The sequence below is a fragment of the Asterias amurensis genome, chromosome 14, assembly GCF_032118995.1.
Source record: "Asterias amurensis chromosome 14, ASM3211899v1".
Classification (NCBI taxonomy): domain Eukaryota; kingdom Metazoa; phylum Echinodermata; class Asteroidea; order Forcipulatida; family Asteriidae; genus Asterias; species Asterias amurensis.
Genome location: NC_092661.1, coordinates 14,229,155 through 14,301,243, shown reverse-complemented (window position 1 = coordinate 14,301,243; position 72,089 = coordinate 14,229,155). Strand labels below are relative to the sequence as shown.

Below are 72,089 nucleotides of genomic sequence, written 5' to 3'. Positions count from 1 at the left end.
ACTGCATCTTTACATTGTCATCAAAATACATTAAATTATAGGTAATCAGCCTACATATGAGGTGCCAGTGTACATTTTTCCGTATCAAACAATAACAATATTGCTTACATAATATTCAATATTCAATCATGCGAACTATTTTTCATATTTTGATAAAGCATCAATCTTAAAAATCCCTAAACATTTTTTAATAATTTGTTTTTTCATATAAAGCCAAAGCACAGCATCCTTACTTTGAAATCGAGAGCCCTTTGTACTCTATTTAACCAATATCAAGTTTGACAACTGACAGGGTCAGATATTCTAAATTCATGTCTGCATTCCTGAGAAAGTGTTTTGAAACTGCATTGAAACAGTATATTGATTGTATCCAACGAAAAGTTTCAAAACTTTTTGTTTGAAAAACAGACAACATGGATATGTACTTTGATCCATCATTCATTCTGTATTTGTTTAAGGGTTACTCCTACCCGTGAAATTCAAACATGCAGATCTTCACCTTGCTCTGTTTCTTCAAAAGAGTTTCCAAATGGATTTGTCATGAACTGAAAATGTTTTACTTGCGAGAAATAAAGAACTGTGAATGCTGCGCTTTGGCTTTATATCCAGGCACATGGAGAAACTTATGAAGCCTTTTATTGTCACCAAGTTCACAATTAACTGTCAACTAAAAAATGTTCAGATGCCCACCGTCTGCTATACACTGCCATGTACTACCCTACCACTAAGGAAAAACATTTTGTTAATAGGCTTATAACTTCTGCTTGGCCAGAACAGAAATTACAAGCTTAATGCATTTGTTGTCACTGTGCAATTTTGCTGTACATGATAATCATCAAACACTAAGCATGGAAGCTATCATTTTGTATGGCTCCATGCACTTACTAAACGTCTCAAAGAAACTTATTTTTCTCTTGGATGAAGGTTTTGTGGTTCTCAGAGGGTTCTTCCAATAATTTGTACAACAGTGTATATGAGCTTAGGCAAACCATTCTACTGTACCCAAAGGCCTTTCCTGCCATGTGCCTGGCATTTAGAATCTGACATAAATTCTCTTATTCTTTGAGGGTGTTTCCGGTGAATCAAAACTAACGTTAAGCAAATCCATGTCAATGAGAGTACACGAGAGACATTGAGAATGTAGACAATAACATTCCTTGTTGGTAAACTTTGGTTCAAGCGTTGCTGTCAATAAGTGTGACTCTGTGATTGAATCAAGAACCTCTAATTGTTTTGTACAAGGAAATTCCATTGCACCCAGCTTAATATGACAGTATTTCAAGTTGTGCAAAGAGGGCACAAAGTCTCCTCCCATTGACATGATTGACATGGATTTGCTATTTCTTTACTACCATTCTGCAACAAGTTCCCGTTGCTGGGATGTTTTAGTGTAGACTAGAGGAGGCTGTGTTGCAGACCTCACTGAAGATCCAGGCAAGTGAGTTGGCACATCAAGATTTGTTCCATCCACATCCATCTCCTCTACACCACAAGCTCAATGGAAAACAAAATAAGTAAAATGAATTAGACTTTCATGTTGGTCAAAGTTTTGAAAGGCAGGGTACAGGATGAAGTCGCGGCGGTTCTTTTTATAATTGTCATTTTGCTCTTTTGAAACAATGTTCTTTTATTGGAAAAGGTAGCTGCCTGGAGAGCAGAGTATACAAGTGTCATGCAACACTCATTCAAAACATTCGTGGTTACACAATCATCACAAGCACTAGTTTCTGTTCTTGTTAAAGGAAATGGTCAGTTGTGACACAAATGATTTAACTTTTTGTTTACATGAAAATGTGAGGTCTTTCAACATTTATAATGGTTTTCAAAATCTTCTTTCACCATTCAGATGATTTGATATAATGGTTTGATTGATTTGAATCCAATTTTCAAGACAATATTCCAGCCATCTGATGATGCTGATAGACTTAAATCCTGATTGATTTAAATCCGAATGAGTTGCAAATTTCCTGTACCCTGCCTTGGGCGATTCGAAGAATCAATAATCGGGGACTAAATTATAAGAGATTCACAGAGGCCATGACCCCTGGACTTGGCTTTGGTGCCCTGTCAGAAATTTCCTACAGACTTCCAAGATTATTCCAATGGAAGTGGTCTTGGTTAAATCAAAATGGCCATGCCCTAACAAACATAACATTCCCTGTAATCTATAACATATCAGATAATTTTATATGTAAGCCTAAAATTCTAACATCTTAACAAGCATACATTGTCCAGATTATTTAATCTTTGACCAAGTTGAGGCAGTTCGTTTGATTTTCTTGAACACTCAATCTGATGGAGCTAAGTAAGTGGGTTGGTATAGAGGATGGATGGCATTGTCTAAACAAGTTTGCTCAAAATGTCCTGACTAATGAGTTTTCGAAAGATTAATTTTGGTAATTTCCACAAGATTTCAGGGCTCAAACTTCGGGGGAAAAATCCACAAGACTACAAAGCTTGTAGCTCAAAACTTTACTAAACCCGAGATTCAAGACCCTAGAATCAAAATGAGAAGAACACTATCTATACAGTTTCCCACATTGAACATGCCTTTGGAACAAGCACTAGGAGATGTATGTCATTTTTCTGATTTGCATTCAATATATATTTGTAATAAAAAACTAATGAGGTGTAACTATTCAAATAAAAAAAAACACAAGACTGCAGGACTGTTTAATTATAATTACAAAGTCTTTTCACGTAGCATTGGAGTTACCTTGCAAGACTTAAAACAGACTTAATGGTCGTTATTTTACTGGCCATATTTCTTAAAAACACTGTCTTAAATTTGAGCCCTTGATTTTATTGTTCAGATTTTATATTGAGGTTGCCAATAAATAAAATGCATGTAAAAGCATAAACTGAAGTTGCAAATAAATAAACTGCATGTAAAAGCAATCTTCATATCTGCATGTTTTGTATCCTATCGAAACTTCAGCAAAAGTATCCAGACATGATCAAAAGCTCAGTGACTTGACAAATAGAATCAACACATCGTCAGCAAGTTCATGAAGGGCCAAAAACATGAAAAATCAAAGAAGAAAAAAAATATAAATGTTTGACCTTTTTGGGTGGGTTTGATTTAGATGCCGGTATCTAAATTTTATAAAAATAGGGACCATTAACAAAAACTGAAAAACAAAAACATCAAGAACTTGAAATTGCGCTTTCATGAAGAGAGAACAACTTTTTTATCGTGCGCCCACATTGAAGTAACGGCTGCCACAGCGCGAACATAAATGCTCCAGTTTTGCATTGTCACAAGGTGCCAAAAAACTTTACCTACAATGTTTTATGACAGGGTGAAAAACTGTCACAACCCAGATTTGCATTTTCACTAACGTATGCTCCCGCTTTTGCCAAAAAACTTTACGCACAACACGCCGCTGCCACAGACCACATTTTGTACAGTTTTCACGAAGGGACAAATTTTGTAATTTAATAATCACTCATCAATTAAACTGTTATGGACCAAATTAATTTAGGACTTCCTTCACTGATATGTAAACATTTTAAAAGATTAAAAAGTGAATAGTCTACAAACCAGTAATTTCAAATTAGTTTAACTTCAAATGCGGTTTAATCTCCTAACATGTACGATTTGGCTGCAGGGGGGCTTAGCCCTTTGTGAGATTGGTGACAACTTCATTAGGTGTCATGGCCCAGTTCAGACAGGTGCATCCAACTAAATTCTGAATTAAGTCTATGAAAAGTTTGACATCTCAAACAGCTAGGAGCTACTGGACACACTAGAAGTCGAAAGATCAACTCTGATGTTAAGTTCGCCTGTCTGAAACCAAAATAAACTTGGGACGCCCTAGAGATGCTCCTAATCTCTTTGGTTTGGGGCGACTCTGGCGAGCCTGTCTGAAACAGGTGTCAGAGCATGGAGTTCAAGTTCTGGTGGTTAAGTCATCAGATTGTGGGTTCAAATCCCGAGCATGGCACTTTTGGCCTTACTTTAATTGCTTCTCTTCACCCAGGGGTAAAAATGGATACCTGCGAGGGTAGAGATTAGTATTGTGTATGAAAAAGCCACTAGCCCCATAGGGAAGCTCAGGATTGTATACTACCCAGAGAGTTAGGAGAGACTTAAAGGAATGTTATTGGCCGAAAGACCAGGGCACTTATGTACAGCTCATTGAGACGCTATTGTGAAATGCTATATATAAGAACTAGTTACTAATATTTATAATTATGATCAAAGCGCAGTGACTTGAGAAATACAAATCAAAGCTCAGTGAATTGAGAAATACAATGTATCATCCACTTATAATTAAACAGTGAACAGAAACAGTATCCACACATGATGTATAAACAAAGATTTTCGCCTACATGCAATCTATGTAATCTATCTATCATCAAACTGCTACAAAGTCTTTTCACGTAGCAATGGAGTTACCTTGCAAGACTTAAAACAGACTTAATTGGCATATAATTAAAAAGCCTTCCAATGAGACGCAAAATGAGACGCCTTCCAAAGATGTCTGCCATGCTTTTTTTTTTAGGGGGGGGGGGGGGGGGGTTGGTGGTGGGAGCCATGGCTCTATAGGGTTAACTGCACTTCGTAACATAATTATTGCAGATTTGCAGTTTTATGCTAAGCATGAATCTCAATCACATGTTTTGACACAGAGTGGCTCCGAAGACGGTGAGAACACGATCAAAGGTCAGTGGCGTTGGAATATAATTAATAGATCAGTGAGTTCAGAAGAGGAAAGTAAACCATGTTAATTAAACCAGAACAAGACAGTTGGACAGTTCAGAAATAAAAAGGATTGGAAATGAAATTTGATCAAGGTCAGTGACCACCTTAAATAAAATTGATATTTGTTTGTAGTTACTGGGAATCTCTGAAAAACAGTGTTTCACTGAGAGGTCTCCCCAGGGTGAAGAAGAAGTAATTAAATAACAACCAGGGCATTTAAAAAAGGATAGGAAATTAAGATCAATATGTCGGTGAGTTCAGAAGAAAAAGGAATCGTTTTAGTTTGGGAAACCAGGATATTTAAAAAGGTCAGTGAGTTCAGAAGAAAAAAGAAACCTTTTAATTTGGTATATAAGAAGAACATCAGGACAGGAAATCAAATCCATGTCATTTTTGAAGAATTGAAAGTGGGTTACAGATTGTAATCCATAAAGATGGAAGGCAAGGAATGTACCACCATAGGAAATTAACAGAAATTAGGATTTGAAAACAGTGTGTGAATGTGCAATGTTTGTTATGATCTTGATCTTTGGTATTTCTTTAATTATAAATAATAATAACAAATAATAATAATAAGTATCAACCCTGCTGGGTGTTCAAGTAGTAATTTTTAGTTCTTTTCTCAAGGAAATTATATTTAAGACTATCCTAAATGCATTGATGTACCTCATGGAATAAATATTCAAAACGATTGCTCTTATTTTCCTTTAATTTAGATTTCCTTTTAAACAAAATGTTTCTGAATGAGTAAACTATGGACAAACCGAACCAATTCAAAGGAATCACTTATGACAGATAACATTTTAATTAACCGCACCGCCCCCCCCCCCCAAAAAAAAATGCGCTTCGTCTGTCACCATAATTATTCAGTCTACCTGTAAATCCAATATAAGGGTCCAATTAAATGTCTAGTTATTTCTCTTTTCCTTTAAGGGGAAGTACAAATTAAACAGGGTGTATTGACAATAAATTGTTTTCTATCAAAAAATGTCACTTGGAAACCCGGAGCATTAACAATACTTGCCTTAAAAAAGTTCTCTTTTGCTCTGAGCACCTTATGGATAATGTCGATTAACATCACTCCATTATTAGCATTATTATTAATTTGTAAAATTTTAAACAAAGTTTTTACAGACTTCCCCTTTAAAAGAAAGAAATATTTAAAAAATCAAACAGTTCAATAGGGGATTTAAAACCAAAATCTTAGCCGCCACCTGGTCACACGCATGTAATAATTTTTACAACATTATTTTCCGAGTAGATGGAATGCAGTCTCTGGTGTGAAGTGGGACAGTGGAGGGACAATCCTCCATTTACATTCCAGTCCTGTTCCATTTTGTTCACAATAATTCCACTCCATGAAATTATCCAGTATCATGATCTGAAGGGCCATGGTTGTTGATAACAGTTTTGTTGGTAAAGTTTGTTGTGATTCCGAGTCCCATATGCAGTTTTTTAGAAGCCTCCTCATGTTTCAAAGAGACTTTTGATGATGTTAGTTTACCGGTCTCCTGTTGTATTTGATAACACTACAGTTCTGTGGCTAGAGCGGAGTGTAAACTTCGTTCTGATACCTTTTAGTCGCCTTTGGTTGTAAGTAACAGTTCCATAGTTATTGGAGCGATCCACAATATTGCATAGCAGTTCTGTTGATACAACTGAGTGTCAATCAATTGGTTGTTGGTCACGGTTCCGTTGTTATTGTAAAATGTAAATGCACTCCAGGATAAAGTCTCCTCATGATACAAGTTTCTTTTGGTAACAGTTCTTGGATTGGGTGCAGTACAGGACTGATAAATACGTCATCAATCGGCCGTTAGCAATGGATGCATATATCCTCCATTGATTTATAATATCTTTCCCTGCATCAGGGCTTCTTGTAGATATTGAAGCATCATTGGCAAGTCTTTCCTGTGTTGGAACACTTCCTTACTTTGTAAAAACTGATGAGGTTCTTGTCAGAATCTGACTATTATGGCGGTAGTGTCAGTTTTCTGATTTAAAGTTGTTCCATGTCCTCTCTGAGTATTTGTAGCAGATAGCGGTTAAATGCTTATCCATATTCTCCAAGCCGTCTGTTATACTTGGTTTTGTAAATGTTTATCCGCCTTTCAATAAGTACAGCAATGGCGTCTTTACTGCTTAGTCATGAGTTTCTCAATATACCCGTAACCCTGGGGAGGGCCCAACCAGGTGGAACCACTGAGGGAAAGTGGACCTGTAACATTGCGTGGGCAGGAGCGTCAATCCTGAAGTAGCTCCAGCTACCCGCTACCCTTACAAAGTTCCTAAAGTTACATGTGACCAGGATAGCACTAAAAACATGTTTAAGAATCTGTGGGTTAACTTCTAGATTCGACTTAAGAAACTAAATTTGAACTATCTTTTTGAGATTGTAAAATAATGTTTTCAATTTGATGTCATGTCTCTTATATAATTTAAAAGGACCTTAACCACACATCAGCTGCTGGGCTCAAAATTAATTCCCAAATTGTTGGGATATTATAAAAATGTTGTATAATTAAAAAAAAAAAAAAACACTGAATTTGATAACTTTGCTTGGCATGTACAGTACAGTGGAAACAGTTAGTTTAGACACCTAAATGGGTAAATATTATCCCTAAATGCATTCAAATTATACATTGTTTTTGCAATCTTCTACCCCACCCCATGCATTCCTGATAAATTTATCTGAGAAAAGAGGTGTTATGTGAGCATTGCACCTTCATGTTCCCCTCCCCTTCTTCCATGAAATTTAATTTCTATAATCAAGTCTGTTTGAAACTTTTGTAGAGTGAGTCTGGCTAGAAACAATTTGTTGAACAAACATTTTAGGCAATGGTCATCAAATAGTAAGGCAAAGGCTGGATAAATGCTGCGTATACAGGTTTTAGTCATAGAGTGAAGCAGGTCGGACCAGTTATTCATATGGCCACCGCCAAAGAATCCAAGTCCAGTTAGTTTCCACACTATAAATCTATCTCCTTTTCATGTAGATCTTTTCCAGTCAGCAGAATCTAATCACAGTTACCGACGTTTCCTTATTTCTACATTTTTCATAGACTGCTTGCAGCCAGAAGTCGGATTAATCATTCTTACAACCTTCGCAGCAAGAATCCTAACCCAGTTACTGCCACACATAGTACGTTTAGTACATCTTCCTTACAAGGTGGACTGTTTACATCAATGAGTCTATAGTGACTTGTTTATACTCTTAAATAACCTCCTTCTATTATTTTGACTATTCAGAGTCAGGGTTGGACTCATTTTTCCGACGACCCTCGCCGCAAGGTAACAAATCCAGTTACTGCCTGCTCCTTCTACTTCTCCATTAATGTACACTACATGTACCTCCTTTGTTTATTTTGACTATTCAGAGTCAGAGTTGGACTCATTTCTCCAACGACCCTCGCCGCAAGGTAACAAATCCAGTTACTGCCTGCTCCTTCTACTTCTCCATTAATGTACACTACATGTACCTCCTTTGTTTATTTTGACTATTCAGAGTCAGGGTTGGATTCATTTTTCCGACGACCCTCGCCGCAAGGTAACAAATCCAGTTACTGCCTGCTCCTTCTACTTCTCCATTAATGTACACTACATGTACCTCCTTTGTTTATTTTGACTATTCAGAGTCAGAGTTGGACTCATTTTTCCGACGACCCTCGCCGCAAGCTAACAAATCCAGCCATTGACCACTCCTTACATATTCTGCATCATGTACACTAATTTCATAAAGTACACTTGAGCTAATTATAACTCTTCTTATATCTCCTTCACGATCACCATCTGATAACCATTGCTATGTTGTGTTTATCCTTACAACTCCATGTGTTGATAAAAACCATCGCCTTTTCCGTCACATCAAAAGTATGTTAATTGTACAAACTACCTCATGGGTTAAAGTTTCTGAAGATGCTGTTGTCTTATAATGGATACTTGATAACATTTCGCTTACACTGTACTAGACATGCCATGAAAGAAAAATCTCTAACAGGAAACTTACACTTTGGGTAAACTATCAGTTTGTGTATGCCAAGATCTGTTTATCCTAAACATTGAAGTTATTCCTAACCCCAACTTTTAGAGTAACTCACTTGACTATTATGAAACTTCCACTTTGGGTAAACTATCAGTTTGTGTTTGACAAGATCTGTTGATCCTAAACATTGAAGTTATTCTTAACCCCAACTTTTAGAATAACTCACTTGACTGCAATGAACAAATAATACTTGCCATGGTTTGACTTCTTAAAAAACAATCCCACCTTTTTTCAAGTTATCCAGCACAATTTCCAAGTAACCAATTAACTGCAAGACAATTTATTGTTTATCCTAAACATTGATGTTATTCCTAACCCCAACTTTTAGAGTAACTCACTTGACTGCATTGACTGGATAATACTGCAAGACAACTACACACTGAACTAGCTGTACAGGGGTGCGCTGTGTAGATGCATTCACCAATAGATATTATAATTGCAGATTGGTATATTATTTGATTTATAATTGAAAACAAGGGATTTATTTTGAAAAGTCAAACAGCAGCATTGAAAGAAGAAACCAAGACATTTCTATATACTGTTTCTTAACTTGTTAAGAAAACAGAAATTTCCCAAAGTGTACATTTCCTTTTAGATACTATAAGTACAATGCCATCACACAAACAAATCAAACTATGTCATAACAAATACAACCAAATGGAATATCTTGTTTGGAAATACAATCAATGTATGTCTGCAAGCTTAGCACCCCCCAAAAATGACGCAATACTGTTGTTTGAGTCAAACATTTCAAATGTTCATTATTTTCACAACAGGGTTTCTGCAGAACACTGTTTCATTTTAGCTTTAAGGTCCTTGATTTGTTTATGTGTTGAAATTCACAAATTATGGATCTATTTATTTAAGTCGAAGTTTACTGACTTAGTGTTCTTTCTCAGATGGAGTTTCATTGTATTACATTCAATTTAAAGGCAGTGGACACTATTGGTAAATGTCAAAGACTAGCCTTCACAGTTGGTGTATCTCAACATATGCATAAAATAACAAACCTGTGAAAATTTGAGCTCAATCGGTCATCAAAGTTGCGAGATATAATGAAAGAAAAATAACCCTTGTCACACGTATTTGTGTGTGTTTAGATGGTTGATTTCGAGACCTCAAGTTCTAAACTTGAGGTCTCGAAATCAAATTTTTGAAAATTACTTCTTTCACGAAAACTATGGCACTTCAGAGGGAGCCGTTTCTCAAAACGTTTTATACCATCAACCTCTCCCCATTACTCGTCACCAAGAAAGGTTTTATGCCAATAATTATTTTGAGTAATTACCCATAGTGTCCACTGCCTTTAAGTGACACCAGGACTAGTTGTTTTACTTTAAACAGCCAATAAAGGATGATCTCAATATTTCAACTGTTACCTTTTTAGTGCCTTTTTATGGCCAAATAGACATCGTTGATCCCGGTTAATAACCATTTTTACTCTCAAAATTTGCATTTAGTAATAAATAACTCGAGTCAAAAATGCACCCGGCTGCGCGGCCTTTTCAGTCGAGAGTCAAGAACGGCTTATCTATTATAATGACCCCTTGACACCAGTGACAATTTTCCCCTAATTGGGTTTGAACACAGTTCTCCAGCTTTGGCAACCTGAGGGCGCTATTTTCCACATAAAAATAGCCGCCACTGACGTCACGATTCCTTTGTCGCATTTTTCAGAAATTTTGTTTGAAGCGTTCTGGAGAAACCCATTTTTACCATGTTTTACCGTGAGGTAAGAGACTCATTATATTTTTTTATGTTTCCTATGGACTGATGCTATTAGAAAACTGTAATATCTATATATTTGAGATCATCCTCTGTTGGCTGTTTAAACCATTTTACACTGTTTCCTGAATAAGGGCATAATCATCAAGTATCAATGGCCTTGCATCCCCCACCCCAGAGAATAAAAACAATGCTTTGATTAACACCCCCCCCCCCCCCCGCCCCCCTCCGAGTATGGTAACTACCCAGGAATTATTTGGCTTGCTAGTTAAAGGCAGTGGACACTATTGGTAATATTGTCATAGACTAGCCTTCACAGTTGGTGTATCTCAACATATGCATAAAATAACAAACCTGTGAAGATTTGAGCTCAATCGGTCATCGAACTTGCGAGATAATAATGAAAGAAAAAAACACCCTTGTCACACGAAGTTGTATGCATTTAGATGGTCGATTTCGAGACCTCAAGTTCTAAATTTGAGGTCTTGAAATCAAATTTGTGGAAAATTACTTCTTTCTCGAAAACTATGTCACTTCAGAGGGAGCCGTTTCTCACAATGTTTTATACCATCAACCTCTCCCCATTACTCGTCACCAAGAAAGGTTTTATGCTAATAATTATTTTGAGTAAATACCAATAGTGTCCACTGCTTTTAAGTTAAGTTGCAGCCAGTATCAATGAGTGGTTACTGAAAATTTATGGCGAGATTAGTTTGTTGGCAAAAGACCATTCGATATAATCCCAGCAGCTTTTGCAAAATAAACTAACCTGAGAGATTCTGACAAACTACTATAGCCTTGTGGCTGCTGATTTGTTTGTATGGTAATGAAACCATAAGAAACTATGTACGCAATAAAAACAGTTGGATAATTATACTAAAGACATGGTATGTCACTGGCTTATGGAAGAGACTATTTCTCTCAATCCTCCAGCTTTCAAAACTTGTAAGAAAAGAAATATAGCAAACGTTGAAATATGTGTTGCTTTTTGTCAAAACAGGACATTTACCGATTACATATTGTTTTGTTTTGTACATATTATGTCGATTTCAAAAAAACATCAACAAATGAATACCATAAGCTTTCTTTCAATCTTTAATCATATTTGGAAAGAACCATTATTTTTTTCCCCCGACTAGGTTTTAACTTTAAAGACACTGGACACTAATGGTAATTGTCAAAGACTAGCCTTTACAGTTGGTGTATCTCAGCATATGCATAAAATGACAAACCTGTGAAAATTGAGCTCAATTGGTCATCGAACTTGCGAGATAATAATGAAAGAAAAAAAACACCCTTATCACACGAAGTTGTGTGCGTGTTTAGATGGTTGATTTTGAGACCTCAAGTTCTAAATATGATGTCTCGAAATCAAATTTGTGGAAAATTACTTCTTTCTCGAAAACTATGGCACTTCAGAGGGGGCCATTTCTCACGATATTTTATACCATCAACCTCTCCCCAATACTCGTCACCAAGAAAGGTTTTATGCTAATAATTATTTTGAGTAATTACCAATACATAGTGTCCAATGCCTTTAATGATGCAAAACTCTTTTATGAAATGCACTCTACCCACCATGTCCTACAACTCCATATAAGTACATTACAGGAACACAGTTAGACTGAATAGTTTGTTGACTAGACACATAAATTTCAAAATTGAGGTATCCATGTTAATTACACATGTATAAATATAAATGTAATTCTAAAGATTGGTTCAGTTTGTGATACCAGAAGTTACTCTCAGTGTTGGAATAAATGCTTGACCAAATGTTATTATTTAGGGAAAAATGTACTTTTCAGATGAGGCATATTGTGTTCAAATAGAGTTGATTGAATTTGCTCAAAGTTTTAAAGAACTATGTAAACAAGAGTTTGACATTGTCCTGATTTTTTTTATAGTCCATAATAATGCCCTAGTGGTTTTCCAACATTTTTCAATATCAATCTTAAGGAGAAGAGCAGCCTGAAACCTTTAAAAATGTTCATTGCATTCAAAAACATGTTTTTACATAGCCACTAGCAATATATTTTCGATGGTAGAAACTACCTTTGAACAAATTAGTGCCTCACCATTCAGGGTGGGGTGACGGTTGAGGGCAGATTAGTGCCTCACCATTCTATGAGATCTAGCATGACTAAGTATTGGTGGTGGTGACGGTTGATGGCAAATTAGTGCCTCACCATTCTATGAGATCTAGCGTGAATAAGTATTGGTGGTGGTGACGGTTGAAGGCAAAGTAGTACATGTACCTTACCAATCAGTGAGATCTGGAAGGACTAGGGAGGGTGGTAGTGACGGTTGAAGTAGTGCCTCATCATTTTATGAACCCTAGCATGAATAGGTAATGGTGGTGGTGACGGTTGAGGGCAAAGTAGTGCCTCACCATTCTATGAGATCTAAAAGGACTAGGAAGGGTGGTGGTGACGGTTGAGGGCAGAGTACTGCCTCACCATTTTTAAGGACTCAGAGAGTGGTGGTGATGGTTGAGAGCAAAGTAGTGCCTCACCATTCTGTGAGATCTAGAAGGACTAGAAAGGGTGGTGGTGATGGTTGAGGGCAAAGTAGTACCTCACCATTCTATGAGATCTAGAAGGACTAGGAAGGGTGGTGGTGACGGTTGAGGGCAGAGTACTGCCCCACCATTTTTAAGGACTCAGAGAGTGGTGGTGATGGTTGAGAGCAAAGTAGTGCCTCACCATTCTGTGAGATCTAGAAGGACTAGAAAGGGTGGTGGTGATGGTTGAGGGCAAAGTAGTACCTCACCATTCTATGAGATCTAGAAGGACTAGGAAGGGTGGGGGTGACGGTTGAGGGCAAAGTAGTGCCTCACCATTCTATGAGATCTAGAAGGACTAGGGAGGGTGGTGGTGATGGTTGAGGGCAAAGTAGTGCCTCACCATTCTATGAGATCTAGAAGGACTAGGAAGGGTGGTGGTGATGGTTGAGGGCAAAGTAGTGCCTCACCATTCTATGAGATCTAGAAGGACTGTGGAGGGTGGTGGTGACGGTTGAGGGCAAAGTAGTGCCTCACCATTCTATGAGATCTAGAAGGACTAGAAAGGGTGGTGGTGATGGTTGAGGGCAAAGTAGTGCCTCACCATTCTATGAGATCTAGAAGGAATAGGGAGGGTGGTGGTGATGGTTGAGGGCAAAGTAGTGCCTCACCATTCTATGAGATCTAGAAGGACTAGGAAAGGTGGTGGTGACGGGCAAAGTAGTGCCTCACCATTCTATGAGATCTAGAAGGACTAGGAAGGGTGGTGGTGACGGTTGAGGGCAAAGTAGTGCCTCACCATTCTATGAGATCTAGAAGGACTAGGAAGGGTGGTGGTGACGATGAGGGCAAAGTAGTGCCTCACCATTCTTTGAGATCTAGAAAGTCTAGGAAGGGTGGTGGTGATGGTTGAGAGCAAAGTAGTGCCTCACCTTTCTATGAGATCTAGCATGAACAAGTATTGGTGGTGGTGACAGTTGAAAGCAAATTAGTGCCTCACCACTCACCAGGACTACATGTAGGAAGAATGGTGGTGATGTTTGAAGGCAACTTAGTGCCTCACCATTCAGTCAGGGTGGGGTGACGGTTGAGGGCAGATTAGTGCCTCTAGTTTTGCATATTTCATGTAGAAGTTCTAAAATATTTGTCTTACAGTCAATCACTGACAACTTGATCATGTTGATAGTTTCTCTAAAACTGATGCAAAATTTTCTGACATTGGTGTCAAATGAATCACAATTGTGTCAGATGGATCAACAGCCGTATCATTTTAAAATTATGACAGACTATCTCTCAAGTCTTGAACTCTGAGCATTCTTCCTCTTGTAAGGGGCACTTCTATTGGAAAACTATATGTTTGTATTGGAGCCATGCAGAGGGCACCACAGCAAAAGCACAGGGTACCACGGCAATTGTTGTGGGTGCCATGGGTCTTGAGTTCCAGCCAGACCAATATGAGAAAGAAGATCTAGAGAGAATATGGGTCTGTACATGTACAGCTGGGGTATAGTAGAAGGGACAGCATCAGGTGATTTGTATCCCATGTAAATGAACTCAGTTGGACAAGTGATCTGAGAAATGCCACTGGTGTGTTTACTACTACAGAGGGTCAGAATGATGATAGATGGAAGACAATGTGTGGTGTCAAGATTTGGACCTAGTACTTACCAAATAAAAAACATGGTAATACTGGTTTTTGCAAAAAACAATAACTAGTTCTTACGTAATAGCATTTCACAATAGCATCTCAATGAGCTTTACATAAGTGCCCTGGTCATTCGGCCAATAACCGTCCTTTAAGTCTTTCCTAGCTCCCTGGGTAGTATACAATCCTGAGCTTACCTATGGGGCTAGTGGCTTTTTAATACACAATATCAACCTTTACCCTCGCAGATACCTATCTATACCCCTGGGTGAAGAGAAGCATTTATAGTAAGGACAAGAGTGCTATGATTGAGAATCGCACCCACACTCTAATGATTTAACCACCAGAAATTGAATACGATGCTCCGACACCTGTTTCAGGCAGGCGCCCCAGAGTGGCACAAAACCAAATAGATTAGGGGCGTCTCTAGATTGTCCCAAATAAATTTTGGTTTTAGATAGGCAAACTTAACACTACATTTACATAAGGTTTGGCTCATGACATTCTTTGGATCTTTCTCAGCTCCCTGGGGAGCGTACTGGGGAGTATACCTCCCTGCTGAGTACGTATGCAGCCCTGAGCTAGCAAAGACATAAACCATCCTCTACAGTTTTAAGTTTGCAGCCAAACAAGCTCAAAGAAAATCATAACTTAACTTTTTCATGGGCCGAAAAAAGTTTAACATCCCTTCGTAAAAAATGGTGATCGCATAATATTGTGGGACTGGGGCAGTCGCCTTTTGCAATTTTTTTTTTTAAATAAGCTGTTTCATGTGTCCACTATCAATTTATCACTAAAATAAATTGTATATCAATATGTACCACAAGGGAAACTGACTAGGTAATTTGTAAATGATTTTTGGGGTTGAACAAAGAATTGACTAGAGTGGGATTCGAACCAACGACCTCCAGATTAACGTGCCGGCGCTCTACCAACTGAGCTATCTAGCCCTATATTGGCGCCAATATAGGGCTAGATAGCTCAGTTGGTAGAGCGCCGGCACATTAATCCGGAGGTCGTTGGTTCGAATCCCACTCTAGTCAATTCTTTGTTCAACCCCAAAAATAAATAAATTGTGCACGAAAGAGTTTTTCAATCATTGTTTCCAGACACTGTTTGCCATTTAAACTTTGTCATCTTACCAAGCATGAAGTGAAGAACATTCAAATCTGTTGATATTTTTTATCGTAGTAAGTTTATATAATTGATAATTAACAAGGTATTACAAGTGTCTCTTCATGAAAACTGTGCGATCGAGGTCTGTGTGCAGCGCATTGTGTACAAATTAATAATGTCTAGTCATGAAAACTTCAATTGATCTAGTTTATAAAAAATGTCTCTTAGTGCACCTCACTATGTATATTATCGTAAAAACTGGCAAATCAAAATGTGGCCGGTCATGAAAATGCAAAACTGTATTTTGGTTATAATTTCCTTGTGGTACTTAGTGTAACACAAAACTAAAATATTTTCTCACTTGAAACTTTGGGAAAATTTTAATGTCAATAGAGGGTTACAGACAAATTTATCATTCCTGCACTTACAGCAAATTGTGCAAACTATTCCTGCCAATAATCCAATTGCACAAACCTGTCCTACAAGATCGACTGATTGTGCAAACAAAAATTGCGCAAACCTTTACTGCACGAACAACACCAAACAAAAATCCCACTTTGTACACGATTACGCGAATGTTTCTACTGTGAATGAAAGTTTTGAATTTGCACCCGGGTATTTCTCTTAATCCTGCTCTCCGCTCGGCAGTCTTGCCTTTTACTGCACGCAGTTCATTTCCACATCAATATAAAAATATCTCTCATGAAAGCGCAGGGTCGACTCAATTATTAAGTCTTGGACACAAGGTTTAAAAATGCCTTCCAACATAGAAAAAAAATAAGGACACATTGGCAATACAAAATAGCTGACTTCTTGGTAGCAGCCGCTGGGCCAATTTCTTTTACCAAAGAATGATCTCTGATTATTTCTAGAATGTGATTTTAAGGCGCATTGAAACAATGGCTTGTGTTCTGCATAACACATGTAAGTGTTTTTCAATATTTTTTTACGGGCGTTCGCAGTATTGCCAAGGCGCTCAACGATTTTGTCCAGGTGCTACAATTTTGTATTTTTGTAAGGACGAGAAATTTGGATGACCGGAAAAACCACCTGTGGAGAGCTCTGCAAACTCATGACTTTTTTAAATAGTTGCCTAATTGTGCAAATTGTGATGACATGTAAAAATTAATGTTTGATCACATTCTAACAAAAAACACAAAGAGAAGTGTCTTTAAATGCTTATGCTGAAATAAAAATAAGCAACTTTTAATTGTCAGATGCAACAAATGCTATTCTCTGAATAAAAACCTTTTCAAGCCGATTGTTACTGATTTGGATGAAACTTACTAATTCAAGGACTCAAATTTTACACTAGACTACAGGCCAAAGAGAAGACCAGTAGTTTTAATGTGGGGCCAGTAACTGTTTGACCCGGACAAGTCCAGCAGCTTGAAACACTATTTAAGTCCAGCAGTATAACTTGTGTATTTTAGTTGAATATTGATAACAAAATATCTCACTAAGTAATGTCTTGAAGAAAGTTCTTTTGTATTAGTTATGATATAATGGAGTAAACTTCCTTTCCCATAGGCCTAAAGAAAGGTCTTGGAGTTTGTTCAAGTAAAAACAGTTAAGCGAAGCATACTCTTATTTTGAATATGGCCTTGTACAACAAATTCTGGTGCAAGAATTCTGGTGCACATTTTGAACCACAAGCTCTGTGGTCTTGTGAACCCCCCCCCCCCAAACAAAAAAGGGAAAAATTAATAAAAAATAGGAAGATCCAACCTCTAGAATTTCCCTCCCCAGATTTTAAACCAATCCTGCATTTTGTGTTTATTTATCGCTTCTATGCATAAAATCACATGGCTTTTAAAAGTCAACTGTTGCTGACAAAAACAGACTGAATTTCTCTATTGAGAACTTGGTACAAGGTGAGCACAGAATGTTAAATCCATCCTCAATTTCCATGTGAACAAAAGCCATACCAAACTCACTGTATTCTCAGTGGGCTCAGTACTGGAAACATACGCAGCAAAAGGCAATAATGTTTAGATAGTTGAATTTTTAGAGATGCCTTTATCATGTTTTATTTGCATACCTTTAAATGGTCTGCCTCAACTTGGATCAACTTACTAAGACATTCCCATTGAATTATCATGTATACTGAGCTCCAGCTTTATTATATTCTTTTGTAAGAAGTGCTATGACTTAGTGTAACTAAGCAGCAGACTCAAGACTTATTTAGACCCTCCTTCAAATCAGTAGACACATTATTCGGCCGATGCCTATCAACCGAACGATAATGGAATGTGGAGTCACCAAGGTATTAAACTGCTAGAACTGCACGTACAATATTTCGACTGATAATAATTTGTTCACTATAACACTGGACAATGTATACTCTTACTTGTAAATAAACTCACCCATTACGGTAGAAAGATGGCTGTAATAATAATCAAGTTATTTGACATAAAATAGAACACATTTTGATCCTCTCTTTCAGAGATGGACTTACAAGTCATTGAAAGATCAGTGAATTTCATAGTTGTAGGCTGATTTGGGTTTTATCACCAATAACGTAGCCACGGTGGGCGGTGCCGGGCGGTGTCAGGCAGTCTTGGGCAGGCCTGCCCAGAACTAACACAGTTTGCCCAGCACTCTGACCAAAATAAACTGTGCTGCCCAGTATAAATTCCCCCAGATTGCACTTCAGCACTGATGGCCCCATATCTAAACATGAATAATTTGGTTGAACCCGCTCGCCCCTTGCACACCATTCAAATTGGTCTAGATTCAACTATATGAGCAAAACACCAAACATGGAATACAAAAAGTATGTCAACTACTACGAAAAGATAATGATTGGTAGCATTTTTGGTTCGTGTGGATTGCAACGCTTGGAATCTTCAAACCATTCCCCTAAAATGCTTAACAAAGTTTCAAGGTCGTCAGTGACCAATCAAAGGTTAATTGGTTTCCTAGAATGCAATAACTTGGTTGGGTTTCATTAGCAATACCTTATTCTACTGAACACCATTAACATTGATTTGTGTTATGGTGATCTGAACTTACAAGTACAACCATAGGATTAAATGGACATCTTTCACTTGAAAATCCTGTTTGATACCAATAAATGTAGTACCCTCAAATGAAATTCCCTTATCAAACTTGCACTTCTAGATCCCCGATGGTTATCGCTATGGAGAAAACTAAACAATCAAAACTCACCTATTGAGATTTAGGCTGAAGAGGTCTTTAATGACACTGTACAGGGCGTACAGTCTGATGCTGAACGAGATCACTCTCCGGGTTTTCTGGACAATTATTACCCTAGGCTGAATATCCAGGCTACTGTGACATCAAAAGGTAGTGAAGAGGTCCCATTAGGCTCACTGCAATCAAAACAATCAAAACAGGTACTTATCAATAAAAATGTGTATGAACAGTACTTCGATACAAGAAACAAACCAAAAATGAAAAGGTTTTTGTTTTTAGATGATATTGTTTTTTGTATAATTTAATGCACTTTAGATTTGTTAAATTTCTATGTACTATTTAATTCTCACCATTGTTTTTTTTTTTCAACAAGATTATGGAATAAACGTGTTATTGAATTGAATTGAATTGTACTCTAAGGCTAATGTATTTAAAAAAGTGTACATTTGTTGCATTTGAGATCAGGACCATAACTGTCTAGGGAGTAATAATCTGGGCAAGTTCCATCATTGCAACCAAGTCTTGTTCAAGTCTGTGATATCCCCTGAAATAGCACCCTGTTCTTGACTATTCTTGTACATAAAATTTTGTGTGACCAATAAAATTGAGTATTTACGCCAATAAACTGAATTGACTGCATTAACAAACTGAACTTTAATTTTAAAGTCTAGTAGTTAGTGCTTCGCTACGAAGCGCAAAAATAGAGGGTGCACAATGTATGTCACATGGATTTTACAGAGATGTTGCAGGGTGTCGCCAGGTTGCTGTCAGAGTTTCACACGATTTGTAGCAGCTTGTTCAAACTTATGTGTGTTAACGTCAAGAATAAGCACAGCTTTTAACTAATTTGAATTTTTCCAAGATTTTTACAATTTTCGAATTTTTTGGATTGGGACAGTAACCAAAGGATGGATTTTAGAAAAAAAAAAACATTGCTGTACATGTTTTTTGGAAAAAACACTAGCCTCAATACACGTTTTAGCTGCTAGTCAATGTGCTCTGATGTCTAGAATCCTGCAAAAGCTCCTACTACCCTCTTGAGGTCAATTTACAGCAGTCTATTGAATTGGTGCCTCTTGGGCAAAGCAAGGTGCTTATACTAGGGCAATGCTGAAATAGCCATTGCTCTGGTAGGTGGGGCATCATGGATTGGTCCATTGAGGTATCAAAGGTATTTTAGGAAAACTCACCTGTTGACAGCGTTCACATCCTTGCAATCTTCATTCCAGTCATCTCGATGAGTCCTCAGTTGTTGGCTCAGGCTCTGTATCAGCACAGGTTCTGGTCCCCGTTTCGATCCACTCGTGTCCTTCAACAAGATACCTAACCATTATTGCTTTGTCCTTTAGCTGGGACATGCACCCATATGTTCCATGGTTTGCGTAAGCATATGCGCACCAACACCCCTGCTCAACTTAGTCCCAACTGCAAATGTAACAAGAAGTGTTGAGCAGTATTTTAGAAGATGCAGATTTGCCCTGTGGTATCCAAGTCCAATAGCATCCACATCTCCATGTGATCTTTGTTGCCTCTCCATCACACAGTGATTCCATCTGAAATGACAAGAGAAACAATATTCTAGATAATCGGGTTGTATACTTGGAATGAACAGGAAATAATATCTGACATTCCTGGTACTCTGGGAGCATTGTGTGTATAGGGGGTGGCTGTCGCACATACATGTAAAGAAGAAATACAGGGAGGTGAAAACAAAGCACCCATTAAGAATTATCAAGGGTTTGAATCCCAGCCGAGTATTATGCCTTTGATTTTTTTAAGAGGACAAAGTTGACATCTGAGCAAGATCAGGTATAAAGTGTTCTGTTATCCCTTATGGATTGTAAGTAAATGTTTTTATCTTGTCAGTTTTTTCTTGTTGTATTGCGTCCATGCTTCATTTTGTCTTTGTAGTTTGGGGTGTTTGCATGTTTATTTGTAACTTTGTGCTTTGGGTGTTTGATTGCCTGTTTGACTTGTTTTTCCTTTCGTTTTTTTTGTTTGTTTGTTTGTTTGTTAACCCGTTTGGTATGTGTAATTATTTATCCTTTTGTCTCTTGTCCTTCCAGGTTGGACTGACACACCTCTTGGTGACAGTGCAGGCACTTTTGTCAGTCCTGGCAAACCTGGATAGTGTTGATGTCTTTTGTTGTCCTCAGTCGTGTAGTACTTTGTTTACTCTTTTGCTGCCTGCCCCTTTTTTATATCTTGATGTATCCCCCTTTTTACTGTTTTTCCATTCCAGATGTATATATTTATATATTTAATGTTTTTAAGAGTTGTAACATTTTTGTACCAATTATTTGTAATTTTGTATTTTATGTGAACTGCCAAATAAATAATAATAATTGTCATCTCCCACCGGTGATGTGTTTATATTGTTGTTTGTAATTTATACGTTTCTCCTACGTTTATCAGTTTATCCTTGTTTGCATAAAGTCAAAGTTCAGTGGCCACGGCCAATCGCCTGCAGGCATCTAAGAAGTTTCGTTTAAGGTGTGGCAGCCCCTATTTTGTATACATATACCTGGGTGCCTGTATTTCCAAGTCATTTTCTGTTCCTGATTCCGTTGTGTTCTGTTCGAGTTTATTTCAGTTCTTCTCAGACTTATTGCTGGCTAACGGTCAGTTTCACCTATCAACGCTGATTTGAAAAACGTGTAACGTTAGGGAGGCCCAACATATTAGACCCCTATAAGGATCACGGGGCAGCCTTATAGTTTCTAGATGCATAAGGTACGTCGTCTAACCCAAAACGTGGTGGGTACAGCCACCGCAAGTAGTGGCGGACGTGCGAAATAGCTTCATTTTGGATTAGAATTATGACGCCATGCATAAATATTGAGAGAGGCGTATAACAACCACAACCACATTTCGAAATATTTGTGTAAAGGATTTTTATATCCTAGCGGGGTGCCGACCTAACACTATTTTGGGGGGCCTGTAAAGCCAACATAACATTTTTTTTTTTTTATGTCTTTGACTACATTTTTAGCCAATGAACAGAACCTTCAAAGTCCCAATAACTGGTTGACGCTGCGCTACCAGAAGAGATATTGAGCCATAAAAATAGAAACTAGAAGTTGCTTTTACTTGCCTCTTACTTAAATCCTTATAAATAAAAGTAAGCATTTACTTGCTAGTGATTGGTTGAACTAGTAAGTAAAAACAATTGCTTGAAGGATTTTCTTATTGACATGTAAATAAAAGCGACCTTTTACTATTGTCCTGTAGCATTTATGTAATTTTACAAGACACAGGGCCAGGTTAACGGTCCAGCATTAGCAAAGTTTGATAAGTAAAAGATCAGGCATGAGCGTTTGCTCAAATCTCTACAATAACCTTTTACTTGACAAAACACCCTTTACTTGAGCGGATTAGTAAAATGATCAGAGAAAAACACATGGACTCATAGCGAGTAATTGAAATACAAGCGGCGGTCACAGTTTCCACCTAGTCAAGTTTTAGGTGTCGGCTTAATTGTAATTATTTTTTGCTACGTTAAGAACGTTAAGAAGAAAAACTTGCTTAGCGTCAAGCAGCTCTATGAAATTTGGCCCTGCTTAGTTTGAAACCTGTTAAGCGGAAATCCGAATCTGCTAAGCAGATTTTGGAAATCTTCTAAGCATAAATTGGAAACCTGCTAGGCAGAAATCGTAAATCTGCAAAGCAGAAATTGTAAATCTGCATAGCGGGAATTGGAAATCTGCTAAGCAGAAATTGGAAATCGGTATTTGGAAATCTGCTTGAAAAAAAAATGGTATCTGCTTAGCAGATCTGCAAATGTGCTTTTTCATAAACAAGCTAACATTTCCGAAAAACTGTCCTTTGCAGCCCAAGCTGTCGGCAGCTTTTATGGCGTACCAGCGAAGACTATGCTGTTGTACGGTGTAAGCGTGCACACCAGCGATGGTGGTTATTGCAATTCGGGGGAAAACCCATTTTCCAAGCATGCACAGACTTGTGCATTCTCAGGTCAAGGTGTTATCGCGTGGTGCACTGTGATATTTTGCCAATAGAGGACGTTTGTTTTCATTCTATTGCATTGTTCTATTCCATTGTTGTATAAATTGTGATCGCAGATATAGGAGTGGTAGGTCTGTGTTTTGCGCAGCTTTCTAGTGAATTTTTTCGATAATTATCCCGACCGTAAAAGTGTAAACATACAAGCGGACATTTAGTGGCATCCAACAATTTTACAAAAGGGCCACCGACGCCATTTGGATAAAAAGGGCACGGCACTATATGGCTGTGAATTGTCGTTATTTTCGAGGGCATCACGACAATGGCACAGGGCACCACCAGTAATGGCCATCAGTGCCGCTGGTTATTCCGAGGCCTGAGCATAGGTTTAGGGAAATTAGTAAAAAATTTGCCCCAAAAATGTTGATAAAGACCTTATTTCTTCAGGGATTCAGATGGGGACCATGATCTTTTTGAACCTTATTTCAATAAATGGCAGTATTTTTTCAATTAGAAGTCAAGAGAGGGCGGTATTAATTAAAACAGGTGACCCGATATAATTATCACAAAAGTTCAAAAGTGTCCTCCTTAGTCACGACCATGCTCTGAATCTTTTTGATGTGTGAGAAAATGAGGGATAATTTGCCCAATTTTCAAAAGGCTTATTAAAGAAGAGGGCGAAGCAACAATATTGTAAAAAAAACTTTTGAGTGGAGCCAGATTAGGAAATGTCAATATCTCGCAACGCCATAAACAAGCTACACTATTTTTGCGCACCCGCAGTGTAGAGTTTATTAAATTTTGATTCCTAGCCCCTCCCCCATGTCCCCAATCACCAATCCCAGTTGCAACAAACAATTCCAGCACCCATCTCCAATCCACACTGTCATTCCACTCTATTGTCCAAATAGAAGTTCAGCAAAACTAATACTAAAATAGCCAGCGTCCTCCTCACAAAAGTAATTACCTTTTATTGGCAGTGGTGGATTGTGGGTACAACTTCAACGAGGGGTCATTAATTTTGGGAACATGTCCATATCCTGCCACCACTTTGTCATTTTGTTACGAAATTATAGTTTACTAAGCATTATGATTGATTAATTCATCTAAGAGATATTCCTCCGTGTAAAAAATGAGTGAAAAAGTGTTCGCAGGATTCGGAAAGTTTTCAAATATTGTGTTCACCACAGCCGACTCAGCCGCCTTTTCAGTTTTATCGACAATTACAATCATTGCGCGCTTTTGTCAAAATATTTAGGCCATGCTCGAGCGGGTGGTTTTTTCAAATGGTAAATTTTCGGTTTTCATAGCCAACTTACCGCCAAAATATGGACTGGGAACAGCTTGAATTGCAAATGATTAAGTTTAATATCCCCCCTCGAGGTATTGACTACTAAATTATCAATAAATTTGTATTTGCAAATTCTTTTCTTACCTTTTTAATTCATGCACGACGACGCCATCTTGTAAAAAACACCCAGGTCCAAGGCGCAGGCGCGATCACGTGTTGCGTGACGCAATTTCTCTGATTTGCATGCTCAACCAAACTGCAGAACCACACGGGTCATTTTGTGTAATAGTCTAGGAGTTCAAAGTTTCTCCAAACCTGGAAATTTTAAACTTATGACTTGTTTGAGAGAAGTGTAGTTGTCTAGATGTTTTTAAAGAAGATAGAGCAGCGTTTCCGAATAAATATTATTTTGCTTCCCTTTTTAGTAAGTAGGCCTTGCAATTTTTAACCGTTTTTGATAAAATCACACGGGGCGAGCCTTGCAGTTTTGTAACTTGTTTGACATTTTGGGCGTAAAATCAGAAATTAAAATACACAGGAAAGCTTTTTCAATTAAGTAAATTTCAAACATTATTTAAAATACAAAACCACGTGGGGATAAGACTAGACTGGCAACTTTGTAAAACCAGAATGGTTAAGCGTTACAATTTTGTTAACTTGTGACTGTTTTTTATATATATATATATATATATAATCACAGGGGTACTCCTTCCAATTTATGAAAATTCTTTGATAAAATCACAAGGGAGGGGCTTATGCCTTGCAGCGATTTTATTTTTACATTTTAGGGTAAAATCAGAAAGTGTAAGCCTTGCAATTTCGTTATTTTTGGACAATTTTTTTTATTATATCACAAGGATGATTTGAGTCTTGTATATATATATATATATTTTTTTACATATATAAATATTTTGTACCATTCCTTTTATTTAAAAACACAGGGGTAAGTCTTGAAATGTTTCAACACATTTTTAAAGATAAAATCAAATTAAACCTTTCCGCAACGTTTTTGGCGCAACTCGATGTATTTGGACTAAACATGTTTAAAAGATATAACACAAAAAAACGAGCCAAGGTACGATATTGACATTTCAGGAACCTTTTTTAGCAGAATACATCAAATTTACTAATCACATTACAACACACTACATTATACATAAACACATTCAGTATCAACACTACAACTGAAGCTACATATGTAAGGGACATCATCGGAAAAAAAATGTTTCGAGCTCTGCAATTAACCCACGTTTTTTGGTAAGGCTCTAGTCAGGAATACATTTATTCTTCGGAGATGTAGTCAATGCTTCACGGCCTGTTAATGGCAGATTTGGTTTTTTGCATAAAGAGGTTTAGATTTGTTGCAAAACTCTTATAACATTGTTTGAGCTAGGAGCGATATTTACTTTTAACAAACAACTTAGTTTTGGTACGGACATTACTTGACAGACTAAGGATAAAAACGGTTGTACACTCCCGTCAATAGGATTTACCCTAAAACTGAATCATCTGTCCTACAAGTATTTATTTTTACAGATAGACTCAAACAATATTTACTCAAAATGATAATCAAGTTAAGGTAATATAGACACCTTATATAGCGCCGGTACCCGCCTAAAGAAGGCGCTCGTGGCGCTTGAGGGCAGTTGACTGACATTGATGTCATTGTAAAGTTATTGATTCTAAGTTTCAGCAAGCTTCGTGCACACTCCCTGTATTGTGGTTTTAAAGGCAGTGGACACTATTGGTAATTACTCAAAATAATTATTTTCACGAAACCTTACTTGGTAACGAGTAATGGGGAGAGGTTGGTAGTATAAAACATTGTGAGAAACGGCACCCTCTGAAGTGCAATAGTTTCCGAGAAAGAACTAACTTTCCACGAATTTGATTTCGAGACCTCAAGTTTAGAACTTGAGGTCTCGAAATCAACCATCTAAACGCACACAACTGCATGTGACAAGGGTGTTTTTTCTTTCAAAAAATGTGTACACAGTTCCTCTGACACCGATACCGGCAGGCTACTACATTGCAAATGTGAGACTTGCTTGCACTTTACACAAAATATAGTTTTGGATAGCGTTATCATCGAATGGATAAAACATGTGAAATTATTCTAAATCTTCCTAAGCCAGATTTACACTAATCTCTTTAATAATCAGCAATCCTTTATTGCACATGTGCCCTTTGAATACACACGCTAATTTATAATTTTTTGCCCGTTTCGAGATTTGTTTAAGTAATAACGGTTTGTTTAAAGAATGTTGTAAGTATATTATAAGTCTTGCCAATGCTGTTTTCAATTGCAGCTGATGATTTCGAATCGCATGCATACCGCTCCAGTCCAATCCTGGGGAGTAACGCGGATGAGTCTTGATTGGATCATTCTCTGTGATGCGGTCTGGACGGAGACCAATCCTCCGTAACCATCAGTTGTCTGTTCGGAACGATATTCCTGGGCAAGCATTAATGACACAGAAAACTGTTATGTCAAAGAGAGACTTTCAGGACGCTTGGTGGCAGCAGACTTACCACGTAAATTCCATTGTTCTCGGAAATGTGCGCATGCCCAGAACTACGTAAACAATGGAACTTTCCCTGGTAAGTCTGCTGCCACCTAGCGCCTCAAAGTCTCCCATTATCCACAATTATTATTAGATGATTGTTTTCTATAAAGACACATTCAGACAATCATCCATCGTTGAGCAGCACAGCCGTTTAATTTGCTCTTTACTTTAAGATAAGTTGGTAAAAAGGTAGATTGTGCGTCTCTCAAAATAAAACTATTATGTCAGTATGTTACATAACGGTCAATCAAGATGCCATCCGCGCATTGAGATATATGCCTTTTGTCTGAGATAGTGAATGTTCTTCTCTGTCCGATCCGCTGATGACCAGCCTCACATAAATGTCGTGGATTAATAATGTTTTTGATGTATTGTTAGGGGAGTTGTTTTGGATTGTCGCACATCTCAACATGTCTACCAATTGACAAATATAAATATAAATACCAAATGTGTACGAGCATGACATTCGATTCCAACCTAGAACTGTAGAAACAGGAACATCAGACACCAACATGATGTGCGCTTTGTTTTTTTCACTCATTATTTCATAAAATAAAATGAAAAACTACCATCTCATTTAGTTACCTTTGCATACCAGTCACCCCACATATGCACCAATGTGTTTTCATCATCTCCATAGCTTAGATAAAAAGTCCTCACGTATTCGTCTGATTGGTAACGGCCCTGGATGATCAGGCCGTAGATGTCCACCGTGCGGCCCAAATCCACCTGAATCCATGCGTTAATATACGGCGTTCCACACCAAGAACCTGTTAATAAAACAGTGAGCATTAACTTTTGTTCTTATAGCTAGATGAAGCATTATTTTACACTCAGTGGACTTCAAATCACAAATATCACAAACAGACACAGAGGCATGATCACACAGGACCACATCGACCTTGGTTCCCACACTGCAAAACAATGGGGTGTTAGGTTAAAACCATGGGTATTGACACATAATTATAGAAACCAACAAAATAATAAAAATGCATTACTTTTTAAAGACAGTGGACACTTGGTAATTATCAAAGACTAGTCTTCACAGTTTGTGTATCTCAACATATGCATAAAATAACAAACCTGTGAAAATTTGAGCTCAATCGGTCGTCGAAGTTGCGAGATAATAATGATAGAAAAAACACCCTTGTCACAAGAAGTTGTGTGCTTTCTGATGCTTGATTTCGAGACCTCAAATTCTAAACTTGAGGTCTCGAAATCAAATTCGTGGAAAATTACTTCTTTCTCGAAAACTACGTCACTTCAGAGGGAGCTGTTTCTCACAATGTTTTATACCATCAACCTCTCCCCATTACTCGTAATCAAGAAAGGTTTTATGATGATAATTATTTTTGAGTAATTACCAATAGTGTCCACTGCCTTTAAACACTAATTTCTTCCAAAACAATTACATTGATGTTTGTTTTAACACCCTATGATGTTAATTTTGATTTTCTCCTCGGTATAAATAATTGTGACAACACCCACTGTATCAGTTTCCAACTTTACGTAATGCAAAGTGTTTTGGTTTATAGCTCGGGTTTGAAAAAGTAAATTTCACTGAAATAGCTAGTACTATTGCTCCTGATAACTAGGTAATAATCACACAAAACGATGTCATTTCATTTTGAGTATGAATATTTGACTATTAACCTTGCGTTAAACCATCACCCAATCAAAAACAGGCAAACAGCTTGATTTATAAGTTCTCATTCCTGTGGAATAATTTGCTTTGTTGTTGACAATTAACTCTGTATACTGCCTTCTTGTTTGTGCAACTAATTGGCTGACGCACAAGATGTATATAAGGCCTACCCGTTATGTCATCACTCAATGTTTGTTGTTTATGGTTGTTTTAAGTTTGAAAATGTGACCACGCGGGTTGCTACCACTTGTGTTAACATACACCAATTGATGTAGTTTTGTCACAGATTATTCATAAAAAATGGATATACTTGCCATTGCCGTTAAACCTAGCTAGTGTTGGTCCGTAGTTTGCGTAGTCGTCGTTCAAGACGTGGGATGCATTAATCTGATTGTCGGCTATGGCGCCACTTTCCATACCGAGGCGAGTCATGTTGCAAACTGGTTTGCAAATTATTCAAGACAAAAGGTCATAAAACACAAATTACAGTAACGACACAAAACAAGCAAAAGAAAACTCCTTCCTATATATCGATGTTTGTCGCTATTTCTGCTGTCTTGGCCCAAGTGCTCAATATTAGATTCTGAGTGTTTACTACGCTCATGTGTTGAAAATCGCTAAAGCGCACCATCTTTGACTGGCGAACAGCTATCGCCAAACTAGTTTATCGCCAAACACAGTCAAGATTTCAAGCTCGCCAGTCAAGCTTTCCAGTCAAGGGAAAGCGATTTACAACTGAGCGTAGTACACTATCAAATCGAGGACTAACGCCTTGGGCCAAGACTACTAATGCTGCTGTTCTGGACGTATTTTTTTACGTTTTTTTTCTTCAGTTTGTAAAGAAATCGATGGCAGATACCGCAGTCACTTAATTGGATATCTAGGTGAAGTGATAATTAACCACAAGGCAATGATAATAGTAAAAGCAAAGAACCACTCTGTACAGCGTGCCTACACAAATGAGCTCCTCGGCTAAATCAATCACAAGAACCATCTCTGCCCTCACAGGTACCATTTATACCCCTGGGTGGAGAGAAGCATAAGTGTTTTGTTCAAGGACACAAGTTAGCGTCACGACCGGGGTTCGAACCACAGTCTGCTGATCAAACACTGAGCCTGAATCCGGTGCTCTTATAACCGATCGGCAACGACAAAGCATTCGTCGCAATGTCAAAGCATTTGGTCGGCACCAAAACGTAAAAATAAGCTATAATGGGGAAGGCTGGACACACTGCACGAAAAAATTACAACATATGAAAAACAATAACGGATTGGGGAGGCCAGGGAAAGGGAAAAGAGGTAGACAGAGAAGAAGATGGGGAGATGACAGCATGCATGGTTGCTTATTGATGCAGGAACAACATTGACCAGAATTGCGAGAAATATAAATGAATGGCGTCCAAATGAGGAGGGCTACATCTTTACACTGAATGAACACAACCTAAATGCAAATGAAATGATGAACACGTAAAATGAAAATTTTGAATTTTCCAACTACAAAGAAAAGTGCTTCTTGATTTTATTATGTAACAGTGAGCAATGAGCATTGGTTTTGATTTCCTTACAAACCTGTCACAGTTATTAGGAATGTACAGTGTCCAGGGTTACCGGCTGCATCCCACGCCGTACAAGTGACGTTGGTGGTACCTGCTTTGAAGAGGTCACCCGAAACGACAGCCATACCTTCGGCGTCGTCGCTGCAAGTGACAGGGTAGTAGTTTACCTCGTTGTCATTCGCAGACGTCCACCACCAAATAGAAGCGGGAGTATCGCTGTCGTTGGTTAAGCCGAACAGATCTTCGGGGCAGTACACTGTAGGACCTTCAGTATCGACTGGTGAAATATCGAACATTAAACAATTATTGTTCCATCATATGGTATATATCCTGCGACACGGAAGTTCCACAAACTGTTTTTGAGATTGATTAATTTTTTCAATGGATAGCTACGTATGAGTATTATAACACCCCTTACAAGTATTCTGCCTTCTTATTGGTTTAGAGCGCGTCACATGACATGTCTTAGTTTTGCTAGATGACTGCCGTGTGATAGTGCGTTGGTTTGCCGTGCGCTAGTCCGAAGACTAGCACACGGCGTGCAGTACCCAGACGTCCGTTGAGTGTACGAGGATGATAAATTAATAGTCTGTAACCATTTCGGATTGCACGACACTACATGCAGCACAGTAAAAGTGTTTGCAATTTGTATTCGCGTCGTCCGTGGATTGTAGCATTCAGGTCTGTAACTTAATAATAATAGTACAATATTTAGAAGAAATGTTTGGGGTGTTATAAAACAAATATTGACTGCTTTTACTCGTGCAATGGTTAAAACTATGACTCCCTCGGTGATCCCCGTAGCGTTCTATTTTCCCTCGGCTTCGCCTCGGGAAAATAGATAGCTCCGAAAATAGATAGCTCCGAAAACTATGACTCCCTCGGTGATCCCCGTAGCGTTCTATTTTCCCTCGGCTTCGCCTCGGGAAAATAGATAGCTCCTCGGGAGTCATAGATTTAACCATAGCACTCGAAGCAGTCAATATTTGTATACTATGATCCAGACACACATTCATAGTTCATAGTATAACCTTAACCTTAATTGATTAAGGGGGAGGTCCTTTAAAGCAAGCTTGTTGGATGGAGACCCCCCCCCTGAATTTATTCATACATATCTGTGAACAAAAGAAAACCGATACATAAATTGAAGGAGCACAAACTAGTTACGCATGAAAGACACGGTCAAAACCTGTAACGTTCAACAACAAAGAAGGATAGCACTATTAATAAAACCCCATGCTTCCTGAATGAAGGAGATAAAAAATTATCTGCAAACATGTTTTGTTGAATTTTTGTTGAACAACAAAAACAATTCCCAAGTCATGCTTTCCGCTTCAAACGGTAATACACACTCAGCCAGCCCCGTTTCCTACCTGCTTCTGCTGAAGTTGTGTCGAATATTGGTGTTGTTGAAAGTTCCACAGGTACTTCGGTGATCTATTGAAGTAAATGGATATAAATCGATTACTATAAGCCCCATTAATTAAACATTTTGGTTCTTCTGCTTTTTAGTTCTAACGTGACCTTTTTTTTCTTCTTCTTTTTAAAGCTCGAAAACGGCAAAATTTTGTGTTTTCTTTGAGGGACTGTTCTTCTCCATTCCTAAAAGACCTTTGGAGTCATATTTTAGTCTTTTTTTGTAGACCAAAATAGCCCAACGAAGCCGGTGTGTCCCTTTAAACTCGCAAACAAATCTTGCAGTGTTTAAAGACTCTGGAAGGATTTCACAAAGAGTTAAGACTGGTCTTGTCTTGTCTTGTCTTGTCTCATCTCGATTTAGGATGAGTTAGGACTAGCCTTATGTTTACAATATATCATAGGACAAGTCCTAAGTTAGGACTAGTCCTAAATTAAGACTAGTTTTTCCCTTTGGTAAATTGTCAAGACCAATATTCCCACTTGGTGTATCTCACAATTAATAAAAAATAACAACAACCTGTGAAAATTTTGCCTAAATTGGAAAAGGGGGAACTTACATGTTCAGTTGTTGCCGCTTGGGCTTGGGGTGTTCCTTGTTCTGTCTTGGTTGTCATCGTCGTTGTTAGTGTTTGGGTCTGGGTTGTAGCTGTTTCTTGGTCTGCTTTGGTTGTCATCGTCGTGGTTGCTGATTGGGTTTGGGTGGTAGCTGTTTCTTTGTATGCTCTGGTTGTCGTCTTCGGTGTCGCTGTTTGTGTTTGGGTGGTAGTACTTTCTTGATTTGTCTTGGTTGTCATCGTCGTTTCTTCAGGGAGTGGTTCGGCTTCATTTGATGAGTCACCGAAGTATGAAAAACCATCATCTTGCTTGTAACTCTCTGGGAATTCCTCCTTGCTGGCGTCGTTGAGCTGACAGATGCCACTGATGTCATTGTGATTGAATGACATACAGCGACTTTGCCTCCAGCAAAGCATCATACACTTGATCCGACCCGTCCCTGATTGATTTTGAAACGTATGACCGATCAGTGCGTGTTGCTGGTATGGTAGGAAAATGCTCCCTTTTACTATAGATCCGATGGTGCAACTCGTCTCAGTCGCTGATGCATCGTAGAACACCAATGCGAGTATCGCGGCGGTGAAAGGTACAACACTTTTCATGGCTGTTGTGATCGCATCGACGTTCAAGACAAGTTTTTGGTTTCGTTTCAAATGTAAACTCAGTTGATTTGTTCTCAGATGGAATCTTGATAGACCTGTTACTTCGTGTAAACTGCAACGTTATTGATGCAGTCTGGCCTTAAGTTTATTGAACGATTTGGATCATACCATGACGTGAGGGGTTTTTCATTTCAATTAAACATCTTTTAAGCATAGCAATAAAGTGAGTAACACTCTAATCAGCATCACACGTGGCGAAATACAGAATAAACCCAAATATTCAACTTGTATAATGAATGCAGATCGTCCAAAAAACTTAATCTGAAATGGCGTTTGTAACACCTTTTTGATCCCCCCTCTGCTCCAATGATGTGCGCATCGCCGCTACCCTTGCAGTAAAAATTAGCACTGTGTTATTTTTATGTCTTATCTATTTTTTTTTTAACTATGTAACGACTCTGTAATGTGACCTTCGGGTGACGAAGATTGTCATTTTAATATTTCAAATTCAAATTTTGTAGGTGTACATAAGTATAAAATTTCCAACACGCTAGAAGCGCGATTATAACCACTTACTGGTGTGAAGGCCGAGTCACACTGCAGCGATAACTAAAACGATAACGATCACGACGCTAGGAGAACGCATTCTATTGGTTGAATTGCTCTACGCAGAAAACGCACACGTTCATTCAACCAATAGAATGCGTTCTCTTGGGGTCGCGATCGTTATCGTTTTCGTTATCGCTGCAGTGTGACTCAGCCTTAAAGACAGTGGACACTATTTGGTAATTGTCAAAGACCAGTCTTCTCACTTGGTGTATCTCAACATATGCATAAAATAACAAACCTGTGAAAATTTGAGCTCGATTGGTAGTCGGAGTTGCGAGATAATAATGAAAGAAAAATAACACTTGTTACACGAAGTTGTGTGCTTTTAGATGGTTGATTTCGAGACCTCAAGTTCTAAACTTGAGGTCTCGAAATCAAATTCGTGGAAAATTACCTCTTTCTCGAAAACTATGTTACATCAGAGGGAGCCGTTTCTCACAATGTTTTGTACCATCAACCTCTCCCCATTACTGGTCACCAAGTAAGGTTTTATGCTAATAATTATTTTGAGTAGTTACCAATAGTGTCCACTGCCTTTCAGTGTTTATTAAGCAGATTATGGACTAATACTATAAAAGCTGTAATGAAGACCATATCGATCTTAACAAATGCATTAACCTCCAAGGGTAAATGGGCCTTTGCTTAATCAATCGTTACTCGAGTTATAATACAACAGTGAAAGTAACTTTTGCTAAATTTTTAACTGATAAAATTATAATTTCCATGGCAATAAAATGCATTGAAAGCAAACACATCGATACTGGACTTTCTTTGCAAAATATCCACTTTATAGTATACATGGATGAGGATGTACCGTCTTTTATTCATTCAGACTTTGTTCTAGTATTCAACTACACGTTCAATAATGCCCCCCTCCCCCAACTACATTCTAGATGCCCTACTGGGGTGTAATCTTAGGCCAATTATGAGAAGGGACATTTTGATTATTGTCCTCACCCTTCAAAAAGTGGTGTCATCCGTTTCCCCCAGGATTGATGATGATGGCGGGATAAAGGGTTTGGTTTTACACAGTACAATACTTAAGCTTCAATATAAAGGTGGTCAAATACACGGGGACATTTGATTTTGTGTCCCCACCCTTCAAAAGTTGGAGGGGGTACCAGTCCTGTCCCTCCCCTGATTGACGCCCATGGCCCGACGTAATTTATTTCCTAGTAAAGTAATCAGTGGCATATTCACAGGTTCACATAGACAGTTGAAAATATACAAACTGTTACTACTAATAGACAAATTGACCCGACAACCAATAATTCAACACTTTTTAATTTCACTTTGTAAACTGCAACACATCAACGGTGATGCAGATTAATTCGTGATGGAGATGGTCCATATGCATTTATGTCATGATCGAGACTTGAAGAAGGAGGTTTCATAAAATCACCCTAAAGAGCAATCATAAATAGCTTAGATGAATCATCACCCTCTCTATCTGTCTTATGTTAAAATCTTAAAAGCTCAGTTCCTTGACTAGTATTCATAAACTTAAAATAATGCAACAGTTGTGTTTTTCCACTATTACTCTCTTGCCAATTCGATGACCTACATAAGCCTAAATTTCCACAGGTTTGTTATTTTTAGCATAATTATCTTGGGCTGCGTGCAAATACTGGCCTTTGCAAGTACCAAAAACGTGCCCAGGGCCCAATTTCATAGAGCTGCTATAAGCACGAAAATTTGCTTAGCATGAAATTTCTTTCTTGATAACTACAGGATTACCAACCAAATGTCCATGTGATTTTCAGGATAAGCAAACAACAGCTGATTACTAGTCACAAGCAATTATGCAACAAACAGAAATTTTGTTGGTAATCCTGTTTTTTATCAAGAAAGAAATTTCATGCTAAGCAAATTTTTGTGCTTAGCAGCTCTATGAAGTTGTGCCCTGTGCCTAAGCTCGCATAAAATGTTTGCACTGGTCATATTATATAATCGAAACTATCCCGAAGCATAATGTATCTAGGGGGCACAGCAACATTTAAATCGTCACAGAAAACAAAATGGCAGATGAACCGTGTTTGCATGTCCCGCCAAAATACGTTGACAAAAGCCAGGCATACACACTTATTCTCAAATGACGATTGAGGTTAGTAATGACAACTTGGTCAGCGTTGAAAACACACGCTACCCCAGTCGGTTTGACTGTGCTTCGTTTTTAAAGTGTTGAGGGCACCAAGGCATTTTCTCCTACGAGGAAGCTGTAAATTCCGGCTTGAATGTGTATCATGTTTCATGTCCCCTCAGGGCCACCGTCATATGTTTTGATACTAACGTCTCGCAGTGTCACTGAAACGCCAAACATTATCCTGATGGGAATTGACGTCAGACATATCAGATAACTTAACCAAACAAATGAATCTATAGTGATGTGTTGTATCACGGTATGGACAATAAGGGAGTTCTGCTGCCCCCCCCCCCACCCGCCCCCTCCCTCCTCCCGCACCCACTCGACACTGCCCCAGATACGTGACGCCACATTAATTGACCATCTTTTGTAAGAGTTCAGAAAACTATACAATAAAAACACGTTTCACCATAGCTGTTTATGACCGTTATTGTAGTTGTCATTATAGCTATGCCAACCAGCTCTGCCAGCCAGATCTGCCCGCATTAAAAAACAACAAATTAATCACAGGGTCGAGGACTTCTAATACATCAACAAATTTCTAAATATTAAAGGGAAGGTACACGTTTGGTAGTTACTCAAAACAAATATTAACTTAAAAACTGACTTGTTAAGGAGCATTGGAGAGCTCCTCATAGTATAAAACATTGTGGGAAACGACTCCCTCTGAAGTAACATAGTTTTTGAGAAAGAGGCAATTTCTCACTAAAATAATAAAAGACTTCTATATAGCTAAAAGTATTTCATTTCTATCTGAAAGCACACAAATTCGTCCGACAAGGGTGTTTTTTCTTTCATCATTTTCTCGCAACTTCGATGACCGATTGAGCCCAAATTTCCACAGGCTTGTTATTTTATACTTATGATGGGATACACCCAAGTGAGAACACTGGTCTTTGACCAGTTACCAAATGTGTACAGTGCCGTTAATGACTTGACTGATTTTGTTTATGTTTTATTTGTGTGCTTCGGGCGGGTGACGCCATGGGGGTCCTAAATTATTCTCCTCAATTGCTGATTATCAAGCTGCTGTTTCATAAAATTTCTTTTGTTTCCTAATGGATAGACAATAAAAATATGAATGAGTTGTTGCAAACTGCTTACCAACCAAATGGACCCAAGTATACAAATTAGTTAGTGGACTTATGTTTTGATCATAGCAGAGTCTTTCTCGAAGGTTGAACAGAAAGAAAGAGAGAGAGAGAGAGGGGGCATTTTGTTATTTGGTTTAAAGACACTGGACACTATTGGTAGTTGAAACCAGTCTTCTCATGCACTTGCTGTATCTTAACAGATGCATAAAATAAAAAACCGGTGAAAACTTGAGCGCAACCGGTCATCGAAGTTGCGAGATACATTAAAAAGAAAAAACACCCTTGTCACACGAAGTTATGTGCTTTCAGATGCTTGATTTCGAGGTCTCAAGTTCTAAATCTGAGGTCTCGAAATCAAATTCGTGGAAAATTACTTCTTTCTCGAAAAATACTCCACTTCAGAGGGAGCCGTTTCTCACAATGTTTTATACTATCAACCTCTCCCCATTACTCGTGACCAGGTACGGTTTAATGCTAATTTTGAGTAATTACCAATAGTGTCCCCTGCCTTTAAAGGGACACGATGCCTTGGATTGTGCGAAAGCGTTTGTTTTCAAACAAATTACGGTGTTTTAAGAGTAGAAGATGTTTTAAAAGTAGAATACAATGATCCATATACAAATTCCCTCAAAATTTTGAGGTTTCCTTTTTACTTTGAAAATTAACATGTTCCACCATTTGCTTGAACCGAACCAAATGTTTAACTCCACCATCTTTTATTTCATAATAAACACATTACATGTATAAGTTGTAGCGTTCAAAGCCCAGTCCATATCTCTAAGCTAAAGGGAAAAAGTTACAACCAGGGCCCAATTTCATAGAGCTGCTAAGCACAAAAATTTGCTTAGCATGAATTTCTTCCTTGATAAAAACATGATTTCCAACCGAATTTCCACATGATTTTCAGGATAAGCAAACAACAGCTGAATACCAGTAACAAGAAATATTCAACAAAATGGAAATTTTGTTGGTAATCCTGTTTTTATCAAGTAAGAAATTTCATGCTAAGCAAATTTGTGTGCTTAGCAGCTTCATGAAACTGGGCCCTGTTCAAGAGAGCTTCTAGATTTAAATGAACTTTGTTTACTTAAGGCAGTCCTACAGGCTCCAGCTGGTTTTCTTTCCTTCATTTCTGAAACTGATTTGCTTATTGAGATGTATCTTTTCATGTTTTTTTTACCGATGTGCATTTTTGTCTGCCCGAGAAATTTAATAATATAATTATTTACAAATATAATCAAGAAAGATTTCAAATATCATTTAAAAGGAAGGTACATGTTTGGTAATTGTCAAAGACCAGTGTTCTCACTTACGGTGTATCCCATCATAAGCATAAAATAACAAGCCTGTGAACATTTGGGATCAATATTGGTCATCGAAGTTGCGAGAAAATGACGACAGAAAAAACACCCTTGTTGGCAAGTTTGTGTGCTTTCAGATAAGAATAAAAGACTTCTAGCTAGAAGTCTTTTATTATTTTATTTTAGTGAGAAATTACCTCTTTCTCAAAAACTACGTTACTTCAGAGGGAGTCGTTTCCCACAATGTTTTAAACTATCAACAGCTCTCCAATGCTTGTTACCGAGTCAGTTTTTAAGTTAATATTAATAATATTGTTTTGAGTAATTACCAAACGTGTACCTTCCCTTTAAACTCTGGGTGAAAGGCACTTTCAAAATCAATTGACAAACAGCAAAAAGTTATAGTGTGAAAGTTCTTATGACTTTATTTGTACCAGAAAACATGGAGGCGGCCTTGGTTACTGATATACGAAAACAATATGTTATAACTACCTTATGGATTATTGCACAAAACATTTGGTAAAACACCGCTGTACTAATTTGTACACATAAAACAAACTTACAATATTGATCATTGTACAGTACACCACCATAGAGCAAGGAACACCACACATCACAACTTGTTATCTAATTACATCAATATTCAGGTAACGAGTTATTGTAAAACAAACTGTTCCCAATTTCATAAAGCTGCCGAGCAGAAAATACTGCCTGCTATTTTCTTAGCAGAAATTGGCATTAAGCTGCAATGAGCGATGAACACTGTAAACTACATGTAGAATTAAACGCCGAATCAACAATCAACTTGTACCATGGGTCAACTCATACCCAAGATCGAGCAATGCTTACCAGGATAAGGTACCACTTACCAGCCAAAATACTATTCCACAAGTACGATCTGCAACTGGTATCCTGTTCATTTAAAGGCAGTGGACACTATTGGTAAATACTCAAAATAATTATAAGCATAAAACCTTACTTGGTAACGAGTAATGGGGAGAGGTTGATAGTGTAAAACGGCTCCCTCTGAAGTAACATAGTTTCCGAGAAAGAAGTAATTTTCAACGAATTTGATTTCGAGACCTCAGAATTAGATTTTGAGGTTTCGAAATCAATGATCTGAAAGCACACAACTTCGTGTGAAAAGGGTGTTTTTTTCTTTCATTATTATCTCGCAACTTCGACAACCAATTGCTGAGCTCAAATTTTCACAGGTTTGTTATTTTATGCATAAAAATGTTGAGATACACCAAGTGAGAAGACTGGTCTTTGACAATAACCAATAGTGTCCAGTGTCTTTAAAGGGGGTCACTCGGGTAACTTCTAACAACGTTTGCTCATCCTGTGCTCTTTTGGGTCATATAACTTGTGGAGTAATAACCAAAAGTACACCCTGCTTTTAAAGAAAAATTCAAAACCAAGTTGTTGCACAACAAAGAAGCACCACTGTGAACACTCTATAACATAACAAAAACTTCAATGACAAACTTCAATGACAAATTCCATACAATCCATAAATACATGTACATGTAGTAAGTAGATTTACTGACAAGACCTGCTAATAAGTTAAAATTATTGCCTAACATCTTTCTGCTTAGCAGAAACACTGGAAACCACAGCGCCCGATTTCATAGAGAAGCATGAAAAGCACCTAAGCATAGTAGTAAAATTATGCTTACCTGAATAAGGTGACTAGCCAAACTACCATGTCATTATGTACAATTTGTGACTTGCATCCAGCTCAGTTCTGCTAAGCAGACATGTGTTTTTGGGGCCCTGTGCTGGATACATGTTCTACTCATCACAAATGGTTCATGTCTGTGACTATGCTTTGGCAGGTAACCTTAAAGGCACTGTACACGTTTGGTAATTGTCAAAGACCAGTGTTTCTTACTTGGTGTATCCCATCATAAGCATAAAATAACAAGCCTGTAAGAATTTGGGCTCCATTAGTCAACGAAGTTGCGAGAAAGTGATGAAAGAAAAAAAAAAAAAAACACTTGTTGGACGAATTTGTGTGCTTTCAGATAGGAATAAAAGACTTCTTCTAGAGAAGTCTTTTAATATTTTAGTGAGAATTAACCTCTTTCTCAAAAGCTATGTTACTTCAGACGGAGTAGTTGTTTTATACTATCAACAGCTCTCCAATGCTCGTTACCAAGTCAGTTTTTATAAGTTAATATGTGTTTTGAGTAATTACCAAACGTGTACCTTCCCTTTAAAGTAGTAAGCATAATTTTGTCATGATAAGCTTTAAACTGTTTACACTTAAGGACCTCTATGAAGCTACATGTAGAACATTCTCTATGATGTAGACCCTGAATCCCAAATTATCAAATTCCCTGCTAGCCGTTGAAGTACGCTTAATGGAGTTCCCTGCTTCTGTAAGCTACAATTAGAGCCATTAAAGGATTTGGGTACTTTTTCAAAATGTCCATAGATTTACATTAAACTTACAGGGTTTGAAGATAATGATAGTGGAAAGCTTCAAATCTTACATACTAAGGTGCTGTAGTTTTTGAGAAATGAGTAAAACAATGTCATGAAAATACGTTTGTAAATGGTTAAAATAATTTTCATTGTTTTACTCATTTCCCCAAAACTACAGCACCTCAGCACGTAGTATTTTCAGGGAAGCTTTCTACTATCATTATCTTCAAACTGTGTAAGTTTAGTGTAAATCTGTGGACATTGTGTTTGTTGTCCTACAAAAGTTACATAGACCCTTTAAATTGGGCCCCAGAGACAACATCATTGACAAATTTGTATCTTTCTGCCGAATCGGGAGAGTTGGCAGCCGTCAGTGTTGTAGTTAAGACCTCAAAGTCAGAGACCAAGGGGGGAGACCTCTCCATCTGAGACCGAGGGTGAGACCAGGGCAAACAGGATTACCAAACAAATTTCCACATGGTTTTCAGGATAAGCAAACAGCTGAATACCTGTAACAAGGAATATGCAACAAATGGAAATCTGGTCGGTAATCCTGTTATTTTCAAGGAAGAAATTTCATGGTAAGCAAATTTTTGTGCTTAGCAGCTCGATGAACTTGGGCCCAGGTGGGGCATTGACCTACAATACTGGCAGCTGTGCACTGTATTCAGCTGAAACATTTACCCGGATGGCTTATAATGATGTAGTTATGATATTGCGTTCCTTTCTTTGATAATCTAGCCTATAAATCAGCATTACATAAACAACAACCTAGTAAGGCCTATAAATCACCATTACACAAAAACCAATTTCACATTACCTTCAACCAGGATGTAAAGCTGCACTATATATTATAATACTTGCTTTAAAGGCAGTGGACACTATTGGTAATTACTCAAAATAATTATTAGCATAAAACCTTACTTGGTAGCGAGTTATGGGGAGAGGTTGGTAGTATAAAACATTGTGAGAAACGGCTCCCTCTGAAGTGGAGTAGTTTTCGAGAAAGAAGTAATTTTCCATGCATTTGATTTCGAGACCTCAAGTTTAGAATTTGAGGTCTCGAAATCAACCATCTAAACGCACACAACTTCGTGTGACAAGGGTGTTTTTTCTTTCATAGTTATCTCGCAACTCCGATGACCAATCTAGCTCAAATTTTCACAGGTTTGTTATTTTATGCATATGTTGAGGTACACCAAGTGAGAAGACTGGTCTTTGACAATTACCAGTAGTGTCCATTGGCTTTAAAGACAGTGGACACTATTGGTAATTGTCAAAGACTAGTCTTCACAGTTGGTGTATCTCAACATGCATAAAACAACAAACCTGTGAAAATTTGAGCTCAATCAGTCGTTGAAGTTGTGAAATAAAAATGAAAGAAAAAACACCATTGTCACACGAAGTTGTGTGCTTTCCAATGCTTGATTTCGAAACCTCAAATTCTAAACTTGAAGTCACGAAATCAAATTCGTGGAAAATTACTTCTTTCTCGAACTCTACGTCACTTTAGAGGGAGCTGTTTCTCAATATTTTATACTATCAACCTCTCCCAATTACTCGTAATCAAGAAAGGTTTTATATGATGATAATTATTTTGAGTAATTACCAATAGTGTCCACTGCCTTTAAAAAAAAACCCAATAATACTGTACTATGCAATACTAACAAGGCTGGCAATGGTTTTTCTTAGACACAGTTGACTTGACCTGTAAATTATTCTGGCATTTGGTTCTTTCTTTAAGTGATGATATAATTTTTTCCCAGTGGAAAAAAAAAACTTGAAGCTGCGTGGGTGAATTACAGTTAGTTTGTTTTACATGTCTTCGGCCGAGTTGAATGCACCTGAAACATATTAAAGGTACAGACACTTCATGGTAATTGTCAAAGACCAGTATTCTCACTTGGTGTATCATGTCACTTTGTGGTAACATAAAAAAATGTATGCATCAAATAACAAACTGGTGAAAATTTGGGCTCAATTGGTCATCGAAGTTGCACGAGAATAACAAAAGAATAACACGTCCTTGTTTCATTGCTTTGTGTGCTTTCAGATGCATACTAAAAGGCTTCAGCTGAAGTCTTTTATCATTCGAGTGAGAAATTACCTCTTTCTTAAAAACTACATACATGTACTGTAGTACGCTACCGTTTCTCACAATGTTTTATACTATCAACAGCTCTCCATTGCTCGTTACCAAATAGCTTTTATGCTGAAAATTATTTGAGTAATTACAAATAGTGTCCAGCCCCTTTAAAGCTAATGTAACCAAACTGATAACAATATTTTAATGACACTATTCATTCTAAACAAATTGATTTAAAATGCAATTACACAGACAATATTAAACATGTAGAGTTGAAGAAAAAAATCAAATTCAAAGGGTTGCTTTGACAACATTGGATTTAAGTACAAATTAATTGGCTAGTTTTCAATGATTAAAAACTAAACAAACTTCATAATGTTTGTTTGCACAATATTTTGTTTCATGCTCAACCATGGGGCAATGTACACGGATGTAGTTTTCTATAATACTGTATGCAACTCTGAGCCTCATAGATACATGTAAATATTCTTGAAACTAAAAAGAAACGAACTAGAGGGGCACACTGCCTAAAATCTTTCTTCCTTTAAGAATTACCCCTTGCCCTTTTTAAAGATTTCTTTAAAGCACCAAAATACCTGTTATTAGATAAAAAAATGCACCTGGAAAAATATCAGGGAACATGTATGGTCTGCCATTTTGTGGAGTCAACTAATTGGTTCCTCAAATGCGCGCAAGTGCTGTCAGCAGTGGCTCCATATTTTGGTAAAGTAGGGAAATTTGTTCAAGATTTGTTTAAAATGACATTTTACACTGTATTGAGGTGCGTTTATAGACTTATAATTTTGTTCCTTACTTTTATAAGACATGATATGTTGACCTTGGAAAAAGTAATCAACTTTATTGAGTACAAGGGCTGACCTCCAGTTTAAGCTGAAAATTAACTTTTCAGGCCAATTTAAATTTTTACAGAGTTTTCTGAAGATGAGTGCATGTCACAAAACTGCATCTTGCAGTGAGTCCTTTTTAAGATCTGTACAGATCCCAATTTCATAAAAACCTGTTAGCACAAAATCTTACTAAGCACAGACAAATACTGCGTAGCAAAACAGGTTGACAGAATGACAGCCAATATTCCATTAAGTTTACATTGTTGTGACTGATTCCCCAATCATTTTTTTGCTTTGCCACTAAATTTGGTAAGCAGTATTTTCTACTATAAACGGCTTTATGAAATTGGGCTCATGTAATGTCAGACCTTAGACATTGAACTACAAAATTTCCTAGTTTTTGTTATAGTTTCCTAAAATTACAAAAATTGGGCACTATTAGGACAATAAGTTTTCATGAACAGCCAAGTTTGATTTGCAATTTTTAACATTGAAGTACATGTTGTGTTTACATAGCGCAGGAACAGTGCCAAAAATTACAAGTTTGTACAGATGTACTCCATTTTTAGAGTTTTCACAAACAGGCAATTTCGTTGGTTTGTACCAATGCGCTGCACACAGATCTCAATAATGCGCAGTTTTCACAAAAAGGCAGGACTTTGTATTTTTGGTTTTAATTTAAAATTTTTACTAATTAATTAAACTTTGATGAAAATAACATCAAATGTGCATGATTTAAGATCCACTTTCATGGTTGTTAAAACGTTATAAAGTTTAACGGTCTACGAAACAATGATTAAAAAAATTGTTTAACTTCAATAATTGTGATTTCCTCCAAACAAGATTGGCTGTGGGGCTTATAAAGCCTCTTCGTGAAAAAGATATACAAACAACATATTGTACAGTTGTACAATGCAAATGGCTGCACATTTTTAGGATGCGTGTGCAGTTATCACAAACAAGCCTCATTTATGCAATTTGCTTTCCAAAATGGCTGACCATGCTTGAGTTGACAGTAAATGGCTGCACATTTTTAGGATGCGTGTGCAGTTATCACAAACAAGCCTCATTTATGCAATTTGCTTTCCAAAATGGCTGACCATGCTTGAGCTGACAGTGTAGCCATGCAAGCTGTACGAGCAAGGGATTCATACATTAAACAAATGATTCAAGATTCCACAACGAATTCAACTAATACACCAAACTACACATAAGCTGCTTGACATCAATTCTACACACATTCCATAAATATAAATATTAAGAATTTTAAAATATGACAAAAATAAATAATTATGACCTGTGAACGTTTTCCGTTATAATGATATTAATAAATAGATAATAAATATTTTAACAGCTGTCATACTGACGATTGTTCATTGCACTCATACATTGCACTGGGGCGAATCCTTCTGCGCGTGCGCCCGGGCAGCTTGGGCAGAAGGCGAAAAGTCTTGGGAGCCAACTCCCGGCAAGCCTCGCGAAATTTTTTGATGCGCCAGCAGTAGATGATCGGGTTGAAGGCTGAGTTGAGATAGGTCAGCCACACGATCACGGCCTCGGCAAAAGGGTTCATCCTGTGGGATTCCGAGAAGAGTTCGACGTACATGCCGATGGCGGAGGGCGCCCAACACATAATGAAGACGATGAATAATAGAAGGATAGTGGTGAAGGCACGGGTTTTAAAACTCATGTCCATGTTGACGCGAGACGGGCGAGGCAGAGTCGTCAGGCCAAGCTTGTTTGCCTGGCTGATGCTTAGAGACTCCGGGTGGTTCTGCACACGTAGGGAGTTGCGGCGCACCGTGTTTAGTATGAATAAATACGAGAAGGACATGGCGGCACACGGAATGTAGAAAATGGCTAGGTAGAGACAGACGATGTAGGCTTTGTCGGCAGGGTTGATGGGCGTCTGGACTCGACACTGCGCCTGGCCGGGCGAGTACCCAAGGTGGGACCATCCCACAACGGGCGGGAGGGCCACCAGGAAGCTGCTCAGCCAGGAAACACCGATGACAATCTTGGCTCGGTGGGGGTTCAGCTTGTCTTTCCGACGCACGATGATGAAGTACCTGTCAACCGAAATCGTGGCCAGAATGAAAGTTGCTTCCATGACAAAAAAGATATACAGAAAGGCTGTAATCTCGCACATGACTTGCCCTAGGATCCACGCCCCTTGGAGTAAGGTGATCAGGGCGAAGGGCATGCAGAATAGCGCCACCATGATGTCAGCGAAGGCCAGGTTGGCGAGGAGCAGGTTGATCGCGGACCGCATCGCCGGCTTCTGGTACACAATCAGACACACGATGCTGTTTCCCAGAATGCTGATAAAGATCATGCAGACCATGAGGATTGTCAGCGGGATGACTGCGCCAAGCGACATTGGTAGTGACACCGGTAGAGACACCGTGCTTTCAGGCTCCTCGGAGCTCGTGCTGGTTTGATTTATTATGATGCACGTGGAACCGATCAAGCTGCTGCCACCAGGGTCGTCGCTACTGCTTGCTGTACTCGTGGCATCCATTGGGAATGTCATCGCCACATCGCCACAGGAAAAAACAATGCAAGCATTGTTGTTAATAAATAACTTGTTGCCGAGACCTTAACAAGTAGATGTGATGGCAACCATGTTCGGGGATCCTGAGTGTATCTGGACATCAGACAGGTTACGTACCCAACTCCAGTAACAGCAGCAAGACTGTAGTTCTGTACCGCCCTGCATAACATCACACTGGCATACAGAACCTCGGCAGGAATTGCACTCATCAATTGGCACAACACACGGGAAACTTTCTAATTAACATCTTAATGTTTTACATTGGCACAAGGTCACAGGTGAGTATTTCGATTGCAGCTTTGCCCTTTTTATAAAGAGCACACTTTTTGATAGGTCATCAAACTGTACAAAAATACGAACCACTTGTTATTTCTCATGTAGTGAGCAATGATGGCTTCCTAGCTAGAAGTAGAAGCATTCATGTTTGGTTTGAACACACATGACAGCCTCCAAATCACGCCTTGTGCTGATTGCGTCTCCTACAGCTGATCTACGCTAACCATTTCCTCCATGGATTACCAAATAAATCATCTCCTACCCCTCCATGTCTGCCCCGATGCTCTGTCTGTGTATACATCATGAGGAGGCCCGGCGGCGTGACAAATTAGTCTTTCACTGGGACGGCATCGGGTGTTGTGTTACTGATGACGCTCATGTTTTATGTCAGTGAAGTCCGTAGCATGGTGTTGATACCCTGTGCATCGTTCCACTTGTTGACTCACTTTCTACACTTAATGTACAATGTATGCTGCACTGATAAAGGGATTCAGTGTAGATGTGCACCTGTGTAAAAATTAAGAAGTAAATTAATACCTTAATTTTCGGTTTGTGCTGTAAAAAGTTAAATTTTATAATTGTTTTGTGTGTGATGGCCAAAATTACAAATATATCTACAATAGCATCTCTACAAAAAGGTTTTATAAAATTTCAAATACATGTTGTCCCTAATGATTGAATGGAGTCTTTCACCTGACGTTATCATCAGAAAAATCTTGTTGAATGCGCCATACTGGTGGGCAATTTCACTGTGCGTTTTCATATATAACTCTATGCATAGAGTATGCTGTGCGTTATGCAGCGAAGTGCGCATTTTAGGCCACCAACTGCCCACCAACATGGTGAGCGTGGCATCAGTTGCCGCGTGTGACACGCGTGCAAGGGGTCAATATGGCACACTACATAAAACATTTCTGGAACCTACTAGACTGGCTATCATGATCTCCTCACTCAGCTTGCATTTTAAATTTTATCTAATGACAAAATCTAAAACTACAACTATACTGTCGTAACCTTTTTTTTACACAACTAGTTTCAGATTTTGTAATAAATATCTGATTTGTAAGCAATTGATGTGTTAATTTTGTTGAATTTGTTTTTAATTCTGGGACAAAGATGCTCATTTCGGTAAACAGTATTGTCCAAGGCCCACACTTTGTGTATCACAACTTCTATATCAAATAACAAACCTGTAAAAATTTAGGCTCAATCGGTCATCGGAGTCGGGAGAAAATAACGGGAAACCCACCCTTGTATCCGCGTGTTTCGCCGTGGTCAGGACATGTGTTTAAAATAAATCCGTAATTCTCGATATCGAGAATTGATACTGTTTTACTGTTTTCTCAAAAATTAAAGCATTTCATGGAATAATATTTCAAGAGAAGTCTTTCACCATTACCTTCTGTAAACCCTGTAAGTTATTTGTAAATCTGTGAACTTTTATTTTTTTCAGTACCGAAAGGGTCCAATGGCTTTAAACTTTTATAAATAGAAAATTGATGCGTGACGCAGTTGAGCAAACATAGACTGTAATAAAAGGCTTCCGGGTTGCAATTGCATCATCTGGCAATTATCACTGCTCCCTGCGTATCAAAACCAAGCGTTACATATTAGGTTTTGTGATCAGAGGTGAGCACAAAAAAATCTTCATTTTATTTTGCAGTTTTATTGTCGGGTGTATTTCAATTTTTTTGTTTTACTTTCATATTATCACTATTATGACATCCCCACAACACATTACATTGACGGAAACAAAATCTCATCCACAAAAAACATCCATGGTTGGGCCCATGATTGTCCTGGAAATGCTCGTAAGACTTGCACTGTCTACATTGTATAACATGTACCCTGTTTTAACCCGAGATTAGATGGGTTAGAGATTTGTTATAAATGTTTTTCCCACTTTCATGAGAATCATTGGAAAAATTTGGGAATTGCAGAAAGCCTTGGCTTGGAGTCCCTCTATAATTAAACAATGTACTCGGCCGCGTCAGGTCATTTTGCTACATGTACTGAGGAGCAGTTGTACAATAGTTAAAATGTGTCTTGCTCAAGAACACAAGTGCCAGATCTGAGCTTTGAATCCATATTGTGATGACCCAGCCACAAGGGCCCAATTTTAGTGGCTTCTTATATATAGTGCTCAGGTCCATCACGCAGCACTTGACGCTCATGCTGCTTCAACACTATTACCCATGGTCACTGGGCCTTAAATCATTCATAAACCATCTCAGCTCCCTGGGGAGTATACAGCCTGCAGCCTTTGCTGCCAATGTAGCGGCACTAAGCTAATCAATCACAAGAACCATTTCTGGCCTCGCAGGTACCCATTTACCCCTGGGTGGAGAGAAGCAAGTGTCTTGCTAAGGGACACAGGTGTCACGACCGGGACTTGAACCCACACTGCTGAACAGAAACACAAGAACTGGAGTTACATGTAGGTGTTCTCTTATCCTCTTGGCCACGACACGCCCACAAATTGTCTGCCTACTTGTCTGCCTACAGTCATCATTCTCCGCTCACTGAGCCAAAACAAATTTCTGCGACAGCTATTTTTAAACAAAGAATGCAGGACTACGTGTTGCAGTACACGTACATATGTAGTACCCATACATCTTTCAGCATGAATTTTACTATAGCGCCTGCAGCAAACATTATGCCGCAATGCGTCTTGGGAATTAAAAACTAGTCGTGACTAGTGTCAAAGTCGCGACTATTTTAGGCACGACCAGTCGAGTAGTACATTTCACTAGTCGCCCAGGCCTAACATGTTTACATATTTCAGTGTGCACTGTATGTGAACAGCAAGCAAAGTACAATTTAAATTGACCTCCCCTTGTACATGAACATGACATGTATTTACTAACAACCTTTCTTTGCATCCCCACGTCTTTTTTTTTAAAGTGATTTTAAAGCAATGTTAATGTACTATTTATTTTCAAAACTATCCTATTTTCTTCTCTCCATTTATGGATGAGGAAAACAGTCACCTCTCCTCATATATACAAACCTCTCACAAAGTCGCATATAATATATAAATCTAAGCCTTACATGTACGTTGATGTGCGGAGTGCTGCCAATTATTAAATTTTAATTATCACCATAATAAAAGAGTATCACTAAATTATTATTTATTATTCATGATCGTATACATTTTTTATTATAATTTTTTGTATTCATGTCATTATTAATGGCTGTATTCTCAATCAAATTGCAACCATTGTCTCCATCACAGGCACTGGCATAACTCATGTACTATACTGTTACTAGGTCCGTTCCGCCCACTAGTCATGGACTCATGACTCATGTTAACAGTAATGCTCCATGCCAGTACCACTAGACTAGAGAAACAGTTGCCGGAGATTACATTTTTTTTTCAAGGCTTGCAAAATAAATGGGCATTGCACAATGTTTCGGAAATACTGACATGACTGAACTGTCAATAATTTGATAATCGATAGTATGATATATACATGTATGATTATTATGATGATGCAGTACTATCAATAATTAGGGAATAACAGTGCGAGTACCCGGTCTTCACTGCGTGGTAATGACCGGGTTGGTGGCTGGCGCTGTTAACGGACCGAGCCGTTAAAAAAATACCTTTTTTTTAGCGAATTAAACGGCTAAAATTGTCCAAATTTTGTGACTTTTCTCTCGGCGATACTTCCAGACAAGTTCAGGGGCCATATTTGAGCTTTTGATGGTTCCCATCTCTTTCGTGCGTTAATCACTAACTAATCTTTAAGACCAGTGACTCTTTTATTAAATAATGATCTGTTCAGCGCCTTCACTGGGGTCAAAGGAGGCAAATGATTGGACGATAGCTGTTCCTTGTGCATTAAAACGCGCGCATGAACTCAGCGTCCATGTAGCATGTCGCTGTAAACAAGACCATATATGGACAAATGAGTTAATAAGCGCGCACCTGTTACATGCGCGCACTCAAAATTGATACATTTTCAGCGCGTACTAACATGGATATAAATAAGCATGCGATACAGTGCAACGCGCAAGGTTTACACAATGTATGCTGATTTAGGGGCCACTTATTAGCTATTTTCCAAAGCCGGTCTTTATACTGACTGTTAACACTCCCCCGCGTGACCGGGTTTTGACCAATCAGACTTGAAACCGCCCAAGGTGTTTATTAAAGCATGGAGGTAGGATCCTACCTCCATGATTAAAGGGATGCTGCAGTGAATTCAAATAAAACAGTTAATTTTGCTGTCATTTATTTCTGATATATGTATTGAACCTCAATCAAATGTGTTTTGTTTTTTTCCCGACATATCTCACTTGAGTAACTAGCGAATAAGTCATGCCCCCCCTTTTGTGGATTGTTACCGCCCCCTACCATCGACGTCACGTCGGGGATTCAAACATATCGTCGGCAAAAAGAGTCTGGTCCCTAACTACACGCTCGGGTTCCCGACATGACGTCACGTTTATGCCCCTTTTAGGGGCGGGGTGGGTTCCCCTAATCTCTTGAATACCAATTTTAAAATACTTGCGCATTTAATAAAAAATATTAAAAAATATTTTAGCCTTAGGTTTAAAAAGTCATGTTTAATCGTTTAAATTATTTAAAAAAACACTGCAGCCACCCTTTAATCATGTTTCTAACATGTCTAATTCTAACAACAATTAGTATTTTAATTTAGATCAATACATTCAATCAAATGATTTATTTACCTCTCAGTCAGACTCAGTCTCTCATTTCATATGCTCTTCAGTACAGAGCAGACTTAACATTTACCACGAGATGCATGTATTGCACCGAAATGCTCCAAATGACGATACTTCTCCGCAGTGTCGACTGTCAGTTACGTCTGGTCAGCAGTGGTCTGTCTGATGGTGGTCAGTCTGCAGTCAGTGTCAATTCATGTTTCTGCTGATTCTGGCTGGACAGTCGGTTGCGTTTTATACAACCACCTTACAATTAAACCCTCTGATATTGTGATAAACAAACTTGTTAATTCTAGCCTGGCAAAATGCATTACATCATATATACTTACAACATGTCGGCATCGAAATTCGTATGCATGTATTACGGTAACCTCTTTATCGACGAAGCAGAGAATGTAAATTAGTGACAGTACCTCTTCTTTCTTTCGTCGGAAAAAATTGCAAAAACATGATTGGAAAGGTCCGCCGTTGGTGGCGCTGTAACACCAAAATATTGGAGGCTGTGGGTGGGGCTTGGAGGAGGGGGTGTGGTATCGTTTTTAGAGTAAGTATGAGTGTTGTAAAACAAAATAATTATGTTTGTGAGTGCGGCTTTAATAGAAAACTTAATAATTGGTAATAATATTAGGGAACTTCAGTTGTCGGCGTTTGGCAGAAGCGACACATTTTTAACTTGGAAACTTGGTGCAGCACCTCACTTCTTCCTTCCAGGATCATTGGCCTTTGTTGTTTTCCGTTTTGTAATGTTAAAGCCCATTTTTTATTTTTCTGATAGATATTGATGAATTGCATGATTTTTTGGTCTGTCACTCTTCAGGGACCAGAGAAGATGGAAATAAAAAAATCTTGTACACGAAAAGATAATCTAAAAACAATCAATTGGTGCAAGATATGTGAACAGATTTCCTACGGTACATGTACGAGTAGGATTCTACTCTACTCTACTCACTACATAACTGGTACTCTTCACGTCGCTGTGTTAAGCCAATGCAAAAATAACTGAGTACCAGCATACACCATACTATACATAATGTACATTACATGTATGTACACACTGCATGCTCTCGTCCGTCCGTCAAGCGTCGTCGTCCACAGCTAGTTTTGACGCGGATTTGGTGATTTATGATGCCGATCCGAAACATTGATGGACATCTTTTCTCGGTAAGAAGTTGATTTTGTGCACGGTGGTCTTAACTGGTCACTCTCAAACTGTTAAGTGATCAACGTCAATTATTTTAGGATTATATCAGATACTTAATTAAGACTTCCATTAAACATTATTATCAAATAACATGTTCATCCATGGAGCAATAAACTATTTATTGCTCCATGGTTCATCCTACTTCTAAATCCTAGCCCCATTTATGATAATATCGATATGCCACAAACATGGCCCAATACAGTGGATTTTTGGACCGATTTATTGGGCTAGGTCATCCCTTAGTGTTATTCTTATTCTTTGTTTGGCCATTAAACAATAACAATATACAAACAGACAGTATGTAAAATAAATAATATAAAAACAAAAACTAAAAGTAAATACAAAGTTTCAAACAAAGCAAGACAAACAGTCTGACAGTACGGCACAGGAAATTACAAAACAACCCTAATGTGATGGCCAGCCCCCGATTTCACGAAACTCATCGCAAGTAGCGGCGCATCGCAGGGTTTGCGAAGCGTCGCAGACCTAAGACACGTCGAGGCTGCGACGAGTTCCATAATCCATTTCACCAAACACGTCGTAAGTGCGACGAGTCGCAATACAAACTATTTTCAACCTTTTAGACAAGGATGAACTGCTAAAGTTCTGCGGCTGTTTTATGTTATGTACATGTACAGCTTGGTCATGAAACAGTCGTGTATTATAGTTCATTCAATTTCAAGATGGCAGACACTCAACCTAGTGTTTAGGTTTGGGTTGTTTTGGTTGGTTTATAATTATTAATTGGTTGAGTTGTTTAAGTTTGTTTGTACTTTGTTATGCGTGTGTTTGTTTTCTTTAACCTGTCCTTTTTTTTTGGGGGGGGGGGAAGGTAAATTTCCATTTGTTGTCTAGTGTCTTCCCGATTGGTTCACAGAAGTTACGTGTGGTTATTGTTATGTCCTTTCATGCATTTTTTACGTAAACAAATGAAACATAGCATTCTTACGACGACCCTATGGGTCGTCATAACTTACAACGTGTTCTTCCTCATTGTCAAAGAACTTATGATGTATCCAATGCATCGTAACTTTGATGAAACAACTGGCAACTTGATGAAACAACTTACGATGTGTAACCGGTCGCAACTTGAACTTGCGACGCGTCGCAGCGCGTGGTGAAATCGGGGGCAGGATCAACAAAAGTATAATTAAACACTCTGTAGCGCGAACTCCTGTTAATCCACTCACATAGGGAGGCAAACTCACTATATTATATACTCTCTTTGGAAAATAAAAACAATTAAAAGTAAATATAAATAATCTGTATACACAAAGCACAACTTGAAACAACAAAACCAAAAACAAACACCAGAAATTAGACAAGCAAATAAATAAATAAATAACCAAATTGTTAATTAAAAAATGTAAACAAAAAGTAACAATAAGTAAATGAATAAATAGTTGGAAAGGTACATGTAACAAGTAGTATAGCAACAAATAAATCAAAATATGGATGGATAAACAAAAAATAGGTCAATAAATAAACAGACAAATCGATAAAATAACAATGCAAGCAACGAAAAGTTAATCAAACTAACTCCTTTTCCAACATACATACCTTTACATCAATAAAAGGATGATTAAATATGAATGAAACAACCGATCAATTAATAAACAAATAATCAATAAACCAGAAATTAGATAAGCAAATAAATAGTTAGATTAATAAATAACAAAAATATTGATATTTTATTTCTGAGTTACATGCACTCATCCGTCTATCTATCCACTCATTCATTCATTCATTCGACCATATTTTTCCTTTATTATATCCAACTGCAGGTATAAATGTAGAAATCAACCTTCAAGCAGTACTGGACTACCATGAAATAATGCAACTAATCCTCCGCCCCACTAGCCTTTTGTCAAGGCCTTCGTGGCTTAGAAACTAGTTTGGTAGAGCCGTGATTCGAAGCGCCTGGAAGGGGATTTTTGCAGGCTGGTCTAACCTTGGTCTAACCTTCCAGTCATTTTGAATGCGGATCTATGAAGCAATGAAGGCTACAGTCCCCCTGGTGGTACACAAGAGTATCAGACCAGTTGTCAGTAAAAGTTCTCATGCACTGAACACTTAAAGGCACTGGACACCTTTGGTAACCAGTCTTCTCACTTGGTGTATGTCAACATAATGCACACAAAAACAAACCTGTGAAAATTTGAACTCAATCGGTCGTTGAAGTTGCGAGAGTATAATGGAGGAAAAAACACCCTTGTTGCTCAAGTTATGTGCTTTCAGATGCAAAATTCGAGCTTGAAGTCAATCAAATATTTGAGTGAGAAATTTTTGTTCTTCTCACAAAAAAATACGTTATTTCAGAGGGAGCCATTTCTCACAATGTTTTATACTATCAACAGCTCACCGTTACCTGTTACCAAGTAAATTACCAATAGTGTTCAGTGTCTTTAATAAGGGAATAAAAGGGTAGCGACAGGTTGTTACGTGTGATCGGCTTGGGCGAGGGTCTTGAGCGCATGGCAATGACCCTGCAAGGTTTAAACGGACATTTAAGAATGAGTCACTACTTTTTTATTCGGAATCATAAATGCCCTTTTGTTTTAAACATTACAAAAATACAATTACATGTACAGACACTTTGACCGTTTAAAATTTGAGTTTTGAAATATTTTTTTCAAAACCTTTGTGGAGAGTCTGTTGTGCGTGGGTTGTGTGTACACGCGCAAGCTTAGAAATAGATTACGTGCGCGCACTTAGAAGTAGATTAAGGGTTGTTTCTAATAGCTTGTATGAATTCCATTTTGCGTGATAATCTTGTGCAGAGGCCAGCCAGTTACAAGCACTGGTCATTATCAACCATTTAAACACCCCCACGTGACGCGCTCTCCACCAATAGGAGTAGAGAAACTGTCTGGGGTATTTATGAATGCTTTTTAAATCTCTATTCCATACAATGCTTTTCATAGTGTCATTGTGTTATTAACATCTCAAAATCTTTTTATGCCTCTCTAGTAGAAAGTAATTAGTGAAAGAAACCTGCATTATGTGACATTCAAGAGATGTGTCCTGTAACCCTGCAGTGAACATGTGAATTAAACATGGCAGGAGATTTAAGTTTGTAGCAAGTAATGGTCTTTTGCCATTGTTCAACAGTGGCTGTCAATCTTTAGCTTCCATGGAATTGCAACAAAATGTTGTTAAACACACTTGCTTGGCAAACAAATTACTTCTCACAAACTGTTGTTTAAAATGTTCAATACATTTTCACACAAAAACGGTTTTTGGGATACATAACTTTGAGTGAGCAATGAATGCTCACCCACAATAGGACCTTGGTCAGACAATTTCCTCACAAGAAAAAGGTTTAAATTCAAAACAATTTCAAAGTTGGAAGCACTTTCTATTATTATGACAGATTTCTGTTAAATGCATAGAGCTATATATATTGATGTGACTAGAGTGCTAACACCCCATTATACACGCAATAAAGTTTTGAAGCCGTGTGGGCGCATCAAATGTTCATGTACAAACGAATACAAAAAGCTTGATATTTAGTCCGGCAAGTGTACGGCTATTTGCATGATAGTGCATTTGTTATTTTCTATGTGTCATCGAACCAAAAGGTGCAGCAAATGTAAACGCACAATCTGCTGATGAGCGTCCAAACTGCGAGCGTCATTTGCGTCATGTTTAAAAGGCATGTATACTATTTTAAGTTTTCGTAGCGCAGACAGATGTAATGGGCAGTTGCGTAGGAAAGCACACACGGCGAATTAAAAAAAAAAAGCGTCAATGTGAATTAAATTCGTGTCATAGTCATGCAACACATCAAACATGTTTGTTCCCAGGGTGGCTTCAAAACACAGAGCAAGTTAGCGCTATATTAATGTAGATTATTATTATTATTATTATTCAATATGTATAGCTCTATGGTTAAACGCAACCTTAAAATTTGTTTTTTATGTGATTATTTGACATTAATATGTGGAACTCAGTTTTGTAATTGCGATGGATTTTTTCAATAAACCTGTTTTATATTAAATTGAATTAATTTTGTCAACTTTAATTTGCATTGCATTGATTAAGGTTCTTCCTCTTTAATGGTTTATTCTGGCCCTATGCTTTAGCATTGAGTAGGATTCTGGCCCTATGCTTTAGCATTGAGTAGGATTCTGGCCCATGCTTTAGCATTGAGTAGGATTCTGGCCCTATGCTTTAGCACTGTGTAGGATTCTGTCCCTATGCTTTAGCACTGTGTAGGATTCTGTCCCTGTGCTTTAGCATTGAGTAGGATTCTGGCCCTATGCTTTAGCATTGAGTAGGATTCTGGCCCTATGCTTTAGCACTGTGTAGGATTCTGGCCCTATGCTTTAGCATTAAGTAGGATTCTGGCCCTATGCTTTAGCATTGAGTAGGATTCTGGCCCTATGCTTTAGCACTGTGTATGATTCTGTCCCTATGCTTTAGCACTGTGTAGGATTCTGGCCCTATGCTTTAGCATTGAGTGGGATTCTGGCCCTATGCTTTAGCATTGAGTAGGATTCTGGCCCTATGCTTTAGCATTGAGTAGGATTCTGGCCCTATGCTTTAGCATTGAGTAGGATTCTGGCCCTATGCTTTAGCACTGTGTAGGATTCTGTCCTTATGCTTTAGCACTGTGTAGGATTCTGTCCCTATGCTTTAGCATTGAGTAGGATTCTGGCCCTGTGCTTTAGCATTGAGTAGGATTCTGTCCCTATGCTTTAGCACTGTGTAGGATTCTTCCCCTATGCTTTAGCACTGTGTAGATTCTGTCCCTATGCTTGAGCATTGAGTAGCATTCTCTGACACTCGTCATAAAAACTCATAAAAACTCATGCTATTCTGCAAACACGTTGGTTTCAGCAATCATTGGTTTTGTACAGTACTAAATGGAGTAGAGCAGAAAGCACAGAGGTCAATGAGTAGAGTAGAATCCTACTTCGCCTGTGTGGTAAAATTTTTGTTAACATATCTTGCAGGGGTTTAGAATAATCCTTCAATGGGGAACATTTGCATAGCGGCAATATATATTAAGTAAATTGAATTCGGGCTTTCTTTCCCTCTAAAAAGAAATCCTTGAATGTGGAACATTTGCATAGCGGCAATAACCATTAAGTAAATGGGATTCGGGCTTTCTTTTCTTTTAAAAAATAATCCTTGAATAGGGAACATTTGCATAATAGGGAATATAGAGGAACGGTGGGAAGTAGTGAGAAGAAGATGGGAGTCTGGATGACTGGGTGCGCGGATGCGCGGATGCGAAGTGGGTAGGCCAGTCCGTTGTGGCTGACTGGGCATCCACGCATGCAGCCTTGGATGCGTTGACGTACAGTGGAGTGGCCCTGGATTCTATAATTGTACCAAACTGGATGACATAAATCAACTCTATAAAACTTACTTAACAAATAACAATTGAAAATATGAAAAAAATATTATTTATTAAGCTACATTCATCATTAATAGATTCTAAAAATTTGACGAAATTCCATCGAGGTTTAAATATTATGAGGATGTGAAGGGTAGTGGGGTCTGTTCTTGCAGTCGGCGTGCCTGTTGACTATACGCTGTATTGTGTTCACGGAAATCGATGAGACCCAAACGTTTTAGTTGGGACTAGGTGAAGTTTAGCAATAACACGGGACATGGTCAATATTTCCTTCGGATACTTATTGGTGTGTACCAATGAACGCCAAACCTTTGAGAATAAGGCCGTGTCCGAAAGGACGACTTCGGCTACAGCTACGTCTAGATCAGCGCGTCTATCAGTAGCTGTAGCCGAAGTCGCCCGTTCGGACGTACACGGCCTAAAGTGTCCGCCTACGTCAACTGGGACGCGCCGTCTTATTCTGACTTGAAACCTGAATTTGAAGAGCGCCCTCTATTGAAATTAAATAAGTCATAGTTTCACTTAGTCTGGTTCGCTGACCAAAGATTCCTTGACGTCTCTTGTTCCTGACCAAAGATTCCTTGACGTCTCTTGTTAAAAATCTTAGGTCTGGGGCTTTTCTCAAACCTCGGCTTAGGCTCCGGCTCAGGCTCCGCGTGCTGGTACAATCAGCAATACGCGCTGAAAATGCATGTTAAAGGCCGAGCTGAGTACACAGCGCGCGGAGCCTAAGCCTGAGCCGGAGCCCAAGCCGTGGTTTGAGAAAGGCCCCAGGTATCACCCATACACGGTTAAAAATAGAGCATGACGCAACTTGTCAGGGTCGGGGGTCATCTCCAGGGAAACCATGTCTGCACGTACTACTATACTAGTTGCGATATAACCCTCCTCCAAACGGCCGCAAGGCCGGAGGGCTAGGTTTACGAGATTATTGATCGTCAATTAATGACAATCTGGTTCAACACATACAATTTCGACAGCTAGTCACCAGATTTTGCCCCAGTTTTTACCACTTTTAAAAATTATGAAACGTAATCCTCAATCAATGTCTAATGAACACTCAATTTAAAACACCTTTGAAAAAAGATTTTTGAAGAAAACAACAAAAACTTACCAGATCCCGGAGCGATTTCCCAGGTTTATATATTTTGAAGTTCAAATGAACTTGTCGCATCGCATCGCTTTGCAAACGCTTTATTTGGTCACAACGCCTGCATTGGCAATAACTGGCATAAAAACTTCTGGATCTACGGCCGACAGGACTGACATTACGAGTCCGTAACGAACATCAACGATAGTGTCCGAATGTTGACGACAACACTTTCGGAACATTTCGGATAACTTCGAAAGAGGAGGAATTCCTCCTTTTTGGTTACGTGATTTTGGGTGACACCGGACCCTAAATTCGACAGAGCCTAGTCGGAGATTTTTGGGTCTGAGAACCAGAAGTTTCACTGAACCATTCAATTCAATTCAATTCAATTTCAATTCAAGAATTCTTCCCGTCAAGCTAACGTTTAAATCACCACAGGAACTTACACACAAATATTTAACTTTTGTCTGTGGAAATTTCAGTTTGTTTAAACAATGATCCTCTGTCATTTTGTTTGATTGAAACACAATCTTCTCAGAAGTTGTGTGGATCAAGGAACGCTGTCAAAACCCAACATTTTGTGGCTCGCCGCAATCTCAAAACACGCTAACTCCAATAATCCGCAGTGCAAAGTCTTCGTTCAACAAGCAACATAGGGGGTAAAACACCAGCTAAAATGGCTATGTAAAGCTTAATGCTATTGGTCCATATTCACCCCCTGTCTATTTGCCGATAGAACTTGAAACGGTGCTTATGATTCGTCAGTAGTTAGTTGTGCGCGAACATAATATGAGACGGTTCCGACAGACAATGAACGACGTAAATCGACGCTTAACTACACGTAAGTTTTGACTCCCTTTTCTCTTGAATTTTCACACAATAAAGGTGCCACTATAAAGACAATGCACTGTAGCTCAATCTGTGTCAATAAAGTTTTGATTTGTTGAAGAGAACATGAGAAAATAGCCGTTTAAAAACCGCATAAATTGTTGTTAGCCCGCCACGATTTGCTGTAGGTTCGCGTGGGTCGCTGGACCAGTTCATTCCTTGTGTGGGGATTCATTGTGTACGCGGGGTACGGGTGTGTGTGTTCACTCTGGCTTTCGTGATAACCTTAAAGAACACTTAAATACAAAATTTAGTGGGGGGGGGGGGGATAAATTGAATACACACATTTTGTCAATACTTCGAACGGATCCCTTGTTGTCACAGTTGTGATTAATTATTAAGTTAATATAATAATTAAGTTAACGAATAGCCTAGTCAATGTTTACTCATTATCTTGATTTCTTCAAAAGCCAATACTATGGCATTTGTTTAATTGTTTATGCAGAAGTTTATTGTACAGCCGTCTTAAGCCTGTGACTGGTTACAATGTAAAAAATAATTTTTAATAGTTCTTTCAAAATAATATTTGTTATTGTAAAATGTTACAAGAACCTTGCTCTATGTGTTATACAAATATTTTTAAACTCTCATTCAACTAAAAGTTTCATTTGATTCTCATGATGTTTGATCAATTTGTTATTAATAAATGTTCAAGTGATATATATTCAGAAAATGATGGTTTTGTTTCCAATCCTTTAGGTATGGTATGGGGTATTAAATTATTAGAACCGCGGCGCCCGCTGTACAGTAGATCACGTACACATAGTTGAATATATCCCTGAACACCCCTATTACAAAACGGTTGGTCCCATCAATGTTGCCAGCAACGCGCGTGTGTGTACGAATCATGTGTTGCTGCCAATGGCATGGTGAAATTACATGTCATTACGGCTTGACACTTTTGTGCACGGTAGAGTTGATCTCATTATTTTATTTCCATACTCTCATAAAAGAATAACAAAAGTTACGTGTATTACGGAGTAAATCAAAACAATTCTTTACGTAAGAGTAAACATAAATAAGCAAACAGAGAACGGGCCGTTTTGGTAAGCAATAGCTTGTAAGAAAAAACACTGCATGAGACGAGACAGACAAGAAAACAATTGACCAACATTTAGAAATCAAGCCTTATATTTGGTCGTTATTATACAAAATTGTTCATCATGAGCAGTGAAATGTATTGCCTGCCAGGAAATAGACTGGAATGTATTAGGCCTAATTTCATTATGCCGGTAAGCACAAAAACTTGCTATAAGCACAGAAAAGTATAGCTTAGCCGATAAGAGAAACTGGCTATACCCATGTACCCCATGTACCAAAAAAATGAATGTAAGAAGCATCACCGCGGTTATTATCTCAGATTGTGTGTCTAAAGGAATTATTCTTCTTATTTTGACTAAGTTCTTTCCATTTGGACAGTATTCAACTCTGGAATATGTAGGCTATAAAACTTTATAAGTGCGGTAAGGAGTAGTAACAGCAGTTGGTAGGCCCTACAATGCAATTTGATATCGTTCACTTTTTGGTTCAAACGCTTGACCCCCCAAAATGGAATACTATAAGAGGCGTTATCGTAACGCTTTCTATATTGTATTCCGTCAGGGAAAATTCTTCCAATGTTGACTACTTCATTGTATACAAAGTGACGTTTTAATTTCTAGAATAAGAGTTGATAACCAACGATGTTCTTCAAAACAAACACTACTACTTACTGTGTAACTATCTCTTTAATAAAACTGTCACCGTGCCAAGTTTCAAAATCAAGGGAAACCGACTCGGATTTTGCCCGAGTTCTTTTAGGTGAACAAAATTAAACATAATTCACACAGGCACATTTTCATTTGACAAAAAAACAATGCAGAGTGTTTTACAGGGCAGGGTGTTTTCTATTACTTTACAATGATCATTCTACATCACACAGTTGTTTCTTGTTTCACATGATCAATGTCTTTATTTTATAAATGCGTAATGTTAACCTGGCAAATAAATTGAAATTTTTAAAACTAATTACTGTACACCTAAGGGCAGAAAAAAAAATTGTCAGAGTAAAGTGCTTGGTAATTATGATACTAATGATCACTACTATCACTGACATACAGAAACTGGAAATAATTAAAGTTAGAAGAAAAATGTATACCAATTTGTAAACAGGGAGTTAAGTTAATACACAGTTGAGTTATGATTATTCATTAGAGTTCATTAACTGCAAAGAAAGCTTATAAATTGACTTTTATGAAAACACACAAAACCTTTTTAACTTGTCCATTATTGGAATGGATCAGTTCATGAACTTGGTTCATGAACTGCTGTGATGAACATGTCATGAACTGTTTGATGCATGGACTGATCATGAACATTCTTAAAAGTTCATCAAGTCATTAATTCCCTTTTGGCTCAGTCAGTGCACAACTACGAGATAATGAAGCTGACGCGCAGCGTTTCTTTGCAAAATCGTGATCAGAATAGGCACTCCCAGACCCTTTGAGAATTCATGAGAAAATCCGAGTGTTCATATGCACGTCAGTAAAACGCTCCGCTTGGTGGGAAATATTTGAACAACACTTAAAATGAAGGAGGATTATCTTGAGATGTTTTGCTAAATGAAGGGTTGTCAAATTTGTTTAACCGTATGCACATTTTAAAGAAAAACCGTCGCAAAGTGTGTTATGAATATCACTCCTTTTTGATGAACCCTTCACGTTTGCCGTGACCCTGACTGCTTCCCATTACGTTAGAGATTTTAATGCATATTTTTTAGTATCTTGAAGAATTTTGCCGTTGTTAGCTTTTTACATTTTTACTGCGGGAAACATATTTTTTCGGTGTCAAAAAAATGGGCAAAATGTTACAATTTCGTAATTTTTTTTTATGGAATTGATTATGACGTCAGGGTTACATGACATACGCGCATTCTATTCCAGCAGCGCTAACGCGCTAGGCGGGCGCTTTGTTTTGTTTCTTTTGCGTACATACGAACGGGCTACACTAAACAGCATACATCTTCCCCAAAATGAACTTACTTAAAAACGGAGACGGCGCACGGCGCACGCCGCACGTTTGCCGTGACCCTGACTGTTTCCCGTAACATCTTACAAAATAAACAAGTGATTTGCATAAAAGAACAAACAACATTTCCACACATTTGTTCAAATCTGCTACGGGCATTTCATGAAAAGGGTATGGTTTGATGCATAGAGCTTTAAACTTGTATATTCATAGCTCTAATGTTTGATGACAATTAGTTAACAACAGGAAGGACCACGTGAAGGTTGTCACCTCCCACCCCACAAAATCTACATCGTTAATGAGTACTCAAACCCCCTAGATAAACACCAAGGAAAATGTCATGACCTTGTAATTAAAATTTTGTTTTTGCTGCATAGAGCTAAACATGGTTATAAAGCTCTATTGTTTGATGACAATTAGTTAACAACAGGGTGGACCACGTGAAGGTTGTCATCTCCCACCCCACAATTAACAGTTAAAAGAGATCTTAATACATCGTTAATGAGTACTGAAACACACTAAATTAACACTACAACCAATGTCAACCTTAAAGAGTACTCAAACTCTCTAAATAAACACCAAAGAAAATGTCATGACATTGTCATTAAAAAATTGGTTTGGTGCATAGAGCTATAATATAAACATGGTTATAAAGCTCTATTGTTTGATGACAATTAGTTAACAACAGGGTGGACCACGTGAAGGTTGTCATCTCCCACCCCACAATTAACAGTTAAAAGAGATCATAATACATCGTTAATGAGTACTCAAACACCCTAAATTAACACTGCAAACAATGTCAACCTTACAGCGCCAGCCACCAACCCGGTCATTCCCTGAATTAAACACCCTTAATAAAAACCCTAGAAAATGGCATGACCTTTGTAATTACAAAACCTCGTTAATGAGTACTCGAAACCGTATATAAACACCATAAACAATGTCATAACCTTGTAATCAAATAACATCGTTAAGAGTACTCCAAAATTGGACTGCATACCCTTAATAAATACCGTGGAAAATGTCTAGACCTTTGTAATAATAAACCTGGTTAATGAGTACTCAAACACACACAAGGTCATGACCTTTGAAAAAGAGTTACTATAAACCCAAGTGTGTCACAATATTTACATGTCTTCCTATAGTAACCAGTAAAAAACATGGTGGCCACCATGTGAGGGTACCCCAGAACAGATACCATGTTAATAATTAGAATAATAAATAATTGAATTACAGAGTGACACAAAATAAAAGGTTAAAATTTATTATTAATTAATTACTACGATACAAAACTTCATTACATAAATCACCACTTATATACAGTCCTTAACACACTTTTTTTAACGTCGTTAAGAGTACTCGAAAACTGGACTGATTATCCTTAATAAATACCATGAACAATGTCTAGACCTTTGTAATAATAAACCTGGTTAATGAGTACTCAAACACAAAGGTCATGACCTTTGACATAACAAACTTTAAAAAGAGTTCTAAACCCCAAGTGTGTCACAATATTTAGATGTCTTCATATAGTAACCAGTAAAAAAACATGGTGGCCACCATGTGAGGGTACCCCAGAAGAGATACCATGTTAATAATTAAATCATAAATAATTGAATTACAGAGTGACACAAAACAAAAGTTACAATTTATATTTAATTCATTATTACAATACAAAAGTTCATTACATAAATCACCACTTATATACAGTCCTTAACACACTTGTTTAACGTCGTTAAAAGTACTCAAAAACTAAACTGATTATCCCTAACAAATACCATGAACAATGTCTAGACCTTTGTAATAATAAACCTGGTTAATGAGTACTCAAACACACACAAGGTCATGACCTTTGACATAACAAACTTTAAAAAGAGTTTTAAACCCCAAGTGTGTCACAATATTTACATGTCTTCTTATAGTAACCAGTAAAAAACATGGTGGCCACCATGTGAGGGTACCCCAGAACAGATACCATGTAAACAATTAGAATAATAAATAATTGAATTACAGAGTTACACAAAATAAAAGTTACAATTTTTAATTAATTCATTATTACAATACAAAACTTCATTACATAAATCACCACTTATATACAGTCCTTAACACACTTGTTTAACGACGTTAAGAGTACTCAAAAACTGGACTGATTATCCTTAATAAATACCATGAACAATGTCTAGACCTTTGTAATAATAAACCTGGTTAATGAGTACTCAAACACACACAAGGTCATGACCTTTGACATAACAAACTTTAAAAAGAGTTCTAAACCCCAAGTGTGTCACAATATTTACATGTCTTCATATAGTAACCAGTAAAAAAACATGGTGGCCACCATGTGAGGGTACCCCAGAAGAGATACCATGTTAATAATTAGAATAATAAATAATTGAATTACAGAGTGACACAAAACAAAAGTTACAATTTATATTTAATTCATTATTACAATACAAAAGTTCGTTACATAAATCGCCACTTATATACAGTCCTTAACACACTTGTTTAACGTCGTTAAGAGTACTCAAAAACTAAACTGATTATCCCTAACAAATACCATGAACAATGTCTAGACCTTTGTAATAATAAACCTGGTTAATGAGTACTCAAACACACACAAGGTCATGACCTTTGACATAACAAACTTTAAAAAGAGTTTTAAACCCCAAGTGTGTCACAATATTTACATGTCTTCTTATAGTAACCAGTAAAAAACATGGTGGCCACCATGTGAGGGTACCCCAGAACAGATACCATGTTATCAATTAGAATAACAAATAATTGAATTACAGAGTTACACAAAATAAAAGTTACAATTTTTAATTAATTCATTATTACAATACAAAACTTCATTACATAAATCACCACTTATATACAGTCCTTAACACACTTGTTTAACGTCGTTAAGAGTACTCAAAAACTGGACTGATTATCCTTAATAAATACCATGAACAATGTCTAGACCTTTGTAATAATAAACCTGGTTAATGAGTACTCAAACACACACAAGGTCATGACCTTTGACATAACAAACTTTAAAAAGAGTTCTAAACCCCAAGTGTGTCACAATATTTACATGTCTTCATATAGTAACCAGTAAAAAAACATGGTGGCCACCATGTGAGGGTACCCCAGAAGAAATACCATGTTAATAATTAGAATAATAAATAATTGAATTACAGAGTGACACAAAACAAAAGTTACAATTTATATTTAATTCATTATTACAATACAAAACTTCATTACATAAATCGCCACTTATATACAGTCCTTAACAAAATTGATTAACATCGTTAAGAGTACTCAAAAACTGGACTGATTATCCTTAATAAATACCATGAACAATGTCTAGACCTTTGTAATAATAAACCTGGTTAATGAGTACTCAAACACACACACAAGGTCATGACCTTTGACACAACAAACTTTAAAAGGAGTTTTAAACCCCAAGTGTGTCACAATATTTACATGTCTTCATATAGTAACCAGTAAAAAACATGGTGGCCACCATGTAAGGGTACCCCAGAACAGATACCATGTAAATAATTAGAATAATAACTAATTGAATTACAGAGTGACACAAAATAAAAGTTACAATTTATATTTAATTCATTATTACAATACAAAAGTTCATTACATAAATCACCACTTATATACAGTCCTTAACACACTTGTTTACTTTTTATTGGTAGTGAGTTTACTTTTACAAATAACCTTATGTTGTCTTGACTTTGTACAGAGTAAATATTTTTGTGTAAGTGGCAAAATATCTATCTAGATAATGTCGCTACATACTGCAGAAGTAAGGCCTCTTCATCACCATTCCACCTTGATCGTTCTTGCGCTTGTCGCATCGAAGTGACGCTTCCAAATTCTCTGATGTCATCCATCTAACGCCAACTTGGTCTGCCTCTTCGTCTCGTTTGTGTTCTTTGGGTTCATTCTGTTGACAATGTTCATCTGTTGTCATGATGCCTTAGATGAGGTGGTGAAGCAAGTGTTTTATTGGTGTTGCATAAGGTGGCACAGCATCTTCACGCGTCCAACTTGAAGATGTTCGAACGTGTTAATCCTGTATTAAATATGATAAAAAAAGAAAGAAAAAACTAATTAGAGCGAGATTTGGATTTAAAGGTCAAAGATGTGTGTATACTATATCAAGAATTGCTTTTTATTAAGTATGCATATCCCTCACTCAGTGACCCTCCTGGCGCACGCTTTAACATACATTTTTCAGACAAGGTCAATGGTCATCGCTCCTTCAAATATGCTTCTCCAAGACTTTGGAACTCTCTTCCCAAAATTATCATAGACTGTGCCACGCTACGAACATTTAAATCTAAACTTAAAACCCATCTTTTCAATCATAGAAGCCCTTACAGACTATATTTTGTAATTTGCGCTATTTAAGAACTGTTTATTATTATTATTATTAAGGTATATGGGACTATGTTTGAATAATGAAACCTAAGAAATGTCTATTGTCTGCACTTGTATGGATTTCTAAACTTTCATCTTCACTAAAACAGATCATACCTTCAAATTCCACTTAGGACCCTGGTGAGTAGCTGAGGAATAAGTCTATCTCCTCAAGCCATGATGTATCTTTCTGTACTGTGACGTCACATCTTCATGGTCCATGTTGACACGCAGTCGTCACAATCATCTACAAGAAAATTACAATGTACTCGCATCAGTACAAACCATGTCAAGACTTGGATCATCAGGACCAAATTTCATAGAGCTGCTTAAGAACAAAAAGGATCCAAGCAAATGAAATGCACTGCGAAATGAAGTTTCGAGATTAAAGAGATCATTCTCTAGCTATCTACCTATGTTTGGTGCACTTCAATGACAACTGGGATGTTGTCCGCATAGGCAGGCATCCTCTCGGCTGTTTTCATGTTGGCGCTTGTTATCAGCAGGTATCCCAAGCAGATCTGCAGACTCCTGAAATATATGTCAATTAAGACATTTCAGTATAATTATTTTCACCAAATACTTTTTACTGTAGAACAATTATAGTTCATGTTGCAAGGTTGTATTTGGCACATTTATGTAATACAATGTTATTTTTTTCACATCACTAATCCAGAAGAGGGAAACAGTTATGCTCCAGTCAAAATCACAAAGTTTGCCAACAATCAAACTAAAAATAAGTTTACCCTGTCTTGTCATTTTGCTCACAGCGTGCAAAGGTCCCAATGATTACTTCATGGCCGGCATGTGCAGTTTCCACTGGACTCCCATGGCAGATGGTTAAACATTTAACCAGTTCACCGTCGCCGTAAAAAATAAACGACAAATACAAACTATTAGAAAAATGCACTTCCCCAACAGAGTTTAGAGATTAAAGAGATCATTCTCTAGCTATCTACCTATGTTTGGTGCACTTAAATGACAGCTGGGATGCTGTCCGCATAGTCAGGCACTGTTGCATCATGGCTTTTGGTCATCGGCAGGTAGCACACCACATCCCCTGCAGAACTGCAGACTCCTGAAATATATGGTAATCAAGTTATTACAAAATCACTATTCTCATTAAATACTTTTCACCATAGAACAATATTCATGCTGCGAGGTTTAGATTTTTTTCATGAGGACTCTAGCAATTAGAAAACTGGTGATTTTAAAAGCTAAATTTTAGCATGAAGCCCCTTTTAAATCTAGACATAATCTTGATTTCAGGATAAATCTCAACAACTTACGGTCCCTTAAAATAAACTTACCTTTTCCTGTCGTTTTCCTCAAAGATACACAGCTCCCATTGATGTCTTCATGGCCGCAACTGGAATGGTGCAGTTTCCATTGGTCTCCAATAGGCAGATGGATCACCGTCGCCGTAAAAAAATTAAAGAAAAACTACAGACAATGAGAAAAATGCATCTCGAAATAGAGTTTTGAGTAAAAGAGATAATTCTCTAGCTATTCTACCTAGGTTTGTTGCGCTTTAATCCCATCTTGGATATGTATTGTTTGAAGCTTTGCATGGTGTGGAGAAATAAGAATTTACGGGGACAACCATGTGTAAACCTCTTAAGGTGAGTATTGGCTCTGGAAAGAGCAGGTTTGGTCTCGATGTTTCTAACAGTATATTCTGCTCGTCTTCAGGAGAATGTTGGACTACAGGCGATGGTCGAACTTTAGAAGTGCTGGATGGATGAGCATTTGGGTGGGATGGATCAAAGCTGTTCTTGGCCGGTAATGCATGTGAGTTGATTGCTGGTTGGATGTGTGTGCATTGGAGTGTGACATTCTTGTGGTGAGCTGCTGCTGGAAGGGTTGGCTTGAGGATGTGTGACCAGATGTCGTTAATGAAGAAACCGATGTCTTCTGGTACTGTATGGCGTGCTTGTATATCGATGGCCTCCCCGACTCTGCATTGGTGACAGGACTGTACATGAGCTATGAGTTTTGGCTTGATTCCACTTGATGATGCTGTCGTGTTCGTGTGAATATTTGATGATGGCTGAATTGTTAAGGTGTTCCAGTGTGCCATGTGCTTTGTGTTCCTTGATTCTTGTTGAGATATTGCGCCCTGGTTCCACGATGTATACTTCACAGTAATCGCAGGGAATGTGGTAAACGCTGGCTTTGTCTCGAGTGTCTTGCTTGTCCTTGTGTGTGTGGAGTGATGCTTGAATCTTGTTTGATGCTGTATGGAAGGTCTTGACTTGAGCTTGAATGAAGATACGTTGAAGCTTGTGAGAAGATAGGCCAATGTTTGGGAGGGAGATTGCAGCCTTGAACTCTGGTAGTTCATCTGGTGTGAGACTTGGCTTGGGCTCGCTGAGGTTGAAAGTTTTGTAGCCATTAAGTTGACGTGATGTCTTGATGTGTTGTAGTTCCTGCTTCAAGCTGCCCTTGTCACAGGTGTCCAAGGTCCAACGGACCAAGGTGTTGGAGACAGCAGACTTGAAGCGAGGATGGTGGAATAATGAGTTGTGAACGTATCTGTTGGTGTGCGTTGGCTTGTGATGTACCGTGTGGGCTAGAGTGCCATCAGCTTGTCTTGTTACTTCGGCACCTAGGAAGGAGATAGCATTGTTTTGTTCTTGTTCCATGTTGAATCGGATACGTAGATATTGACTGTTCAGTTGATGGAAGAACTTTTGGAGTGCTGTCTTGCCGCTGGGCCAAAACCACAAAGGTGTCGTCAATGTAGCGGAACCTGAGGTTGGGGCGAAGATTGGCGTTCTTGATACCGTCAAGTTAAAACTCCTCCATGAACAAATCCATCAGGACTGGGGATAGAGGAGATCCCATGGTGGCCCCAGAGGTTTGTTCGTAGAATTTGTCTCGCCACCTGAATCTAAAAGCGGAGAAGCAGGTGATAAGGAGGTCGTGGACTTGTTCTGGAGTGAGTCTTGTGCGGTCTGTCAGTGTAGGTTAGGCTTGAAGGCATTGTTCGGCGATGTTGCATGCTTCTTCAGTTGGTATGTTGGTGAATAGTGACATGATGTCAAAACTGACAAGGATCTCAGTTGGACGGAGATGTATGTATTTGATAATGTCGACGAACTTGCTTGAGTTGTTAATGTTATGTTCAGTGAGGCCAACTAGTGGATGAAGGGTCTTGGTGGGGTGTCTTGCAGTATTGTAGGTGGGTGACCCCGGGACGCCACGATGGGACGGAGAGGAACATCTGGCTTGTGGCTCTTAAGGTTGGCCAAAAAAACGTGATTAGGCGGATGCGGATGGCTTGAGGTGACGGTACATGGTGTTGTCTATGACCTGCGCTTGATAGAGAGTGCAGAATTTAGCAGTGGGGGTGCATTCGATGACTGAACAGGAGTTACTTGGCAGGCGTTGGTAGGTATCAGTTGACAGGATGTCGGTTACCTTGTGGTCAGAATCTGTTGTGCACATGAACACGGTGGCATTACCAATGTTCGTTGACATGATGTGGATAGACTTGTCTTTGTTCAGGGCTCGGATAGTGGCGTGTTCTTGCTTGCTTGTGTTGGGTCTTGGTAACTTGGTGTTTGAAGAGTTTGAAGAATCTGGATGCGGATATGGTTGACGAATGTCTTGTCTAGATGTTTGAGTGCAGGTTCGGTAGACTGAATAATATCTTTGACTGGAATCGTGCACTGTGTGGGCGCCAGCACACCTCGCATGATTCAAGTCAAAGACATCAATCAGTCCACTGAACCTGCACTCAAACATCTGGACAAGACAGTCGCCAACCATGTCCGCATCCAAATTCTGCAAAGACTTCAAACGCCAAGTTACCAAGACCCTACACAAGCAGGCGAGAAAATGCTGATATCTGAGCCCTGCACAAAGACAAGTCCATCCACATCATGTCAGCGGACAAGGGTAATGCCACTATGGTCATGTCTACAACGGATTATGACCACAAAGTAAATGAAATCCTGTCAACTAATACCTACCAATGCCTGCCAAGGAACCCCAGCCCAGTCATTGAACGCACACTCACCACCAAACTCTGTACTCTCTATCAAGCGCAAGTCATAGACAACACCACGTACCGTCACCTCAAACCATCCGCATTCACCTGCCCACGTTTCTTCTGCCAACCCAAGATCCACAAGCCAGATGGTCCTCTCCGCCCCATCGTGGCTTCCCAGGGTTCACCTTCTTACAACATTGCAACACACCTCACAAAGAACCTCCATCGACTAGTTGGCCTCACTGAACATCACATCAACAACACAAGCAAGTTAGTCGACATCATCAAGCACATACATCTCCGTCCAACTGATATCCTTGTCAGTTTTGATGTCGTGTCACTGTTTACCAACATACCAATCGAAGAAGCATGCAACATCGCCAACCAAAGCCTTCAAGCCGAACCTACACTGACAGACCGCACAAGCCTCACTCCAGAACAAGTCCACGACCTCCTCATCACCAGCGTCTACGCTTCCAGCTTCAGGTGGTGAGACAAATTCTATGAACAAACCTCTGGGGCCGCCATGAGATATCCTCTATCCCCGGTCCTGGCGGATTTGTTCATGGAGGAGTTTGAACTTGACAGCATCGAGAAGGTCAATCTTTGCCCTAACTTCTGGCTCCGCTACATTAACGACACCTTTGTGGTTAGGCCTTACGACAAGACAGCACTCCAAGAGTTCTTCCATCACCTGAACAGTCAACATCCACACATCCAATTCACCATGGAACAAGAACAAAACAACACTATCTCCGTCCTAGACGTCCAAGTAACAAGACAAGCTGATGGCACTATAGCCCAAACGGTACATTGCAACCCAACACACCCCGATAGATACCTTCACAACTCATCATTCCATCATCCTCGCTTCAAGTCTGCTGTCTGCAACACCTTGGTTTGCTGGGCCTTCAACACCTGTGACAAAGGCAGCTTGAAGCAGGAACTACACCACATCAAGACTTCACTTCAACTTAACGACTACAAGACATTCAATCTTAGCCAGCCCAAGCCAAGTCTCACAACAGATGAACAACCAGAGTTCAAGGCTGCAATCACCCTCCCATATATCGGCCACACTTCTCACAAGTTTCAAAGTATCTTCAGTCAAGCTCAAGTCAAGATCTTCCACACAGCACCAAACAAGATTCAAGCATCACTCCACACACACAAGGACAAGCGAGACACTCAAGACAAAGCAGGCGTTTACCGCATTCCCTGTGATTGCGGTAAAGTGTACTTCGCGGAAACCTGGCGCAGCATCGCAAAAAGAATCAAGGACACAAAGCACATGGCAGACTGGGGCACCTCGACAAATCAGCCATCATCAAACATTCACAAGAACACGACCACATCATCAATTGGAATCAAGCCGAACTCAAAGCTCCTGTACAGTCCTGACACCAATGCAGAGTCAGGGAGGCCATCGAGATACAAGCACATCATAAAGTTCCACGAGACATAGGTTTCTTCATTATGGACATCTGGTCACCCATCCTCGAGCCAACCCTCCCAGCAGCAGCTCACCTAAAGAATGTCACACTCCAATGCAATTCACATCCAGCCAGCAATCAACTCTCACGCATCACGGGCCAAG

At 38.4% G+C, this 72,089-nt stretch overlaps 2 protein-coding genes, 1 long non-coding RNA gene and 1 other non-coding gene across 5 annotated transcripts; 2 read left to right on the top strand and 2 right to left on the bottom strand.

Annotated features, from left to right (window-relative positions):
- Positions 1 to 15,590: 15,590 nt before the first annotated feature.
- Positions 15,591 to 15,663, top strand: Trnan-auu (transfer RNA asparagine (anticodon AUU)). The gene has a single exon. It is a non-coding gene; the product is annotated as a tRNA-Asn (tRNA).
- Positions 15,664 to 25,150: 9,487 nt separating this feature from the next.
- On the bottom strand, positions 25,151 to 32,490 carry LOC139947307 (uncharacterized). The gene is made up of 6 exons (XM_071945202.1): positions 31,891 to 32,490; positions 31,288 to 31,351; positions 29,928 to 30,191; positions 28,673 to 28,798; positions 27,299 to 27,483; positions 25,151 to 26,601 (listed from the first exon to the last, which is right to left on the bottom strand). The coding sequence occupies exons 1-6, from the start codon at positions 32,488 to 32,490 to the stop codon at positions 26,446 to 26,448; spliced, it is 1,395 nt and encodes a 464-aa protein (XP_071801303.1). The 3' UTR covers positions 25,151 to 26,445.
- A 9,199-nt stretch (positions 32,491 to 41,689) lies between these two features.
- On the bottom strand, positions 41,690 to 50,962 carry LOC139947554 (high-affinity lysophosphatidic acid receptor-like). 2 transcript variants are annotated; one of them, XM_071945496.1, is made up of 2 exons: positions 50,853 to 50,962; positions 41,690 to 46,338 (listed from the first exon to the last, which is right to left on the bottom strand). In XM_071945496.1, the coding sequence occupies exon 2, from the start codon at positions 45,532 to 45,534 to the stop codon at positions 44,359 to 44,361; it is 1,176 nt and encodes a 391-aa protein (XP_071801597.1). In that variant the 5' UTR covers positions 45,535 to 46,338; positions 50,853 to 50,962; the 3' UTR covers positions 41,690 to 44,358. The 2 variants fall into 2 exon arrangements, with proteins under 2 accessions (XP_071801597.1, XP_071801598.1); XM_071945497.1 differs by lacking the exon at positions 50,853 to 50,962 and adding an exon at positions 50,530 to 50,660.
- Positions 50,963 to 51,573: 611 nt separating this feature from the next.
- Positions 51,574 to 55,729, top strand: LOC139947597 (uncharacterized). The gene is made up of 2 exons (XR_011787373.1): positions 51,574 to 51,684; positions 53,509 to 55,729. It is a non-coding gene; the product is annotated as an uncharacterized lncRNA (long non-coding RNA).
- Positions 55,730 to 72,089: the final 16,360 nt, after the last annotated feature.

Coding starts and splice junctions, on each gene's coding strand:
- LOC139947307 (XM_071945202.1), bottom strand. CDS start 32,490: ATGAAAAGTGTTGTACCTTTCACCGCCGCGATACTCGCATTGGTGTTC. Junction 30,192..31,287: donor CACAACTTCAGCAGAAGCAG/GTAGGAAACGGG, acceptor ATATTTCACCAG/TCGATACTGAAGGTCCTACA. Junction 26,602..27,298: donor GGGGTGACTGGTATGCAAAG/GTAACTAAATGA, acceptor ATGCTTGCCCAG/GAATATCGTTCCGAACAGAC.
- LOC139947554 (XM_071945496.1), bottom strand. CDS start 45,534: ATGACATTCCCAATGGATGCCACGAGTACAGCAAGCAGTAGCGACGAC.